The following is a 60,948-nucleotide window of genomic DNA, read 5'->3' as shown; positions in this document are numbered from 1 at the left end:
GCAATATGACCTGTATTTATTTCTATAATAACTTACACAATGTCAAGGAAGACGTATTATTGGATATAATTGAATAAAACAAACTAATATATTTGTATGATTGTAACGACGGTCTCTGCAGAGTTTCTTTTGTGTTGTCTTCAGTGCCGCTCTGCTCTAACGGCTGCTGGTTTTTAGAGCTCATCGGCGAGTCGTGTGAGATCTAAACCTACAGCGTCATGACTAGAAAATGTTCCAGGTGAGCCTGAACGGCCCTCAAAGGAAGCTTCATACAGAAAAAGTTTTAAGGCTTTTTCTTGAATAGGATTACCACGGAAAGCAAACAACACAGCAACTCAAAAATCAAACCACAAAACTGCATTACAACTGCTGTAATCTGATTACATTTTCCAACATCCCCAACTTGTTAACCTTGAGAATAAACACAGTCAGCAGGTAAACAACCAATCCGATCTGAGTTATCTGCTTCCGTCTGAATTAAACGGCGATCTTCGCCGGCTGCGTGGGTTTGATGCAGTCCCCCGGCGACCACCGGCGTAATGCGCGACTCGACACTGGCTGCTAGCTGTTAATAGTTAGCTTCTATGGTAATTAAATTGGCGGGCGGCCAGACGGGGAGCGACAGTGGGTCGTAAATTAGGGGATGGACGAGGAGGGAGAGCAGAGTGGCGTGACGAGACGGGTACGTGGCGGAGGACGGAGGGAAGCTTTACCGCAGAGGCCCTTGAGGAAATACAGCGATACACACCTCTGTATGTCTGCTGAGTTGGCTCCACGCAGCGCCGTCGACATTGCATCTGTGCATACGTTTAAGTGAAATCTGATCAGATTAACGGCACACAGGTGGTTGGATGGAGGCAAGAAAACATGGCATCAGACTGACGATGGATATGAGCCAGATGGCTTGATGCTGAAAAGCCCCGGAACAAGACTCTGGTGGCGGCAGAGTCTCGGGGAGGCCATGGAGTTCTTTAAGTTATAAAAGAAAAGAGGAGGAGAGGGGATTCTGGGACATGAGGGTATGGGAGGTGAAGCAGGAGGAGGGAAAAGCCATCAGACATCGAAACAAGGTGGAGAGAGGTCCACCACCAGAACAAACTGAAAACCAAACACGAGATTTAATCCAAAAAATAAGTTTTATAAGCAAATAACAAATAACTAATTTTAATTAGGTCTCTTTTTTCAACATCATCAGCTTTCAAATAATTTGGGACAACTCTGAGTGTTTGAGGAGTCTATTTGCTATAAAATTGGTAAAATGTGTTGTTATTTAGTTATTTGGACTCCAGTTTTATGTCTAGTGATTCTGTTTTCAGTTTTTCAACAGTGGCAGGCATGTTTTGGCCCCTGGACTGTTTTACTAAGATACCTCGTTGTTCAGATGTGATCTGAACGCTGAAACTGTGATGTTTCTACTTTAGTCTGAAGGAACGAGGAACAAAAGCCAAACAAACAAAAGTACTGACACCAACTTTTCAGCTTTATTCACAAAAGATGTAATGCCAAATTTAAATGAGAAAAAATATGCTTCTCTGAAATTTCTAGTGTTTTGGTGACATTATAAACTGAAAGAAGTTGCATGAGGTGGAGATTTTTTTTTTGGCGCTCTTCATGCTGTTATGCAAAAGAAATAAGCAGAGTTTTTTTTTTTCCTTATCAATCTTCCAGGAACATTTTTGATGATCTCGTTCCAAAAAGTTTTGCTGTCATCGTCTTCAGCAGAAACTTTCAAATAAATAATTTCAATCAATATTTCATTATACGGCACCTTTCAGAAAACGTTTGCACATCGCTTTATTTACATTTCGCACAATGTCCCAACGTCTCCAGGAGGGGGGTTGTTGATGCATTCTGAATCTCTTCTGAAGTGTAAACACAGCAGTGAAAAAAGGTTGAGTTTGTACTTTGTGTCCCTACAGAATGACTCATGAAGCAGAATTAAAGAACTCTGCCGCACTGTAAGCTTTTTACGGGCAGAGTCACACTGCTTCCCCCTCACCGACATGCACAGTCGCCCCCCCCTTTCTCCCCCCGCCCTCCTGGAGGTAATTGGAGCAGACAGCAGTTGGCCTCACAGGCCTGACTGACAGACAACAACAGTCCAAAGTGACCAAACCACAACTCTGACCGGGCACCGAGGAGTCCCAGTGAGCCGCAGAAGAAAGAGATTTTCTTTTTTTCTTTTTTAAAAAGTGTGGGGAAAAAACCCTGCTGAGGATCTTGTTTTGAGGCGGAGCAGAGGGGAAAGGTTCAGGAGAGGTCGTCATGAAAAGCCTGGATCTCTTCCTGGTGGCGTGTTGCTTATGGAGCCTGGGGTCGCTGGGAGGTAAGACACAAGCTGGCATGTGTCACACTAGAGTAGTGTGTGTGGAGCGCCAACAAATGTCACTTGTTTGGTCACCTGTTTCAGTCATTACAGGTTCTCTTTGAGTGGAAAATAAGTATAGTTTCATGAAAGATAATTTGATTATATCCACGTAACTGTAATCAGACAGTTCTGGTTATTATTCTCATCTTATAGCATGAAGACCATAGGGTTGAATGCAGGTCAGGTTTGCACGTCTACCCTGTGCGTGCATGTTTTTGTTGCCTCCTCTCTTGGTTTGTGGGTGTGAACAATAACAAAGAACAGCACCCACTAGTGGCCCACTATGAAAACTACTTTGTTCTCAGCATTTTCCCCATTTCCATGTAAATGGACGTTGTTTTCAAACCTCAGCCATGTAAATGAACCTGAGGACAACACTCGTCAACAGATGTTTTCACTGGACTCCTGGTGGCCTACAAGTTACAGTTCAGATACAACAGATCTTATAAAGCTGTGCTTAATGTCATTAAAGTGTTTAGAGACACAGTAACTGTGGTTAAAGCTAACAGTCATCTTTGTGGCACAACTACAGCAATTTATCACTGTTTCCACCAATTCCAACTATTTTCATGTTTTCATAATGAACACAGTGAAACTTCAGGATTAATTTCATAAAACTAACCCATTACTGGCGGATTAATACTAAATCAGCAGCGTTAGAGCCACAGTTTGCTCTTTACTCATCTGAACTGGGAAAGCGAGATAAAAAAAAAATGGTAAATTCTAGCCTTCAGCCACTGCCTCCCGCCCCATCCCTCGCCCATCAGCGGCCATGTTTCCCCACGCCTGGCTAATGGGGGTGCCTTGCTGGGTGATCGCCGTCATTTATTCCTGTCAGGTCAGATCCTGCTGGGGCCACAGCGATGCCAAACGTGATGAATGCTGCGTCACCACAGCCGCTGATTATAAATGCCTCTAACCTTCCAGCACCGGGGAGAAAACGCTCGGGAGGGGAGAAGCACAGTTACCTTTCAGAATGCAGAGGCATGAAAAAGTATTTGCATTTAATATTTCCAACTTGACACGCCTGTGTGGGGAAGTGTCTGTCGCTGTGACTGGATAATGCCACCAGGCTACAGCTGTTTGAGAACTGGATTAATAACGCAAAGTAAATAGGAAATAACATATTTAAGAAATAGTAACTTCCCTGGATCAGCTGTTATTTCAATCTGATTGCACACTGATGCCTTTTTTTGGGATCATTTTCCACCACATTTCCTCTGAAAACCACACAGTGAAAAAATGGAATCTCTACATGTGACGCTAACAAACCAATGTATGAGCTAAAAAACAGAAACTGGCTTTGCAAAGGTAACATAAGGATGATAGTTCCTGCAGCAAAATGATGAACAAAATCAAAAATATGTCAATAAACCTGCCAATTTAAAGTTTGGGGTTTAAAAACAGAAAATGAAGTCGAGGATGACGAGCGACCCTAACCCTGTTGTTTGAATCATTGAATAGGATCTTCTAGAATGTCAGTATCTCAGTAATTACCGCCATTTAGAGTAAAATAAAGATCTGAAGTCAAATGGCATCAATAACTAAGAGCAAGATTGATAGTTTTACAAAGTGTTGGTCTAGTTTGGTCTTTCACTTTTCTCCTGTAAACAAGTTGCTGAACTTTCCCGTCTTTTCCCTTCCCAACACTCATCTGAGCTGAAGGTTTCCCCGTTACGTTGCCTCTGGGCGCTTCAGTCACTGCGAACAGGTGGCGAGGCAGGGAGGGGAAACGTCCATCTTGCCAGCCACCTTCGGAGCTGCATTTTTCATCCAGAATGTTTTCTGAGTTTTCTGCAGCTCTAATCACTCTCAAATGGCCTCCAGTTACTTTGGTAAATTAGCTTCCTTGTACATGAGTAAAGAGAGTTCTGGATCAGTGTAAAGGGCGCTGTCTCCTACGTCTCATATCCACAAATACAGAAAAAGTACGTGAAAAATGAACCAAATAAGAAAACTGAATAATAATAAATCAGCACAGAACAGTTAGAACTGTACGCAGCGAGTGTGAAGTTACTGCAGGACAGAATTCCCTTTATTAAGTCTCTCCCGTGTCACTCAGGCGCTGCAGACGTGGAGCAGGATCTGTGGAAGAACATCTTCACCAACTATGACATGAAGGTCCGGCCGGCGAAAGTCCCGACGGAACGGGTGGTGGTCCGCGTCGGGATGATCCTCTCCTCCTTCGTTGGACTGGTGAGGCGGATATGGAGCAGCTCCTGCACGCTGTGTCCACAGCCAACACACACCGAGAGAAACACTTAAACAAACACATATTCAAGGTGGCCGCAAACAACTCCTTTTCTAGTTTTTTTTCTTTCTTTCTTTTTTTAAATCCGACCGAGAAGCCGCTCCGCTTCTAAAATGTAAATCCCAAGCTAAACTTTCACATTCAGGGCTGTGTGAAGATATCTGGGTACCATCTGGGTTCAAATTCAGAACCAGATGGCGCAAAGGAGCACTACTGAAGTGGAATACTGTATTTTTATTCATCCATGCTGGGAAGCGGTGTTATCCCAGCATGCACCGACCGGCCTGTGACTGCATGAAATGATAAGGACCGAGTGCGCATGAACACTCACACACCCGGTCACTTTATTTGTTCTTTATCCTCACACTGCTCACACACACCCCTCACACACACTCAAGGTCAGTCTCACTCTGGAGGGGCAGTCACACGGGACCCCTTAAGTTCTGTACCGGAACGATCTTGAAAAGTGACCCGCTTGGACTCTGGGCTCTCCTCAGAACTAGTCAGTTGGGTAATCAGGGAGTTATTATCAACATCAGCCCCGAGGGACGCCCTAAGGTGAACCGCAGGATGTATAAGTGAGCAATAGGTCTGTGGTCAAGTCAGAGTTTGGTGCTTTCATTAGAGAGAGCGAACTCGCAGCCCCCTCCCTCTGGTCGGGTCCCAGCTGTCTCCCTGACATTCCTCCTGCAGTTTTAAATAGCAGGACCGGCTTATCGAAGCTCAGTCTTCCCGCTTCCTGTTATGTGTTTCTGGTCAGACTTCCACAATACAGTACGTCCACTTGCATGGATGTGAGAATCACAACAACAAATTACACAAAAGTAGCTGAATACTAAGAGTACTGCTCTCTACATATCCTTGTGTTAAGGAAAAAATTAATAAATAATATGGTTAAACCGATTAAAACTTTGTTCAAATAGATAAATAGATGAAATCATCATTGAATTGGACTGAAACTTTCCAAACAGCCCCCAGGTTTTTGATTTGATTGCGAGAGACAAACAATCTGTTAGTTTCTGGCTTCATGCTTGAAAGTAAAGTGTTGAATGAAGATTCAGCTCTTTTCCTGCCACCACAACACATCTCAAACATGCCACATTGTTCACAGTCTTCTGACGATCCCAAAGAAATCTGAATTTCAAACTGAAGAATTTTCCCCTCTTTTGTCTTTTGGTTTCTTCAGAACATGAAAAATGAAGAAATGAGCACGATCGTCATGATGAATCTGGTAAGTCTGTTTGTGAGTTGCCTCCGCTTCCCACGCAGTGAGCGATGTGATTGTATTATTTTCCGCGTCCCGTGTGTGACACGTTCTCGCTGTTTCCCGCCGTTATGAGCGACTTCACCAGTGGCAATGAGTTGATGATCATTCACCCATTTTAGTGCCGACACACACCGGGCACAAACGACCAAAAGGAACAGTTGGAGTAGCAGTAATTTGAGGTAAAATGAAAAAAATATGTAAATAGTGTTTTGCTCTGTGAAGACAGGTGGGCCCATTCCAGAGCAATCCAATTACAAGCTTGGAAAAATGACAAATAAACAGATGAAATGACAAACTGGTTGTATTTGTGAACGCTCAGTATCAACCATCTGTCATCTTCCTTTTCTCCTGCTTGCCGACGGCCTTTGGTGCGTTGTGGGGTAATAATCGTCACGTGCTCACACACAAAGCCTCGTCTTGAACGTTTTCACACAGGAATGGACGGATTACCGCCTGACGTGGAATCCGAAGGAATACGACGGGATCGAGGTCCTGCGCGTTCCCTCGTCGAAGGTCTGGCTTCCTGACATTGTCCTCATCAATAAGTAAGCTGAAACTCTCCTTGAGTGTTTAGCTGTGTTTGAAGCAGAGCTTTTCATAGGGTGGTCGGGCGGTTGATCGCCCACCGGGTAGCAGGAAATTTGTCCGAATTAGTTAGTGTTTTCTGGATGTTGGGGGTACTTTTACTTCTTTGTGGAACATAGCATAACATTGTAGCTGCAACCCAAACGCAACCAAAGCACTTTTACCATCCACAACTGAAAAGAAAAGAAAAAAAACAATGCTTCAGAAGGTTAGAACAGGCCTGACTTCACTTGTTAAAACCAGCATGTTCGACGTTCCCAGATAATAGGGGTGTGTTTATCTTTTCAATGTGTATGATGTTATTTCATGTCCAATGAATACTTTTTTTGTGGAAATTGTCAAACAATGCAATATTAGACGATAGATCAACAGATGAGGAGCTGGAATTACTTCACCTAATTAGCCATGGGTGAGGATCCGTGCTAATGGACTAGCTGTGCGCATCGCTGCTCTGCTCATTACGCCGGCAGATCATGTGGTGCAGTTTCACCAGAAAAAAAAAAAAAGCAAAGAAAAGCAGAAACATGCTGGCGAAACACCGAGTACTTCCATTGTCGTGCTTTCAGAACTATGTACCACAGTGTAACGCTGAAGGATTTAGACACTGAGAGTGAGTGCAGTCTCCGTTCACACACACACATGCACACGAACATCAACACCACTGTAAATACCCCCACTGCTCCATTCATCAACACTTTATAGGCAATTAAGCAGCATGGCTCCCTAATAACCGAGCTCATGGCAGTGCACAGCTACTTCAGCTCGCGAGGCTTTCATTTGGAACTGCACACACTCACACACACACACAAATAAGCACACCTACACAAATACAAACACTCACATACTTCTCGGCGTCTGTATGATCAATGCTGGTAATTTCCACCGCAGCAGCAGCAGCACCTTCACAGGGACAGGGTTTTAGGAGACAAGCGTCTCCCCGTTTATATTAACGCAGACATAAAAGTCCGAAGAATGCACACAGACAGAGGGCTCAATCTGTGTCTAATTGGCTCAATGTCTTTGCTGTGCATTGTGTTATGAGCTTAAGCACCCAAACAGCTTTGTGTACATCCGACATTAGCCCTGCACTTAGCGGCACTCGGTGAAATGTGTGGAGTACCTCCTTCCATCTATGCCAATTAAAATGTTTTAATGTGGAGTCGTGCATAATGGGACTGCAGCCAGACGCTGACATATTCCATGGGAGAGGCAGAGTAGCTTCAGTTATTGCTAATATTTTTGAGCATATTTTTACATAAATTGTGACGGACTGTGGTAAATAGAGAGACAGAAAGGCAGCATGGGAAGAAATGAGACAACAAAACACAAAGGCTGCAGGTGAGGTTTATATTTTGGATGCTGCTGTTGAAAGTTGATTGATTTTATTACCTCAGTGTGCAGCATAAGGAGCGAATACTGCTGCTATCTGTAAATATGGATCTGGTGTCCGGTCTCCCTGCAAGCGCATCTCCCAATTTTACAAATATTGCAGATGGTGCTTCACAAGCTCTCAAACTTTCTGCACAGGATTATTTGCAACGTCGTCCATCTCCAACAATAAAACTGCTTCTCACTTATATTCTCCTAAATGGAGGAGAAGCACTTTTATCCGTATGCTTCTCTATTTTGTGCAGAAAGTATTTTTTGCGTGTGTGTATTTGTTTGAAATGTTCAGATCAAAAAAAAGATTTTTTTTTTTTGCCTAATTTGGTAGAAAACTTGTGAATAATTTTAATCCCTATCTCTATTTGCAGTAATGACGGAGTGTTCGATGTGGCGCTGTGCGTCCACGTCCAGGTTTACAGTAACGGCAGGGTGACCTGGACCCCCCCTGCTCTCTACTGCAGCTCCTGTGGAGTCAAGGTTACAAGAACCACAAACTCCATTCTTCTGCTGTCTGACATCCCGTCTTTCTCTTGAGCTTGATCCTCCCCTCCGTCTCTCCGTCCAGGTGACATATTTCCCATTCGACTGGCAGAACTGCACGATGCAGTTCCGATCCTACACCTACGACTCCACAGAGATCGACCTGCAGTACGCTCTGGACTCAAAGGGGAAAGAGATCCGGGAGGTCCAGCTCGACGACTCTTACAGCGGTGAGCCGACGGGTCGTGACGCAGCTTTTGGTTTCATTTTCTGACTGAATTCACACCTGAGCGCGTGATTTGTGACCGTGTCTCCAGAGGGCGGCGAGTGGCACATCACGCACAAGCCGAGCAGGAAGAACATGAATGACGATCTGTACGAGGACATGACCTTCTACCTGATCATCGAGAGGAAGCCTCTTTACTACGTCCTCAACATCATCCTCCCCTGCATCCTCATCACCATCATCGCCATCTTCAACTTCTACCTGCCTCCTGACGCAGGTACACGACTTGCAAAACATGACATTTAAATCGTTTTATGAGCTAACGGATGCTGGAATGTGTGTTCCTTCCCCCTTGGCAGTTCATCCATACGGTCCCCACACTGATGTAGAGCTGGTTTAGATTAAGCCGCCACGCCATTGATTTCCCACACCCTCAATGCCACTTTCTTAATTGTGCTTGTGCGGTCTCTTCACATCCAGCAATCACACATTTGTCCAATTACCACAGAATTCAATTTGAGATTAGATGGCGGTTTCCTGGAGAAGAGCTGAATCAATAACCTCAAAGATGAAAATGTTACTTGATGCTGTAACTCTACTCCGCTGAATTACATTTGCATTCTCTCATAAATTGAGGAAATGTGAATGGAATAAATACCTGCTTTTCCTGAGTTATTAATGTCCAGTGTTTTTTTTTTTTTCCTCTGGGCCAGGTGAGAAGATGGGTCTGTCCATCAACGTGCTGCTCACCCTCACTGTCTTCCTGCTCCTGCTGGCCAACAAAATCCCGGAGACGTCGCTCGGCGTCCCGATCATCGTCAATTACATCATGTTCACCATGATCCTGGTCACGTTCTCCGTCATCCTCAGCGTGGTCGTCCTCAACCTGCACCACCGCTCCCCCAACACCCACCAGATGCCGGTGTGGGTCCGCAAGGTGATCATTAGGCCAGCCAGTGACTCATGCCGCCGCCGCCGTCGCTGAACGGTCTCAAGAAAGCTTCATTTCTGTGCTCAGGCGCTTCGGCGGAGCCCCAGCCGCTCAATCACAGGAATAAAAGGCACGGCCGTATCTGTAATATCTCAGCCTTCATTTTCTCGGCGGCCTGTATCAGGAAAAGGCAGGGAGAGTGATGCCATTAAAGCTGCCTGCGTGTCCTCAGAAGACCTTTCGGGACATTGGGCGCCGCTTCTACAAATGAAGCAGACACAGAGAGACCTTCAAAATGTGCATTTCGTCTGCACAGATAAAGATTCAAGCCGGGATTTGCACGTTCGGGGTGTGTCGGGGGGGCAGTTGTTGCAGACAAATTAAGGGCAAGGCAAACAAAAAGGCAATCAAGCTGTAAATTAGGCAGAGAAAAATGTACTTGAGCATAATTTTAATTGATTCTGAGCACAGCGTTTGTTTTGGGAGACAAGCGGTCCTTCTCTGCATGATGAAGTAAACTGCGGCCTTGAAGCATTTCATTAATGCAATGTTAATTTTTGTGATCAATCGGTAGTGAAGGCGGCAGCAGTTCGGGTTGAGGCGGACCACTGAATTAAGCCGACACAGTCTTGGAGATCCTAATCGCCCTGTTATACTATTAACCTCCATCAGTGGCTGTTGCCCTCGCCGTACATTATGTGGAGCTAATTACAGGCGCGAGCGTACTTCTTTTCCCCGATACTGTCACCATTTCAGGGCGACTTTCAAATCAGAATCGCTCATATTGATCGGAGGTGATTTGCAGGCTTTAATGGAAGCGAGCTGCTTGGTGCTGGATTAATGGGAGGAAGGTAGAAATGCGGGCTCTGCTCCTCTTCAATCTGACTCCTGCGAAATACTGGAGAAGAATTAATTGAGGAAATAGTAATGGAAGTTAGACATCCAAAATGAACAAATAATGACAATTAAAACTGTTAAAACTCCAAGGATCCCTGCATTTTAACATAAACGAAACATTTTACCAATGTGTGTGGAGATTGCCGAGAATGTTTCCTGCGAGGAAAATCGGAAGGATCTTCCAGTATAACAGAAACTCAAGAGTAACAAGAACAGATAGTGCAAAGTTCAGATCAAAGCCAAGAGATGGGGGATTTGCAGTAGTGGAGATGCTGATATTTCTAAAGGTTTTGATGCATCAGGAGGCTTTCAACAGCTGAGCAATCGAAAATAATCAGCAGGGGATTAAAAAGACGAGCTTCAGCATTGATGTACATTTATGTGTCTATTTTTGGCTTCACGTCAGTTCCCTGTCATTCTGCAGATTGCTTAGTTTTCTTTGTCAGAAAAACCCAAATTTCCACCAGCAGTGACCCTATACCCTGCTTTTGTTGCCGTGCAAGGAAATCTTCATCATTACCCAACATTTTATCCAGAAGGGGGCAGAAGACGCTGTCTACTAGTTATTAGATGTTGCAGACAAAGTCACATAAAGACACATTAGCATTTTCTGAACTGGGGCTCCACGACCTGAATTTACTGTTCACTTGCAGTCATCATGTGTTTCTTGCCTGTGGCCTTTTATTGACATTCAGCTGCCGATACAGGCCAGTCCGGTGATCTACGATAGCAGAGCACATCGAGGAAGAAATTAAATAGTCATTTACAGCATTCAAGATATTGATCAAGATGAACTTTTGAACCATTGATTTTGATGTTCCATCATTGAGTTGTTTGATATTTTGAAAGGCAGCTCCATTATCAGATAATCCAACACTCGAGAGGTTTGCGGTACAACGCTGTTCTTTCACTGAAACGCTCAAATGTTTCCACCACAGCAATGCGTTTAGCTCAAGGACACCTTCAGGATAGACTTTGAGGGATTGGAACTCATTACCCGGTTGGTTCCTCCACCCAAATCACTCAGCAGCAACTGTTCTCAAAGGTTATCTCACTGCTAAATTCAACATTTGGACTCATTTCTCAGCCTTAATAGGTAAATACAGACTGAGTACATTCCTGCTGTCTCATAAATCATGAAACAGGAAACCAAATAAATAGCTTTTTAATACCTGGGAAGACAATTTATGCACAAAGTCTGGTGGAAGGCAGTGAGCTATCGACAGTAAACAGTGTTAATTAACCCTTTGTCTTCTGATGTGGCTTGTGTGCAGTGGAATACACATCAGAGGGGTACTGCGCATGCATGAATGGAAAAAGCGAAACTTTTCTTCGTTATCTGTCTTGTTTATTCAGATCTTCATCCACATGCTGCCTCCTTATCTCGGCATGACGCGGCCAAAGGTGGAGACGCCCCTCTCCCTGGAGACTCTGCCCCGGCGGGAGAAAAAGATGGTGGCCATCAGCAAAGTAGCCGATGAATATTTTATACGCAAACCTGACTCTTCCGTCTTGTTCCCGAAACCCAACAGGTGAGGAAAGGCCGCCGTCGACGCACTCTGTAAAATCTGCAGGCTCCCCATGTGCTCGCCCGTGATACTTGACGGAACAGAAAACACAGAAATAAAGTGAAAAGCTCCCTTGGTCCGATGAGCAAACAGCAAATCCTTCAAATCAAAATGTGAGCTTTATCTTGCAAGAGGGAATACAGTCAGAGATCCCTGACAAAATGGAGTATATTTATTCCATCTATATCAGCTATTCATCATAAACCAGTGAAACATTCACTCCGAGAGCCGAAATCTGACGGATTAGCTTTAACATGCGAAACAAACGTAGTTGCGTTAAGATGGGCCATCGTCCGTAAGAGCCATTCAGACTTCAGAATTGCAGACACGTCTAAGTGAGGTCCAGATTGATGATTTTCATCAAAAGTTTTCCAGAGCGCTGCCCGTGAAGCGGTTGAGTAAGGAGCTGGACGGGCGCCAGCGTTGTCCGGCGCACAAATTGGCGACAAACTGTTCCATCGGTCGACCCCCTTCGTCTCCGGCCTCCGCACACAGAAAAAAAAAAAAAAAAACGCACGACCTTGCCCAGGTAGTTAGTTAGCGCGGAGAGCCGCGTGTCTTGGCAGTCGGATGCGTGACATCCTTTAACCGGCCCGCCTTCCCGCTGCTCTATTAATACGCCCCCAAAATCTTCCTCGCCGTGCGCGGCTGTCCCCCTCCCCTCCCTCCCTGCAACTCCTGTGAGAAATGAAATCTGTCTGGAGGGAAAGAATCGTTGCTAAAATAATAATGACCGGCGCAAATCGAGTCTGACACGCCGGAGCGAGACGCCGCGCGTCCAGGTGAAGGGATGGCTGATGGGAGGAGGAGGAGGAGTAGGTGGGGGGGGGAGGGTTAAAGCAATATGATGAGACAGCATTATCCCTCCTGAGGCCACACACATACACCCGCACACGCCTCCTTAATTGGGTTTAGTGCATGTCTTGGCACCAGACGCAGCCAGTTTTAGTTGAATTAGTCTCCTGAATAGTCATTTACTTCTCGCTGATGAATTGCTGCTTTGAGCCATAAAGAGCGAGGAAGGGGGTTAGGAGGCCCGAGTGTCTCTCTCTCTCTCCACCTCTCTCTGGAAACCTGCTCGGGCTTCACCTCCCGGAGGTCACAGCCTCTTCACCTGCCACACATGCAGGCGCAGCGGCGACCGCAGCGCTGCATTGTAAACTCCCCAAAATCATGCACGGAATACCAAGCAGCTACCTGCTCTGGCCCGGCCTGCCAGGTTCCGCTCAGCGCCCGGACAGAAACCAGGTGCTACACTGCCCTCTGCTGATGAAGCCGCTCGGTCTGCAGCGCATGGCTTGTGTGTGTGTGCGTGTGCATGTGTGTGTTATAAGAGAAGGTGTTTAATATTTGAGGTGTTTCATAAGAACAGCAGCTGCTCTGCAGAGAGGGAAATGTTAATTTACCAGAATATAGTGTTTGTTTGGACTAGGTCAACAAAAAAAAACCTGAAGGAGACACAGTTTGGTGGAAAAGTTAAAGAAGCCTGATACTTTTAATCTTAAAATAATAAGAGCGCCCAGGTGGTGTGGAGGTACGACTCAGGCCTGGCTAGATTGAGTCTGGGCTCGAGAGCTTTGTGTGTAGTTTGACGTTAGTTTTCTGCTTCGAATTCAGTTTCCTGCCTCTTTTTTTTTTTTTTTTTTTTTTTTTTAAACATAAGACAGTTGCAGACCCTCAGCTTCATACCGACAGGCCATTCGGAGGCAGTTATTAGCCTCAAAGTCATAGTTTTTGGACTGTGGGAGGAAGTCAGAGTGTTTTACCAACTCACTGCAGAATGAATGCGGCGCCTGACTCAGAAAATCCCAATTATGGCATTCAGTTAGGAAAATAAACAGCAGTGTAACACCAGTGTGCAGTGTGTGGACCGGGGCCCAATTAGACTGCATCCATGGACAGGAGACACAAAACGCCTCCAGATTTAACCTCAGAGGTTCTGAAGAGAAACGTTTCACTATCTCGTTTGTTTTGTGTACAATGCGTGTTTCTGCATCTCCTTGTGATTTTCTTTTTGAGTTCATCTCACACGTTTCTGTTGTTTTGAGTCTTGAATGGCTCTTTTGTGTTGCTGTATGATTTTCTGGCTTCTTGAGTCTCTTTGCTGGTCATTTTTTTTACCACTTTATACTTGTTTTATAAGCATTTGTGTTTGTTTTGGTGAATTCATGTATTTCTTTTGTGTCTCATATGTTGTTGTTTTTTTGTAACTATATGCGTTTGTCTTGGATTTCTTTGTAGATGCTTTTTTTTTTTTGTCATTGCTTTACATCCGAGTGATTTTAGGTGAGCGTTTTTGTGGTTTGGTCTTTTTTATGTTTTTTATGTTTTGTCTCTCTGTAACTGTCCTGTGTATGATTCAGTTTGTTCCATGTATTATGTTTCCTTTCTTTTGTGATGATGATTGATGCCCTTTAATTCATAATAATGTCTAAAGGGATTGTTTTCTCTCACTTGCTCATTGCCAGACTCTTTAAGGTCGCTCTGGATTACTTTGGGGATAATTTGACCCTTTCGGTCCATAAACATGCGCCCAGATCCCCTCTTTAGTAATCCTTCGAAGCAGAATCACCTTTAATTTAAGAGCGCGCACTATTCCTCCAATAAGCATTCTAGATGTGGCGTCCTGCAGAGAGAATCATGATGCATCACTGCTTAATTTTCCAGGAGCATTAAAGCTCTGGGCATGTCTCTACAGGAAGCAGCCAACGGTAATCCGTAAGTCATTGCTGAAGGACACGGTGCAGAGCTCGGAGCAGAAAAGATGAGCGAAAAGCTTCAAGGTCACACAAACAGTTCTGAGTTACAGCGATGCCGCATAACTTTGTGAAGAAAATAAGAAGCCGTCCATGCTTGCAGAGATTAAGAGTGGGATTCGCGAGCAGTCGGTCGGCGGTGTGAAGGTAACCGCACGGCTTTTTCCGAGCGTCCCCCCGCCGGCAGCTTCTTGCACCCGGCTGCAGCTGACCGGCGGTAGCTGAGGGCAACAAGTAAACACGACGCACGCACAGACAGACAGAGACACATAGCATTTCTCAGTTGGTGCAGAGCAGAGGGCATGCCGCGCTCGCTGAGGGCCGCTGGGAGCTTCAGTGACCTTCTGTCGATTCTGTTTGACCGACAGAAGAGCAACGAGCAGATCGCTCATGATTCATGTTCACGTGTAGGTTGGATCTTATTTTTGAAAAATGCTGCCCTGTCACGCAGGCTGAGCAGTGTGCATGATGTGCGTCCGATAGGTTCCAGCCGGAGGGCATGTGCACAGACCTCAGGAAGTTCATCGACGGCCCCAGTACCTACCTCGCGCTGCCCGACGAGCTCAAGTCGGCCATCGACGCCATCACATACATCGCCGAGGCCCTGCAGGCTGAGAAGGACTACGAAGCCGTAAGTTTTGCTCTTTATTTGAGTTCCCTTCGTAAGGTGTGATATTTCGTCTCTCCTCTCTGACTGTTTTCTGTCCTCATCCGTTCCCCAGCTCAAAGAGGACTGGCAGTTTGTGGCCATGGTGGTGGACCGCATGTTCCTCTGGATCTTCGTCATCTTCACCACTGTGGGCACGCTGGCCATCTTCGCGGACGCCAGTTTCAACCTCACGCCCACCGATCCCTTCCCCTTGAAATGAAGAGCAGGACACTTTGCTTTGTCATTCACCGATGGGGAGAGTGAAAACCTTGTTCTGTGTGTGCACGGACGAGGATGGCCAGGCAGCGTGCCACACTGCAAAAGCTCAGTTTCTACTCAGAATTAAGGAAGCAAGTCTCTGAGTTTTTGTGACACATTGCAGGTTCTGCAGCCACGTTACCTTGATAACACCAGTCCTGTCAGTGAACATCAATTTGGAAAGTTTGTTAGGTAAAACGATGGTAAATATATATGTTTGTATATGAGTAATGATCTAGCTGCCAATTTAATGAACTTTTTTGCATGAATACATACTAGAATACAAACCATTGGTATGTTTTTTTTGAACATATAGGCTTCATTAAGAGTCTCGCTCTAAAGTGTGGATCCAACTCTGGATATTCATATGTGGTGCGAACACATAAACGCCGAGACAAACCAGATGCTATAACGAGCCTGCTGTATGCCTTTCATTTCAGTGTGTCAGAATGTGCCGCAGTGTGGCACATGCTTCCTGGATATTTCTGCTGCCACAGTCATCCTCCCCTGTATTTTAGGCACCGGCGGGTTTCCATGGAGGCTATTCTTGTGTGCAGAGCCGCACGCCGCCTTGGTTCACCAGCTGCACCAACAGCCCGTGGAATTCCACCTGGAAAGGAGGCGCTCACTTTCTCACACACACTTGCCCTTTGTGTTCGCCCCGAATAACACGGGCTCACGCCCAGCGTTTTAATGCTGTGCTTTCTTTTTTGTTTTTTGTCTTTTAAATAAAGATCTGAAGGGGGGACGCTGTCAAAGGCTCCATCTGTTGTCAGAATGCCGTCGTGAGAGCCGCGGCCCTCGCTCCCATCACCGGCCCGCCGCGTTAATAATAACCCACGCGCTGGCGCTGGTCACCGGACGCTGCTCGCATGGGCTTCCCTGACATTTCTACGTGTAAATACGCTCATGCATACATGCACCAGGAGCTCCGTTAGCTGACGGATATGACGGCTAAAAGTCTGCGGTCATTCCCAGCAGCCCGTTGCAGAGACCGTGCTGACGGTCTGTCAGTATCACGGACTTCTGCGCTGCACGACTGCCACACACGGGGTCGGATTACAGAACAGCAGATCCCAGATGATATTATTTGTGGGGGGGCTCTCCATATCCTCAACCTCACTACTGGTATGATCCAGGACGATACATATACAGTGTATGTTTATTACAGCACTCTTTTAAAAAAGAAAAGGTCAAAATCTCAATTTTGATTACTGCATTGAAATTCAAAAAAAAAAACCTAAAATGAACAAAATGGTTGATATTCATCCATTAATCTGTCCGTCCATGTGTCCAATCGTTCATTCGTCCATCTATACATCAACACTTCATCCATCCATCAGTTATGTCCATCAGCTACACTCGCATCCATCTGCATCCATTCATCCATCACATCTGTCCGTCGCTGAACTCATTCATCTTTCCATCTTTGAAGTTTAGGTGAAAGAAGGTAATCCAGAGATGCAGAGGTGTCTTTCACACCTCTAACTTTTTTTTTGCAATTGAAAATCTTGATTTCTCAAACAAAAAACTGCATCTGAGTTCTCTCTGTTTTCGTTTATTAGTGTTCTAATTAGATTCGTAGACACACATTTGTGCATTGCAGGAGCCATTGTCTACGTCGTCACACTTCGCTGTTGAAGCACAAAAAAAAATTGATTGATCATTTTCTTTGTTTCCATCTGTGTGATTCAGAGACACTGAGGTGAGAATCCTCTCATTGATCAGTTTCTCTTCAGTCACTCCATCAAGAGAAAATCTTCTCAATGGTTAATTGAACATTCACAGCTGGTTTTAGAGCTTACTCCATGTTGGATGGGACTCATTACCGTTTCAGCTCAGCAGACACCTTAACCAGGCATGAAACTGCAGTACAGCTCCAAACACAGCCCGAGGTGTTGCTCTGAATTCAAGCATGTAGGAGACATGATTTCGTTCACGACGTACTCGTGCTTTCATACCTGGAAACTACCTGAAAGACCAGCATGTGGGAGAGAGGAGAAAAACAGAGCGATGGAGGCAGAGCGGGCTCGTTCTTATCTCGCGTAACAGATGAAGGAAACTTCCTGACCCTTGAAATGTAGACATCAACTTCATAAGAGGCAACATGAGGGATTCAAGACGCCGCACAGTCCGAAGTTCACTCCGAGACCTTCACTTCATCGATCATTACGCTCGCAGTCTTCACGTCTCAGATCTCCCCACCGCATTTCTATGGCAACAGCATCCATCTCCATTTCTACGCTTTTCTTCAACATCTTTTCTTGCCTCCAGCTCACCTCAAACCCGGCGTCAGGAGGGCCGGAAAGCTCTTTCTCTGATGAAATCCTCCGAGGCCTCTCCATCACCACTGACACCGCTGCACTGCTCCTGCCAAGCGGTTTGGTAATTTTACACTTCATCTTGCAGGTTTTCATTCCACGCCTCTTGTTTAAATTCTGCCACTTACTTTAGCTTTAAAGGCTCGGCGACACATAAAGTCGCATTACGCCAGTCTCGCCACGGTGACTTATATCTTTCCTGCCCTAACTGCTTTCCAAATAATTGCCTTGCCTTTCTTTTTTATTTCACTCACCATTAGCTCTCTGATCTCCCAAAAGCAATGTCCGCATAGCATCCCATCCCTAAATATGGCTGAAAGCTGTATGTAATCTTTGCATTTTTAGAAAAAAAATATTCAATAGCAGTGAAATGAGCAGTTTAATAAGCGGTGTTCAGCACATTCAGTTCAGTTTTTTTTACGTGAGGCCCATGCTCATTGTAAACACCATCATTTTATCCTTCACGAATACAGAATATCAGACATGAGCTGCAGATCCTGCAGAATCCTGTGAGGACTTTATGGTTATTGTGCAAGTGGAAATGCTTGAAAAGATTTGCGGTGTTTATCAATGTGTCTGTTTTGAGGAACTTTCAAAAAACGGTTTTGCAGCATTTTTTTTTTTTTTGAATAAAAGAATTTCTGTGTTGATTTGACTTTGCGAAAATTGGGATTAATTTTCTGTAACCTGACATTTTTGGTAACACCTTCCACCACCTCCATCCAAATTCAGAGCATCACACTTTTTTTTGCTCAGCACTGTATCCAATCACTCCGAGGTAAATATAAGCAAACACTGAACAATAGATTCCAGTAAATTGTTTTTCATGCAACACTCATTGGATCATCTCATTTACTTTGTTATTCACCTGCAAAATGCATTCAAACTAAAAGTACCTTCTGCTTTTGCAAGTATTCACAGGACCTTCATAATTCAGCTCCTATGTCTTATTGAATGATTTTGCCTCATCAAAATTGTTTTGCACTCAATTTTACAGCTCGTAAGTAATTCTGCTGGAAGATTTCAAACCAAATATGTTGTCATCAGCATATTTCATCTGGCCTGAAAGAATTGCTGTTGAAATTGTTTGATTATCCAGCATTTCTATGCGCCTTAAAGGTGCTGTAGGCAGGATTTTGCTAGTCAATGCTAATTTTTCTGTGTTTTCTTTGGATTAAATGTTAGAGTATCCATTGATAATCCTTTAGGAGTGTAGCATAATTGCACTACCGCGAGGGCGCAGCATTTCCATCTGTCTCTGTTCTGAGCTGAAAAGGAATCTCAACAGCTCCAGGTATCTTTGACCAATCAGAAGAGCCCTGAGGCTCTAACCGTGATTGGTCGAGGGGCGTTCGTCACACATTCTTGTGGGAGGGGCTTAACTTGCGTAAGGGCGTGATGTCAGAGAAAACAGGACAGGATTGGCTGTGCTGGCTTTCAAATCGACATCTTAGATGTGTCAAATCGCCATCTTGCTTAGGTAACCCTAAGCAAGATGGCGGAGATGCGGAATCCTGCCTACAGCACCTTTAAAGCTCTTGACATTGTAATCATGGCATTTAAATTAACTTGCCTTAAAGCTGTTTAGTTTAGTTTATTCATTTATTTGATCAGGGACAATGCACAGTAAAACATCAATCCACAAAAGGAAAATATGCATGTGCCAGGTTATAGCAAAAATGCTAATTTCCACCTGTAGTCCCTGGACAGGTTGATGTCAATAAAATACAAACTATTAAAATTTACACAGGTCAACAGATCAACAATCAATCATTTAAAAAAAAAAACAATTTCACTTATCCACGATGGTCACAGTCAAGTGCCTCAGTCATTCAGTGTGTACAAGTCTGCTGAGACAATAACCATGTTCTAGTAAGACGTCTAAACAAGCTACAGTCTGTACACGCCATGATCTCGCTGGGGAGAGTGTTCCAAAGGCTCAACGCTTTGTAAGAAAACGACTGCTGACCAAAAGTAGTTCTGCACCTTGGAATGATGCACTCTCCTCTGACTGTTGACCGTGTGGACCCAGAGATTTTTTTTTTCTGCACTCAAGGTAATAAACTTTCTCAGTGGGCGAGCAGTCAAGTTATGAATTATTTAAATAATGATGAAATTTGGTTAAATTTGATCAGATTGTCAAAGCTAAGAAAAAAATGTCTTTATTAAGAATGTTACAGTGATGGTATAGGCTGGGCTTTTTATCATGAATTTTTAGAGCCCTTTTGCACAATGATTCTAGTGGTTTCAGTGATGTTTTGCAAGCTTGAGAGCAGCCGGACATGCAATATAAAAGATGTGGGAGATAGGTGTACGAGGCCTCTGTTGTCAAGGAGTTTCTAATATGTTTGTAGTTCATTAGATTAAATTTCAGTTTATTTCCAGGTTTTTTTTAAATATGAGTTTTAAAACTGAGGTTTGAATCAATTGTTAGACCTAAGTAGTTTTTTTTATCTACATTTTTTATATTTTGTCCATTTACTTTGATTTCGCAATTTTTTAATAGTTTTCTTTTATTCGAAAAAAAAACATTGAAACTGTTTTATCTAGATTTAGAGTGAGGTGGGACATCTCTAGCCATGTTACTACTTTTTGCATCTCTTTGCTTAGTTTTACTGTGCTTCAGTTCTGTTAGTTAATCATTTTTCCCAGTTTAGTTTGTGGAATTTAAAGAGAAAGTTACAGATTGAGTTGTTGTCCCTCCACAGCACAAGGCTGCTGCTGGAATCAGTGCTTTGTGCTCTGGGCATCAAAAGTTTCCTATCTTCATATCAGCAGCAGAAATATTAGAGTTATTTGTTTATTTTATTTTATTTCTGTTTCTGAGTTAATGGGGGCAGGGTGGGTGCATTAATTGCTCACCAGTCTCTTAATGGGTTACTGGTTTCCGATATAATGCGGCCAGTCTGGTACGCATGGTATGAAAAAGTGGAAACAGTTCTGCGTCTGGCCTAGCCACACCTGCTCGAATCACCCGAGATGCATTTTAATGCCAGGCGGAGACGGGACCAGAGACAAAGATTGATAAATTAAGCATGATCTGGAAGTCCACTGAATATATTTCAGCTGCAAATCCAAGATTCACCTACAGCTGGAGACAAGTTATTTTCATACACTGATGAACTGTGTGTCAGGAATTTGAATCAACTCAACTGAAACTGATATGTGAAATTCTTATGTAATCAGATCATTTGATGTTCAATTTTAAAAGTAATTCAAACCTTATCTTGCAGAGTTGAGTGTCTGAGGGCTTAAAATGAGATTTGATTTAACTTGTAAACAAGAATACGGGCAGGGATCCCTGACAGGAAGAAGGCCTTCTGAGAAACAGTCAACTTTATGCTCAACCGGCCCACTTGTACTCCACCCCCAAAAATATCTCCATTGTCATAACCCCATAGTGCATTGCCATTCCTTTCACTCCACCCCCCCCCCCCCCCTTCACTTCCTCTTCCTCCCACCCGCCCTGCCCACAGCGTTAACCTCACATTGGTGAGCACCAACAGGTGCCTGCCCCGCAGGCTTCCCAGTACAAACACATTCCGCCCTCTCGTCACTCCCAGCACGCGCACCCAATCAGGCCGTGGTTTCACCCATGGAGCCACGGCCACAAAGGGTGGACGGGGCAGGAGGGGGACAGTTTGTGCCGCACCAGGTGCCAAGTAGCTCCAGCCCAGCTGGAGGTGTAACGTCTGCTGGCCTGCGCCAGAGGAGGGAGGACCAGCCCGATCTTCAGGAGACGCCCGCTCATCTGGGTCCCAGGTGAAAGCTTCTGGACTGGAGGAGCCGCTGACTGGCGAGGGGGGACTGTAAGAAGATGTCATGCCGGCTATGAGCAAGCAAACGAAGATGACTCTAAACTTCTACATGAGGATTTACTGGGTTCTTTTCAGTGTCTGCTGCCTTTGCTCTGCCGTCACAGGTAAGAACATTGCTAGGAATACCGATGGGATGTCTTCTCCCGACTTAGATGAGCTTATGATTTACGTTGATGATATTTTTACGTCTGGAGCAGATCGTTTAGATGTTTGGACTGTTTGTGAGGTGATGACCGAACCTAGACTCCTGCAGAATCTCTTTGGTACGCCTTTATATGCGAGATATTCATGGGATCTGTACCAGAACCAAGGTCGCAAATGTAAAGTTACTGCTGCCTTTTCTAATTATGTGCAGAAATAAATGTTGAATAAAAAATTTGAACTGATAGAGTCATACCAGAAGAAGACTTTTATCTAAAAGGTTTAACTATAAGGGCCGGCACGCTCAAGAGATCAACGATAACTGCATCCAAACGGCAGGTTATATATGTGATCTGGCTTCCTTAAGAAGATTTATTCATTTAAAAGCTGTAAACCTTTATCTAATGTTTTTACAGCTTTCGGTATTGACTGAAATTTGGCTGATTTAATGGAAATTCAAGTTCATCAATCCACCTATTTCAGCTAATAATGAAACCATCTTTCTGTTCATGAGATCATTGTTCTTAAAGATGCTTCTCCAACAACCTCACACAGCCGGGTAGTGGAGGATTTTTTAACTGGACAAGAAGCAGAATGAGAGTAGAAGAAAAAACAACAACAGGCAAACATAAACATGTTACTGGAAATATCTTTGAGGTTTGACCCTGAATCTGAATGAAGTCTGTTGCCGTGGCCTCGTTGGACCAGCAGTGCTGCCATTCCTCCATAACGCTCCCCGTTCCAGAAATCAAGGCGTTTTTTTGAGTGAGCGGGACGGCTGCACTGGAATCAGATAACACACAAGTATCTCCCATTAAACTGTCACTTACTTTAAATTGCTATTGATTCCATTTCCTCCCCGCTCCTCCATTTCTTTATTTATTTATTGGGCGAAGGGACTGGTGAGAGTTAAAAATCATAATTGCAATCGATCGGCAACGACTACTCCTTATCTGGGCTGGACTGCAGGGCTTTGACTTTGATCCTCTTGACCCCACAAAGGGAGCAGGAAGTTCCCACACGGGCCTTGATTTGTGTTTACTCTGTTTTTATGTTCGTCGAATGTTCGTGAGGTTTTTTTTTTTTTCCTTGACAAGAATAGACTTCTCATTATATGTTCTGGGAAAAATAATGAACCATATTAACACATGATTGTTCGTTAATCAGGATCTATTTTTGCCCCCGATGAAGCTGGCATCCCAGAAATCTCTTTGATCCCATTCCCTTGTTGCGTATCAATTACATTCGCTCAGTCACCTTTCGCTCAGTCATCGTAGCGCGCGGCGGCTACCTCCACGCGCCCCGCCCGTCCTTCTCGGCCCGTCCCACGTGTTATTTTAGCGTTAGGGACTCTCATTCGTTTTCATCACAGACTCTCCCAGTTTAATCCTGCAGCTTCCCTCTTTTTCCTCGAGAGAATTAACGAACTCCCATTCGTGCTGCCGAGTGATCAGGCGCACCGGCTCACCAAGACGTGACGGTTTCTTCCCCTCATGTGTGACAAATGGCTGAAGAGTATGAATCACACAACACAACAGGAGTCCGCCCCGAGCACAGAAGAGATGGTATTTTTAGCGTAGGTCATCCCGGTATGAGCCGAACGGCAAACTGACTCACCGATTCTCACACCACAAACACGCTGAAGCCACAGGTCCACATGGAACTACTCTTTTACGTCTCCTTTTATGGCTGTGGTTTTTTCAATGCATCCTTTTAAAAGAGGTAAATAATAATTGCTATGAAGACTGATGGGGCTATAAACTCCCTTCTGGTACATATATCTGCCATTATACTGAATTATTTTAATTTCTGGGGATGTAAAAATATACGGTAGCTCTTCATTATCAACGGTTCAAAGTGAAAGCTGTGGTAATTCTATAAATACTTCCCAGAACCACCACACCTGTAACAATTCTGCACCTACATTATAAATATATCATTTATTTTTAATCTGATTTTTCAACTTGACAGTGTTTACTTGCAAACCTTTAAAACAAATAATGGCGACCTTAGCACTAAAGAAGTTGTTTTCTGGCTTTATCAATTTCTTTATGCTTCAAAATGTCTTGTTTATTGTTCTCTCTTTTTTGTGAGACTTCAGTCGCATTTTTACTCAAAATGTTGCTTTTGTTCACAGTCTGACGTTTTTTTAAAGGATTTCTCCTCCTTCGAGTGGTTTGGACATAAACTGTTGGTCTGTGTGGCTGTAATTGTTTTATCTTTTGTTCATAAAGCATCTTGTCGTGGCGTTTTGTCTCTTGGTGGAAGGTTTTTGTGTCTCCTTGTGTGAACGTTCATTCTGCTCATTAGTCTCTTGTTCAGCAGTTTGGGTTGAATTTCACTGGTGATTTTGTGTCACTTTCAGTTGGTTTCGAGTCCCTTCGTGCTTCGTGGCAGCTATTTAATTTAAATGTCACTTTTACTCTGTCGAGAAAATACTTTTTTTTAATTGTCATTTTGTGTCACATTTGGATTGTCTGTCACTTTTTTAATCATTTCCTTCTTTATATCCTTCATTCAGCTTTTTTTTTGTGTGTGTTACCATTTCGTGCTTATTTTTAATTGTTTTATTCCCCTCGTTTTCATCCAGAAGCCTCAGAAACTGAACGTAGGCTTCACAACAAGATCTTTCAGGGCTACAACCTGAAAGTTCGGCCGGCCCGCTCCTGGGAGGAGAAGGTGATGGTGCGGGTGGGAATGACTCTCTCTCAGCTTGTCAGCCTGGTAAATACACACACACTCATACATGCAAAACATGGAACGACGCAGCACGCTGGGGAAATGTGTTCCCGTTGCTAAATACACCCTCAGAAGCATCCTTCACCGTTCCATACAGGCACAATCAGCTATGAAAGAAACTCGAAATTCTAAACAAATTGTGGAGCCACTAAAGCATGTCCCTCCATCTCTCTCTCTCTCTCTCTCTTTCTCCATCCTGCCACAGAACGAGAAGAACGGCGAGATGACGACCAACGTGTTCATGAATCTGGTACGAACCTGAAAACATTCATCTTCATCTGCGGGCCTCGCTCCGGCTCCTCTCGCCGGCTCTGCCTTCAAATGGACTTGTCACTTTCTATAAATGAAAATTATTTCTCGCTTCATCTGGAGCGTCTCCCCTCGTCCTCTCGCTCCTCGCTGATTAGAATTCAGGACGGTGGGACTGTTTGTGTGTGTGTGTGTGTGTGTGTGTGTGTGTGTGTGTGCATCAGTGGGATTTAAAAGACTTGTCAAAGGAGGCAGAAACAAGCGCGGGAACGACAGCGACATCCCCCCTCCTCCGTTTCATCTGCCGCTCACGTCCCTGCTCCTCCGTCCCTCGCAGGCCTGGACGGACTACCGGCTGACGTGGAACCCCGCCGAGTACGACAACATCGACGTTTTGAGGATCCCCTCCAGCAAGGTGTGGCGTCCCGACATCTACCTCATAAACAAGTGAGTGTTTCGTCGAATTTAAAGGCTGTGAGACGACTGCGTTTGGGCTGATGCTTTGGAAGTTTCAGTCTCTATCAACACTGTAACGTGAATAAAGTGAGTCTCAGATTGCGGTTTTCTTCTCCACAGTAACGACGGCCAGTTCGACGTGGCTCTCTACGTCAACGTCTTGGTCTTCAGCGATGGGACGGTCAACTGGCTCCCTCCAGCCATCTACCGCAGCAGCTGCTCTATTGAGGTACGGCCTACAAGCTGTTTAGATGTCCTTTTGGGTTTACTTTTAATGTGCATTGTAATTATTTTACTCCCGTCTAATGATTCAGGTGGCCTATTTCCCGTTTGACTGGCAAAACTGCAGCATGGTTTTCCGTTCGTACACCTACGATGCCTCCGAAGTCGACCTGCAGTACTATCTGGACGACAACGGCCAAGAGATCCGTGAGATTGTGATAGATGAGAATGCCTTCACTGGTTAGTGTCTGAAGTGAACTTTTTTTTTAATAGCCTGCAGTCAGTCCCACTGTAGTCAAAATAACATGAATGGTCAAATTAAAATTAAGTTTAATATCTAAAACTGCTCAATATGATAATATTTCAGAAGTTCAGAAAAGAATGCGTTTATATTTTATCAACGGAACATTAACTACAGTTTTGAAAAACACAGTGAACTAATGAAGCTGTGTTACTTTTATTTTGGAGGTTAAATGTGTGTTACTTCAATCAAGTTTATTTGTAGGACAGTTTGTTAAAGCAGTGTTTTTGGTCCTGAAGGTTGCAGACATCTGCAGTGTTTTCTTGATTTTATTAAGGTGCATTTAATGAGAAACATCCAGAGTAGAAATGATGTTTAGTTTGGTTTTTCATCTGAGTTTCCTGAAGATCTGCAGCATCGGGCAACAGTAGGATTTTTAGTTGGGCCCAAAATTAAGGGCGCATCCACGTGTTCACTTGCACAGCAATCGTTCACTCACCCACAGAATGAATCAAGTCAAGCAATTGATTAGTTTCTTGTATATTTTCTTCACTTAAGAGCCGATGGGTGAGATACAGTCCTGACTATATCAGGTTGTTTAACTGAAAGGGTTGACAGGATGCAAAACACAATTCCTTTGTAACAAATGAAGATATTGTTATTCTCATTCACACGAGTAAATACGCAATCGTCAACCTAAATACACCTAAACTGCATCATCCTCTTGAGGCAGCCCACTTCTTAATATAACAAAAGAGTGTGTGTGTGCGCGTGTGTGTGTGTGTGTGTGTGTGTGTGTGTGTGTGTGTGTGTGTGTGTGTGTGTGTGTGTGTGTGTGTGTGTGTGTGTGTGTGTGTGAGACTCAACAGAATGAAAACAAACCTCTCGGTGTCACAACTCATTTTTCCTTCCCTCCACAGAGAACGGCGAATGGGCCATCTGCCACAAACCCACCAGGAAGAACGTGAAGGAGGACCTGTACGAGGACATCACTTTCTACCTCATCATCGAGAGGAAGCCCCTCTTCTACGTGATCAACATCATCGTGCCCTGCGTCCTCACCAGCGTCCTGGCCATATTCGTCTTCTACCTGCCTCCCGGAGCAGGTCGGCGCGTTTGACAAGTCTTGTCGTGACGCTTCCACCAGCAAAAGCGAGAAGGAAAGCGTCGTCTGGTTTCACGGCCTCAAGCATGTGTCTGATGAAATCCCCCTCACATGTCCCGGCAGCCTTCAGAGTATCAATAAATATTGATGTTCAGTGTATTGGAAGCAAGTGACCATGGGAAGGGAGGCAGTTTGTCAGCCGTCGGCCTTGTGCGGTCACTCCTCAGACAGATGTTTCACTGACATTGCAGAAAAGTCTAAATTCAGTGGAAACGGAATGGGATTGATGGCGGTGATTTATTGGGAGCAGGAACGTTCTTAACAACGCCGGTGAAACATTTATAAAGTTAATGCGCACGTCTCGAAGTTCAGCCTTGTCAGCGCGACAAAACAAAGCCGACAGAGTGATATTCTCCACCTCGCCGCTGTAATTGATCCTCTTAAACGGCCCATCTGTGCGCAGGGGAGAAGATGACGCTCTCCATCTCCGTCCTCATCGCTCTGACCGTCTTCATGCTGCTGCTGGCCGACAAGGTCCCCGAGACGTCGCTCGGCATCCCCATGATCGTCAACTACGTCATGTTCACCATGATCCTGGTCACCTTCTCCGTCATCCTGAGCGTCGTCGTCCTCAACCTGCACCACCGAACGCCCAGCACGCACATCATGCCCACCTGGGTCCGAAAGGTACCCAGCATCCGTCTGATACACGTCCCCAGTGAAAATCGCTGCAATCTCATAATAACGCTGCAAGATATCAGTTAAACATGCAGTATGTGATCATGTTGTCAAGTATTTTGGTCTCAGTGATTTAATTAGTGTTGATGTTGCCATTTTTATGTTTAAGAATGAACAGCAGTGCTCTTATTTCTCCAAGTGCAGCCAAATCGCGTTTCTCGTTTACGTTTTGGTTTTCAGCCTTTCCCAGTTTGTGGACTTTTTTTTTTTTTTTTTTTTTTTGCTTGATTTCCTGTACTTTCTTGGTTTCTGACTCCTGACCTGCAGCCACCAGATTCAGTGTAATGTTGAAAGATTAAAGTGATTATTCCCAGTTTGAAAAGATTGTATTTATAATCTGATTTAAAGCAAAACTTCAAATTTACAAAATTTTGAATACTTACACGATTCAAGCTGCATTTTGAATTCTCTAGACACCTTTCCACAAGGAGCAAAAACTACTGGGATTCTGTTTCATTTCTTGTATAACTTAATTTACTTGGAAAACATAAAATATACTTTAAAAAAGAAGCTTTTTTGGCTTATTTCACTCCCACATAACACCAAAAGAAAATGCCTCATTTACAACTTTACTCACGTTTGTTATTTTCAACCAAATGTAAGGTTTTAATGAATTGCATGTGATTCAGTTGTACGTTACTTGCATTGTACTGAAAATTATAATGGTAGAGGAGTCGGTTTGCCTCTCAGTTTGTGCAGGACGATCTGATTCAGCAAAACAGACGACAGTCATGAGGAATTGGTGAAAACAGCTGCATGTGATTTGCTGAAAAATGTTACCTGGATGCTTTTTGTTGAGAATTCTCTTTTGTTATTCTAGTACAAACAGGTTCTGTAGCTTGAGAGTAATATTAAAGTTTCTGGAGTATCTTACAAGTTACTGTCAGGAGAACATGTCAGTTGTTTCTCCAGTAAAACACAGTTCAGTTGAATAGAAGCAGAGCTGCCCCTCACTGAGGAAAACAGCTTCAGATATTGTCAATATTAAACAATACCATATCGTTTTACTCATACATACATTTAGTCATGCTTCAATTCTTCGGTGATGCTCACTTTCGCTCTGTTTCTCAGGTCTTCATTCACATTCTGCCCAGATACATCGGCATGATGAGGCCGAACCCAGAGGAGCCCATGCTGGAGGACGAGTCGTCTGACGACGCCCCGACTCGAGGCTTCAATGGGCGACAGCCTGGAGGGGAGTACTTCTTTCGCAAGATCAACCCTGATCTGGTCATACCCTGGAGAGGCAGGTAGGACCAGCACTTCTCACATATTGATTAAAGTTTGAGTAAAGGATGACGAATAAAAATACATAAATAGCCTCAAAGTTATCGTCCTTATCTACTTACCTGTCAACGCTGCTGAAAGCCGTCCAGCTGAGTTACCGATCAGGAGGCTCGTTCATCCTGTTTCAGCTGAGATATGCTGATCCTGATGTAACACCTGGGAAAAGCTATTTCTATTAATGTTAATAAAAGCCGGTGCGGAAATGAATCTCCTTTGTGGAGCCTGCCAAGGTGTGAATGTGGCCTCCGATGCCAGATTAGCTATTATCCTAAAGTACACGGCGTGCCGGAGCTGGCAGAATTACAGCCGTCATCACGGCGGCTGAGAGAATCTGTCAAAACTCAGAGAGTAGGTGCTCTCCCTGCAGCCCTCCACGTTTAATACCACGCTGAACGGAGCCACATAAAGGAGCTCTGCAATGAACTGAAGCGATAAGGAGGAGAGATTTAGATCCAGCTGAAGCGTCAGTCAGGATGGCTCTTGTTCTGAATGAGTTAAATGCCAGGTTTTATGTTTTCCTCAGTCTAGGTACCTTTAGGAACTACATGAATGAAGCGACATAGAATAGAGAGATTTGTCACAATTATGGATAAGGAAAAATGTTGGAAATAAAGTATGTGGACATGGAACAGCGTTTTACTTGTTTAAAACTGTGCAAACTGTTGCATTTGTTCATTTTATGCTTCATTTCTTTTGCTTATTAGATATTTCACAGTATGTCTGATGAGTAGCACAGGTGAGGTAAACAGAAACAACACCAATCATGTCGGTCATTTTTATGAAGGAAAAAAAGACTTAATTAAAACTCCTGTCACAAGCGACAGTGTCTCCTGTGCTTTACACCCGGCCCCGGCATCATAAACAGCTCTGCCGTCCCCCCCCTGCTCCCCCCCTCCCTGCAGCAGGCCTGGTGCTGGGCATCTCTCATCCCGTTCCAGAGGCATCAGATTCAGCCCCGGCTAAGCCGCACGCCCCCCGTCCGCAGTCGCCAGCCTCTAAGCCTCTGTTTAGGTTGGGCATTAGGAGGTAATCCCACTCAAAGGAGGGAGGGAGGGCGAGGAATAGACGAGTCCGAGGGAAGGCCGCCGCTGACTGATCGGCCCACGGGAGGATTCTGCCGTTTCAGATGTGGGGGAGACGCGGCCCCGCCGTCTCCCCCACATCTAAAACGGCAAAAATCCAAAAACAGCAATCTGAGGCGGACTGAAATACGCCGGCATTTCTCCACGACTGTCTTCTCAACGCCTTCCGTCCACTCACTGTATGTGTGCCATGGCGAGAAAGGCTCCGTGTATCTGCGGTAATGAACACAAGCCGTGGAATGTAACCGGCACGCAGCGCGCAGAGGAGCGCATAGCTTAGCACTGAGCTGTGGGCACGCGCACCTGCGCACACACACACACATTGCAACAGTTTTTTTTTTTTTTTCATTGTCCATGTGTTGTCGCGCCGCCTTCCTGTAACTTCCTTCTCCGACACCTTCCCGTTACTTGTCCCCGACTTGCTGCACGTTCTCGACACGGACTAATCCCACAGGAAGCAGGAGAAGAGCGGTGAAGGCGGCAGATGTGCTCTGCACCTCTTCATAGATCCATTCCTGATCTACATCTACAAAAGTCTTCAAGGCCTAGTAATCACATTGTAAAGAAAGTATGCGCAATGGCTTGGTGCGTTTCAGAGGTGGTTACCTTCACACTTCTCAAATAGCGTGCCGGCACAGACACGGCGGCGTGAGGAGGATCAAACCCTTCATTAAACTGTTTCATATTCGGCCATGTGACATTTAGCTCAAGGGTGCGCTGCTGGCATGCACACACATGCCAAGAGGGGCTATATGCATCGCCTGTGCCTGTAGCGATGCGATGGATTAATCAAGTTGTCGCGTTAAACATGACCTGTATTCACGTGTAAAACTGATAACAACAGAGCTCTGTTGCTTTTCCACATTCATGGGTTTTCATCAAGTTTTTTCTTCCTTTTTTTCACCCAATGATTGATATAATAATGCTTTAATATAAATGTTTAAGCACAATGTTCTGTGGGCTTTCAAGATTTTTTTTAAAACAGCTGATAAATTCAGAATAACTGACTGAAGTGCACACCGACTTGGAGTCCTTCTGAAAAGTAGGAATGATATTTTGCATGCTTGACACTGGTGTTTTATTCAACATATATAGGCTGCAGTTATTTATAGTTGATTTCATGACTGTAGTTTGACAGAAGTTGCTCTGAAAGAGGATCAAATTTGTTTCAGTGTCATATTTGTAGCCGAAGCTGCAGGGTTTCCAGGAAAACTCCTCATTACTGTTCAGTCAGCTGTGGATCAGAGTCAAAACCTGTTCTCTCGTCTCACGATCAATGCTTCGACGGCCATCTCCACCTACTGAACCTCAGCTTGCTCCCGGTGGCTCGACGAGTTGCTTTGAATTTCTTGCTATTGGTTTGTGAGTGTGTGTGTTTCGGAATAGGCTGTAAAACAAGCTGAAATGATCGATAACTACATAGCTGATTGATTTTAAACCATCTTTTGACAAAAATGTCTTACTTTGAGAATGAATTAGATACAGAATTCAGTCAATAATTTCTACATTAGAAAGAGAGACCGTTCATGGAGTAGATTGCCACTTTCAGCAGGTGACAGCAGCAATTAAAGTGAATATGAAGGCCAAATGGAGGATATATCCATCCCTCACTTGCACATGTTTGAGTGATGTTTTCAACCTTCAAACAAAAACAAAACGAGATGATTCGTCTCAAGTCCATGAATAAACATCTGCATTTATACTCTTGCCAAGAATCTGGATCTCAAGTTGGCGGCAGGTGAAAGGTGAATGGGGTGCTGGGAAGCAAAGCGCCGCAGGAGGTCGAGGAACCTCCGACAAGTAGTAAACACCCTGCGAGTGTTTACATGAGCGTCTGAGACGCAGAAATCCCGTCTGGAAGCTGATGGTGCTCAATACCAGACTGCATGTGTTTGCACTCTGAGACAAAAATGTGTGCAAACTGATCCAATAATGAAAGTTTAGGTTAAAAACGATGGAGCAGGTTGATCAGAGAGGTGAGCTTCTCAGCTCCCTCCCTGCGCTCGCTGTGTGGAACAGCTGTGTGCGCGCAGGAATGGCGCGGGCCAGGGGTCAGGGCGTGGCGTCAGCGTTGACCCAGTGTCAATGTCACCCTGTGTGAGGAGCGTGCGCCTGTCACTCAGTGCGAAGCCGCAGGGGGGGGGGGGGGGGGGGGGGGGGGGTTTATCGTGGCCTAGAGGGCAGGCAAGGACACATTCTGCGCGTTATGACATCTGCGTCTGTCCCGCGCGTCCTCTGCCCGGCAGATAATGTCAGCGGAGGAGGTGAACAATGCTGCGCCGGTGACTCATGACATACGCAGCATAAATCTCGGCTCATTGGAGCCGCGGAGTGGGTCCCCGGATTAGACCGGCTCGTCTTTGGGAACAGCGCTCTCCTCTGTCAGCGCGCTCGCTGTTTTGGAGTTGTTTGGTTGTTTGCTGTAATACTGTGGGAAGACTGGATTCAGCCGGTATCTGTTGCATTAAACATATTAACTCTATGATAGTGTGGTCAGAGATTTATAAGCCACATGTGCTGCATTGTCAATCCATCACAGAGAGATGAATATTCTAATGCTGTTTGCTCATATTGAGTGTAAATGTGTGTCATTTTGCGACATCTCGAACACTTTAATTTAAATGTGTTTCATTAACAATAATAAAAACTAAGAAAAAGTCCCCAGTCAAGCATAAAACTTGAAAAATAGTTGAAAAATGTGGATCAAACTTGGTGTGTTTCAGGTGTGAGAGCCCAGTGCAGATCCAGCAGCTCCCCGACTCCGACCGCTTCTGCCTGATCCTCCCTCCCAACCTGAAGTCCGCCATCGCCGCGGTGACATACATGGCCGAGCAGCTGAAGAAGCAGGACACGGACGACGCGGTGAGCGGAATTTGTTCTGTCTGCTCCTCCCCGGGCGGGCACGGCGTGTTCCGAACATGCCCCGGCCACGTCCGTGTGTCGGTGCGTTCATGCGGCACAGTGCTGAGTCAGAGCGCTGCCCTGAGTGCTTTGTGTGCTCCCCGCAGATGACGGGAGACTGGCAGTTCATCGCCCTGGTGGTGGACCGCCTCTTCCTCTGGCTGTTTGTCATCATCACCACCCTGGGAACCCTCGCCATGTTCCTGGACGCCACTTTTAATTACACACCCGACAACCCCTTCCCGTAGAGGACCTCGCAGGCGGCCGGGGGGTTTCACGCACCGTTGTCCTCGTCACTCCGTCGTCGTCCTCCTCCTTGGTGCTTTCTAAGATCGCCGGATCTGACTTTCCATAAACAAATATTCCAAAGTGCATGTGGTCAGCGCCTGACATGTGTTGTAAGGTCGCCTCTGCATCCAGAGCTGAAGCACGTCTGCTCCTCTGACACACAGCAGGCATCGTGACAGACGCCTTGCATGTAGATTCGAGGAGCTCGGAATAACTTAGCATTATTTCCATTTGAGTAATGTATCTAACACGTTGTGATTTTCTTTGTTTGAGGCTGAAATTTTGAAATACATGTTTCTCAAAAACGACTTTGTTTTTTCTATACAGTGTTGGACGCAAAGGGAACTTTGAATCTGCCCTGTGGTTCAGACCTGTGGTCCCTCTCAGTGCCTGCAGTGCCGAATTCTGTCCAGGAGGGGGCAGTCACATGTTGCTAGGCATAAAGAGGAACTCACTGCAGGCATTGTTTTCCTTTATCAGTATCCCATGCAATGAAGATATAACCTTCATGTGCTTTTAAACAGTCTTCAAACATGATTAACACGCTTACACCTCTGGAATCTTACAGATAATTTCTGTAAAACACAGTTATGGTTCACAGTTTTAACATCCAGAATATAATTTGTTCTCATCAAAAATGTACAATGTAGAGCAATGAAATCCCCCCCCCCCCCACCCCCCAAAAAAAAAACTGAATCAAAGAAGAGTGTTTTTCTTTTAATCTGTTCTTTCCCGTCCAGAGTCACACTGCAGGGACTTTCACGCTCACTGATGTCGAACATGGCGCCACAGAGCTCGACACTGTGTCTATTGTGGTCGGACTGTCGGAACACGTTCAGGCCCTGCATGTGGCACCTGCCAGCCTCTCAAGAGGAACCTCTCTATCATCGCCGCAGAGGGAGCGCCAGAAGAATGAGCCCACAGGTCCAAGAATGCAATCTATTGGTCCACGTCCCGCCGCCGCACAAAGCCGAGTCTGCTTGTGTGAGAACGCCGAAGGTGGAGAGGACAAGCGGACGCGGGGAGACGGGCGCCATCCCCCTCATTTGCGCGCCCGGAGCCTTTCAGGGGAAAAAGTGTGTTTTATTGCTAATGCCTCAGTGACTTCCAAGGGGCACTTAAAGGACTCCAATCACTGGATTTGCTCACTTCAGAGCCAGAGGAGGCCCCGCTAACAGGAGGGAGAGCCCCCCCCAGAGAATGTTGTTAGAGCCTTTCTTTGGCTGATTTAGCTGTTTTCTTCTTCACCTCCTATTGAGCCGTGAGCAACGGCTAAACCAGCGAGACAAATGTATGTTTACGCTTTTTTTTTTTTTTAAATAGAAGTGTAAGAGAGGAAAAAAAAAGAGGAGCCAGAGCAGAGGGTGGATGGGGGGGTGAGCAATGTTCCTTTTTGTGTTCTTTGCAACCCCGGGCCGAAAGCAGCCGAGAGGACATCATATAAATCAGGTTACCGGTAGCAACAGCACCGGTAGCCCAGAGACTGACCCTCATCTCTCTGCTCATCCTCTATTCCAGCACTTTGTTTTCACCTTTACCGCCTTCCTTCATTCGTCCCTACCCACCTTGATCCCGACACTGTTTGACCTCTAAACACCGTTCCTCCCCGCTCCCCTCCCCTCCATCATCATCATCCTCCTCAGCTTCTATATTAAACAGAGGCAGATTCTTGAGGCTCGGGGGTCGCTCCTCCCCAGCAACAATGGGGTATTTGTTGGCTTCGGCAGCAATGACTTGAGGCCGGTCCTGAAAGCCTGGATACAGTAAGAGAGAAGAGTTATAGTGAGAAGAAGAGAGGTTCCTGGAAGTGGGAGGAAAGGGTGAGAACGTGAGAGAATGAAAGGCGAGAGGAGGCGTGGAGAGGAGGGGCGGCGGAGCCGAGAGAGCAATCCGGCGCGATCACATCTTAAATAGGTAATCCAGCCAGTAACTTCCTCCCGGCTTATGGCTTATTACTGCCCCCCTCGGCTGTGGGGCTATTGTTTAGCAGCAGTGTGAAGTCAGACGCACTGCGGGATCAAGCCGATCCCTGACAGGGACAATGACTGTTTTGTCTCAGTTTTTGCTGCCCGGTCATTGAAGGAAGAAACTGCAACTGTTTTTTAATAAAGTGGTACAGGAAATCTTTGAATGTAATAATCTTGCACAAGAATTATGACTGGAACTTCAACTTTTCCCAGAATGTAGCTGCATTATGTTCTCTGAAGGTGATCCATTAATTTCCTGTCGTGGTCTGGGGCAGTGTGGCTGCCTGTGGAGCACAAAAAAAAAAAAAAAAAAAAAAAAAAAAAAAACGAAAGCATGAGGTATTTTCAATGGAATGATGTTTCCATTATCTCTCACATGTTTTCATTATTTCCATTTTATGGAGAAATTTAGTAACTTTTGGGAATTTTTTTCCGCAATCAGTGAAAATTAACTATTTCAAAAATGGAGAAATTGTTATTTGTGCTGTGGGTTGGTAGTTTTTATGGTTTCACTCGTGGCCTAAAACAAAGCACTTCCCTATTAACTTTCTTGCTTCCTGTGCCTTACCATCACAACTTAAAGGTATAATGGACAATGTGTTAGCCAATGAATGGCGTGATGCGAGTCTCAACTATTGGTCCTCCGACATGTCAATCACGCTGAAGAAATCGTTGAAGCGCTTGTAGGAACAGCAGAGCAGGTAGGATGGTCTGGCGCATGCGCGTTTTTCAAGAAGCGAGTAACAGACGTTTGGCTTCGACTTTTTCGAGAAAATCATCCATTATACCTTTAATGGCTAACTCAACTTTAACTGGATTCTTATCAGCCAGAAACTGGTCAAAATCTGCCTGGTCAAAACTCTTATCTTTACTAAAACTTTATCAATAGTGTTCAACCCCATAAAGAGACTAATCCCAGACAACACACACGCACTGAGAAACACTTGTTTTTACACCTTGTAGTGACATTACATTGACATTACATTGACTCAAAAATCAGACATTATTTGAACTTACTCTTCTGTCCTGACCTTATTCATCCTCAGCATGACCTCCGTCCAGCCATAAAAGATGACTTCATTTATTGTTTTAAAGATTTCACTCAAGCATGACGAGCCTCCATAATGCCAGAGTGCTGACAGATTTAACATCTTAACGGAGGAGTGTCAAACATATGGCCTGAGGTGAAAACCCAGCCAGCCACAGGATCTGCAGGATGATCTGGGAAAGTATAGAAATTACAAGAACAATATAAACTCCAACTCTTAAGAATATATATACAAAAAGTACCATTTTGAATTTCTCACCAGGGGGTCAGAGTGTTTTTGATCCAATACTGATAAAAAGTAGATAGATGAAGTACATGGCAAGTGGAATCAGCAGGAAAATCATTTTCTTTCCCCCTTGAACAAACAAACATATTATCCTGCATCCAAAAAAAGCAAATTAGTCCAGAATTCAAAATTGCAGTGGCCGAACATATCAGCACACTTTAGAAAAAGTTAATGCGTCGTTGGCTTGCTTCCTGCTGTGAGTAAAAACACCGTCCAGCAGGCATGATTCAGAGATGTCCTCCAGGCTTTCACACTGCACTGCTGGAATTTTTTTTTTAACCACTCCGTCATGCAAAATTCCTCCATTTGCAAGATATGCCTGTTTCACATTTCACTTTATCAAGAAAAAGAACACCCAGGGAAGCAGACCTACGCAGTCCACCCTATCGCCTGAGGGAACGAGCAAAAACAACACAACATAAGATACACTCAGATCAAGTGCAACAAATGTGCACAAGTCAGTTTCTGAAATCAAAATAACTTGTAATTATTTTTACAGGCCCCTAAACACATCCAAAAAATGACACAATGTGTTTCATCAATACTTTTTCTATAAACCCAACAGAGGAAGTATATATTATAACCCTATACACTACACCACACTGACAGGCTCTTCTGTTGTGTTAACTGTTGCTTGTTTGAGTGACTCAATACACCACCTTGTGGTATAATCTTGTACTGCAACACCAAATATTGCAAATCATGGTATTTACACCAGTAACATTTCACAAAAATGTCTTTGAAATGACATTGTGACTGCTGTTTGAACTATTTGATTTATTGTTTAAGGTTAAATGGATTTACAACAAACTAAAATATTACATTCCTTTAAATGTTTGAACTTTTTTAGACTTTTCCTAAAAAGTTTGAACAGTTTTCACTGAGTTTAAGCTGGGAGGAGGATTAGGACTGGAGTGGAAACGACCTGCTGCTCTGCTGGAGGCAGGGGGAACATTTCAGAGCGCATGAGAACTGTGTGTCCATGAATCAGCAGGCAGATTAATGTCACACCCCCTTAACACCATCACCCACATCTTGGACGCCCATCCCCGCCTGCAGACCCCCGGTACACAACTCTGAGGCGACACGGACACAACTCCTGGCTTTCTCTATGATTTAGTGGCGAACCCAGACATATCAGAGAAGGAGATATCTACACAGGGTCTGTTTAGACATTTATTCACAGAAAAGAGGGGAATTTATTTTTTTAATATTATTATTTTTTTTAATTATTTGAAAATAAATAAGGATGGCCAACTCCGGTATCCAGCTGCTGGGGTTTTTCCTCTCTCTGATTGGCATTGTGGGACTGATCATCGGGACTATCCTGCCTCAGTGGAAGATGTCAGCGTACATCGGAGACAACATTATCACAGCGGTGGCCATGTACCAGGGACTGTGGATGTCATGCGCGTTCCAGAGCACCGGACAGCTCCAGTGTAAAATCTACGACTCCATCCTGCAGCTCGACAGTAAGTGGCACGTTTCCAAAAAAATCTAACTGTTTGGCACCTGGGACACACGCCCGTATCTCAACGGAGCGCACTGTTACCTCTGCGCGCGCAATTACGCACAGTCGGTATACGGAGACGTTGTGAAAGGGAATGATAACCAGAGATGTTTCCAGGCTAAAACGCGCGCGCGCACGCACACACACACACACACACGCGCGCAGTCTTGTATTTCTATCCTTGTGGGGACCGTCCATTGACTCCCATTCATGTCTAGCCCCTAACCCTGACCCTTACCCTAACCCTAACCCACACCACAACAAAGACTAACCGTAAAGAAATGTTTTTGCACTTTTACTTTTTTCAGTAACAACAACATGGTCAAGAAAACACTGTTTCTCCTACTTAGGACCGGAAAAAGGTCCCCACAAGGCACGTCGTTCCACGTTTTGCTATCCTTGTGGGGACATTTGGCCCCGACAAGGATAGAAATACAAGAACGCACACACACACACACACACACACAGATAGTGAAATACCATCTCTCCCTTCAGCCACCTGTTGTTCAGCAGTAAAGAACTGGATAATGAGCCAGAGGTCTTCAGACTCACAGAAATTCTTCAGGAACATATTTTCTTAGTAGAATTGTGACCTCAAATTACAGCTTCCTCCAAATTAATGGTTCATATAATCATTCAGTGCATTGGTTTGTTACAGTGTGTTAGCTTGATGTTGAGCTGGATCAAATTCCAGGAGACATTAGAATGTTTTGTAAGATAAAAGTTGAAAGATTTCAGGAATTTCATGGATTTGACATCATCTGACTTTAAATGTCCTCAAAATCTGTCTGGGATTAATCAAAAGTCAACCTGAATGTGTGGTAAATCACTCAAAACGCTGGGTATGTTTTGGAAATCTGCTTCAAGTTCCATTGAAATTAACTATTCAAGGAAAAGAAGAGATTTATGGTTTCCATTTGGACAACACACCGGTCTAGTGAGCTCTCACTGCGGAGTTTGCATTTTGAACCTGCCCTCAGTTGTGTTTTATTTGGGTAAGGTTACTTTCTTCCACAACGTAAATCTCAGATGCGAGATGAGAGTGTGTGTATGAGTGTGTATGTGTGAGCCATGTGGTGGACAGGAGACCTATCCGGCGTGCGTAATGCCTCTCACCTGAGTCAGGAGCCAAGTGATGAACTACAGCAGCTGAATCATGTGCTTTGGTTTTGACAGTTTCACCCAGCGGTTTGACTCTTTCTGTCCAGTGCTTCACAGAGCAGAGCCACACTGAAGAGAGATCAGTGTGATGTGTCTCCAGACCAGGATATTGTGCTTCCTGCTCTGGATTTACTGCATAATCCGCCCCATTGTCTCCCGTTTCTCGCTGCTTTCTGTTCCGTTTCATATCCTCTGAAGCCTCGGTCTCCCTCCACCCATCCCTCCATCCTTCCCTGTAGGGGTTTTGTTTGTTTGGGCAGGGCAGGGATGGCCTAGACTGGCACAGACTGGTTCTAGGTGGACAGTGGGGGTAGAGAGAGGAGGGAGGGGGGAGAAAGAGGGGGCTCCCTCCCTGATAGGTTTACAGGGCGAGCAGGAGCGGGTGGGAGTTCTGACAAATAGGACAGTGGCGTCCTATTTGTCCACAAACCGGGGGGGACCCAGCGAAAGTGAAAGGCCGTGAGATGCTTCTCCTCTCTGTTTGTGTGTGTCTCCCATGGTTTCTCTTCCAGGAAAAGCTCACATTAAAGTGTCCTGACAGGCTAATGTGAATGTAATTCACAACCAGCGGACACACACACAAAGCCTCTCTGATAGTCGGCGGACTGTTTATTAGTGTTTGTGTATCATTTCCTGCATTGTCCCTGCAGATTCACCTCTTTCTCAAAGGGATTATGTGACTTTGCAAGTGTCTACGCAGATTATTTTTTCTGAAATCCTGCAATATAAGGCTGTTGTTTCACCGTCTCCCAGAAAAAGAAACAAACACATTCTTCCCCTCCAATCAATCGCTTTTCCGCTTTTCCTCCTCGTCTCCCTCTGCTCCCAGGTTCGCTCCAGGCCACTCGCGCCCTCATGATAGTTGGCATCATCGTGTCCATCGCGGGCCTGGGCGTGGCCTGCATGGGGATGAAGTGCACCACCTGCGGAGGCACCGACAAACTGCGCAAGTCCCGCGTCGCCATGACGGGAGGCATCATCCTGCTGGTGGGAGGTGAGGAAACCGGAGCTGATGGCGTTCATGCGGTTTCTGAGGGGGAAATGTCCGTCTTAATATTAAGATAGAAACTGGACTTTTTCTGCCGTTAGTGCAAAAACTAGAAAGTGAAGCCATTTCCAGGGAGACAGAACCCACAGTGTAGGACTGGACCGAGCATCTGACGGACTGGTCCACTCTTATTATGTAATTTTATAAAAAAAAAAAAAAACAGGTTTGCTTCGATCTCCCACACAGCGTACAATAAGTAGGAGGCGGTTTGATCCCCAGTCCAGAAAGCTTCCCTCCCACACTCTGTCCTGCAGAGGTCATTAGACTGAATGAGTCCTGGCCCTTGCTTCTAACACGAGAGGTCTGAGAGGATCTAAAGAGCGGAGAAACACTAAAAGCTAATTGTGCCGGAGTCAAGAGGTAGAGCCGCCCGGCGACTGTGAAGGGGATGAAAGCATGTCTGCTCCCTCTCGGGTTCTCGTGGTGTGCTGATGGACTGATTGATCTTTCAGGGCTCTGTGCCATCGTGGCCTGCTCCTGGTTCGCTCACAACGTCATCCGGGCTTTCTACAACCCCTACACTCCCGTCAACACCAAGTAAGTGTCTCAGAGAAACATGTCTTACTGGTTTCATGGCATTTGCACTATTCCAAGTTCTTGCAAAATGGTCTAAAACTAACGAAATCCAAAATTATTTCTCCAGCTATGGTTGAAGACTGATCGAAGAACCATTAAATTTGGCTGTACGTTATTGAGTGCTACTCTCTAATGTGCTAAAAATGTGCACAGATATAGCAAACAATAGAATTTGAATGGATCCTGTCTCCTGCAGAAGTTCTCTGTGTAAAATATTTCAGCACCATTTTCAGGTTTGTTTAAGATAAATGCATGACTCGGGTGTACCAACAGACGAGGCTTCGATCAAGCAAAATAGTCAAAACATAAGAAACAGTAAAATAAATTGCACAACTCCTGAAATTCTACTGTTTTGTTCAAAATCCCATTGTTAGTTTAGAATAAAACAAGCTGAGATGTACAAGTGGCCTGATAAAGGTTTGATCTTTACTTATTGTTTTGAAACATTTCACACTGTCTGTCTATGGTGGGTAATCAAATGAAACAGACCTACAATTCATATTAAGGTATTTCTATTATACAAATAGAAGCGGAGTAACTCCTCCTATACAATGTGAAATACATCCAATAACTTGTTTATGAACGTTCCTCTGTGATGGAAAACAACCACATTGCTAAATTGACTGAATAGTGTGTCAATATTGATCTTTTAATATGAGAATCAATACTAAAACGTTTGCTACTGGAAGAATCAATGTCTGCTCATCCCTCACTGTTAGATCTTGTTGGGGTGCAAATCATAGCGTCCTGAGCTGATTTAAGTTTTATAAATACTAAGCTGTGCAGAGTCGTGGTCGTAACATTCGCCATCACGCGACGCCACAAACTATTCACCTCAGCATGAGTTCACTTTGTGTCATTTCTGACCAGATTCGAGTTCGGCGCCGCCATCTTCATCGCCTGGGGCGGCTCCCTCCTCGACGTCCTGGGCGGGTCCATGCTGGCCGCCTCCTGCCCGAGAAAAAAGCAGGTGTCCAAGTACCCGTCCATGGGCAGCTCCCGCTCCGGCCCCCCCAGCAGCGCCAAGGAGTACGTCTGAGCGCCACTCCGGCAGGGAGGAGACCAGCAACAACAACGATGTCACAGACAGAGAGGAAGAAGTACTGAGATGGGACGTTTTTTTGGTTCAGGCTTTGATGCCCCCCCCCCCCCCTGATTATCACGCAGCACTCTCCATTGTCTCATGAAGGATGTCTCTCACCCCGTCCACACATTCCACGGTTGTTTACAAGTGGTCCTCGCAAATACATTATAATTGGATCCCCTGACCTGACAGACGAGCCCTCTGGGCGTGACCTCTTGAATCGTAGCCTAAATGGTGGATTACTTCCAACACTTGCACCCGCCTGTCACAGCCAGCATTTATTAGCGTTTGCCGACGATACAGCGTTTTATATTAACTCTTGGTACTAAAATAGATGTTGCGACGAGCAGGGCGCGACTTCACACGCAGGACCGAGTGTGTCGGGCGACCTTGCAACACGGGGCTTTCACTACAACGCTCACTACAGGCGCTGCAGCTCTTCGTACCAGTCCGCTACAAACCCTGCTCCGATATGAAATATTTCATGACACAGTCACCCTGTCATTATCGCCCTGTTTGTTTCTGGATCCGCCTCTTCGCCATATTCAACTGTCTCTATTTATTTTTGTCAAGCGTAGAGTGTCGCTCCTGTTTAGATGCACCTGTTTGGTAGTATGTACACTGTGGCCTTTTGTAGCTTCCAGAGATGAAGGACTCATGTTTTTTTATCAAGATGTATAATGCTCTGAACAATGTCTCATGTTTTGGGTTTTTTTTTTTTTTTTTAATATAATAGTTTTATATACTTGGCTTTTCTAGCAGATCATGTTACAAATGGACAATGTTTGTCGTGCTGCACATAAATAATAAAGATTCTGCAAAATTGTTCACATTGGATTGTTGAACTGCGGCTTTTCCGCTTGTTTCCGTTCATGTCTTCAAGTAATTGTGAAAAGAGAAAAAGTGTAATCTTCACTTGAAGGTCCATCCAGCCATCCACAAGTGGAATCATAACTCCGGTAAGTAATCGAAGATAAGATCCCTGAGAAAACTCAGGCGCACGCGAGGAAAACATGCAAACCACACAGCAACAGCACAGATTCAACACAAACAAACAAACATATGTAATAAAGTGAATTTTACCTCCAAAGAAAGACTTTTGACCCCTTATTTGATCTCTGGTCACCCAAAACATTAAAGTCCAAATCTGTTGGACATGTTCACTCTCATCAGTAAAATTCAACAATGGTTCCCAAACATCACCGACTGGGACTGACCTTTTAGAAAGACCAACGTTTTGATGCTTGGGTGCGTGTCGTACTCCTGCAGTGAGTCCCTGAGAACTGAGCTGAAGGCAGTCTGAAGTCCACAAAGTTTCAGCTTTTCAGGATCAGTTACAAGGTGAGATTTATCGAGGGGCAATAAATATGACAAATTAATGTGAGCGTTGACGTGTCGATCACGTGAATCGGCCATTCAGCTGAGCCTCGCTCGCATTTCCAACAATAGGTGCGTGAACACTTCATGAAAATCTAACCAAAAAACACACATTTGTGAGAGTGACGTCAGACAAATGCCGACCTAGAATAACAAAATGTTATTCGGAGAAAACTACAGATAATTAGAAAGGAAAACAAACAAAAATGTAATTAGATGGCAGACAATGCAAGAACACAAAACAAATATATAAACGATATTAGTATGGATCAAATCTTATTTAAATTCATCTTAAATTTGGAAACTTAATTTTGTATTTCAGCTGTTTAGTTGTGTGCAACAGGTAAAAGTAGTTAATATTGCTGCTTCCCTCATTTACACTGCTCTCTAAACAATGTGTCTTTCTTTCAAAGATATCAGGTTTTATGACACTAGAATCTTTCCTGACCCACTGAATCGATGGAGGCGAGCGAACAAAACAGAGCATGAAACGGCGTGCACAAAGATTCAGAGTTTATTTCCCGAGATGCATCATGAAAACTCCACCATTTCCATGCAGCAGAAGTGAGTCACAACCTGAACATTGATCTCTTGAGACAGAGAAACAGCTGTGAAACGCAGCGTCTCCGTGACGTGGAGAGAAAGAATCCAAGATAACTACCAACAACTGTTTTTTACAGCCAGCGACGTAACGTAACATCAGCATGAATGTCTCGACAAAAAGGCTTTTTTTTTTCCTCAATAAAATAAACTTCAGAAAACCAGCGATTGTCTGAGCAGTGATCGCTAATCTGCTTGTTTCTGTGAAACTCTGACTCCTCCTTCAATTAGCCCGACCTCAAACACACCATCTCGTGTGGGCGCAGCTCAGAAAGCAGACCGAAAAATAAATAGTTTTTGTTCGTAATTACAGCTCAGCATGCCGGTGAGAATTACAACGCAGTGTCGTTTGGCATTTCACTACATCATTGAAACTGTACACAGTTTTCCCGGCGGCTGGGTGAAGCCAGCAGGGAGACCCGGCCTGTGAAAACACACAAAAGCCCCATAATTCATTCAGTAGTTGTCCAGTAGGTTTTTTTTTTTTTTTTTTTTTTTTTTTTTTATTGTTTTTGTTTTTTTTCTTCTTTAGTGCTGAGTCTGCAGCTCAAAGCCAACAAAGAGCTCAGGGAAACGGTGACGCAGCACAATCTAGAAGAGAAAAGAAGACAAAAAACAACAGTGGTAGTGGAAATACTAGCCCTTAATTAGCAGGATCACCAGTTACGTGTTTTTTTTTTTGATGCTCGGACAAACTTCATGCATAGAATTCTGCAACATGTCACTGCACATAACAGGCATTCCCACAAAGTGCACCATTTGGAGAAAAAAAAGAAAAGAAAAAAAAAAACGTGAGAAATTCTCAGTAATAAGAGGACCGAAGCGATATCCACTCAAACGAGTAAAAAACACGTAGAAGCCATAACAACACGAGTGTCTCATTTTCCTTTCAAACAATAAATAAATAGCAGTTAGTTTGTGTGTTTGCTTTTCTTGTCCTGTAACTAGCTAGCTTTCCATCTGCTGGATTAATAGTACACCACACACACACACACACACACACATCGGTGTGTGAGCACAGAATGATCGTCATTGCACATCCAAAGCTCGACACTTCACCTGTCTGATACACATTAACAGGCTCATAACGCCGCCGACCTTCCAACCCCTCCGCTCAGTGCAACTTTTAAGACATGTTAGCCCTTGTTTAAGAAGCTTCGAAGAAAATGCAGACACTCCTCAAAATCCTGATAGCCTACTACGTCCGAGGTATAGAGAGCGATGCAGCGCGATCCGTCCGCAGTCCGACCGAAGGTCGGGTTAAATGAAACACTATGTACAGTCAGGGCGTCGCTCGGCGCCGAACGGGCGCCGCTCGGGAGCCGAAGAACGAGCCGCCAGAAGAAGAAGAAGAAGAAGCTTCAGTAGGACACTTGACAGGAACCAAGGCCAAGATCACTGACAGGGGTGGGCTCGGCGTCCCGGAGAAAAGGGGGATCCGGTAGAATTCTTGTTTTTCTTTTATGGCACTTCCCGGTGGAGTTTAGGAGATGGGCGACAAGGAGACGGGGCACTGGCCGTTGTTGTTCATGATGTCGTCCAGGTCTTCATCCTCCAGGTCCACTGAGGAGGAAGAGGAAGAGGGACACTTACAACAACTGTCTCCACAGATGTACACCTTCACAAGACTGTGGCATGCTGTCGATGTCACTGTTCTCTGATGGGTTTTCAAATTTGATCCTTTCATTCAAACATATTAAATCAAAATTATCCACATTTAGTCATTTTGTCTTTCGAATACCAGAAAATAGTGACAACTGTGAACTATTGCTTCAAAATAACCAAAAACAATCCGTAACATTCAGCAGCTGTCCCATTTTCTAGACCAATGATCAAAAAAGAAAACTTTTTAATCTTATTTGACTTGTCTGTAGGCTCTCATGAAGACAGCAGTCTGTTAAAAGTTGCCGTTTCTGGTCAAAAAAAAAAAAAAAAAACTGTACAACCACTTTATCTGATGTTTCATTTTGGACTTAAGGCCTCACAGATGATAGAAAGTGTTAATGCGTGAGTGAGTTTCTGTGGTGCTTTTATGCAGATTCTGATGCTTTTGGACTGAGCTAAGCAGACAGACTCACCACGTCGTCGGTTTTAATGCTAAGCTAAGCAAACTGGCAGGAACAATATGAGAGGGGTGCTTTGGTTTTGCTTTGTTTTTTTTTTTTGGTTTTTTTTTTCTTCATCTGGGCAATAAAGCAGAAGTGGATATTTTTGGAAATATCATTCCAGTTAAGTCTGCCTCGGACGCAAAGCTCAGATTTAAAATTCATCAAAACTATTAAGAACATCCTCCTGTAACTTTCTAAGTTGAGATGAAGAGATTTCTTTGTTTTGTTTCTTTTATTTGAAAAAAATAAAACGTAAGGCAGAGTGTAGCATCTGTAAACAGCACATCATGCACTCCATTTGACGTGATGCGAGTTAACCACTAACTACGGCTTCCAGAATGGGAACACCGCGTCAAAAAGTGCTGATTATTGTCTGATGAAGGTGGCGTGTGACATTTCATCACATGAACACAGTGTAGGCGGCTGCATTTCCATTGCATAAGTGCTAATTTGGTGAAACTGATATCATCTGTTTTTTGTTTTTTTTGCTGTCACTGTAATTTGACGTTGAGCCCCAAAAACTAAAAAAGAAACAACACACGAGTCCAGCAGAAAACATCTGTTTTTAGCAGTTCCATTGGTGTTCATCGATATTTGAATTGTGAAGAAAAAAATGGAAGTGAACCACTGATTAATCTGCTGACAAAACTTTCCTTTACACCATCAAGTTTCCCTCCTTTGAAGACAAAACTGGTCTGGAATCCCAGGACAAGGAGCCTCTAACCAGTCATGAAGACCGGGGGCTGTGGCCTTGTTTGAATCGCCCGTGACTCATTTCATTGATCGTCGATATTCACAGAAACTCAGCAGCATTAAAAAAAAAAAAAAAAAAACCCAACTCTGTGAAATCTGCTCTTTAATTAACTGGAATTGACCAAGAAAGTTGTCTCATGTTGGGATTTAATATTGGATCATTTAAGAAATGTTCTGTAACTCTGGGAAGTTTTTGTGTGTCTCAACAAAATGGAAGTGAAAATAAAACTAAGATCTTTCAAAATACTTTTGATTTAAACTTCCTTGATATGAGTCAACACATTATATAACTCATATGTTTCTTCATACTTAACTAAGAAAATGCAGCAATATGGGAGAAAAGGTGGTATTAATTGAGACATGAGTTCTTTTGAAGCATTTCTTATGATACTATAAACACCATAGTGTTTGGCACTTTTACAAAAGTCTCTGCTTTTTGCAGTTTGATGATGCAGTTATCTTAAAAATAGAAATAAAATTGTGCTTGATCATCAGCACGAAACTACTTCAAGTGTCAGCATCTTTTACTAAAGACACCTTATCCAGTAAGTCATGTTTAGTGGACTTTTTTATTAAAACACTGGGCACTATTTCTTAATAATAATACTACTTAATGAGGACTAAAGCTCATTTAGAGACCTTTTTAACAAGTAATTTTGAATATTTGAGTTTTTGGACAGTTTTGCACCACTTGGAATAGATTTGATTGTATGATTAATTCGTCATTTTGAATTCAAACCTTACAAAGTAAGGAATTTTCCTTTAACATCAATTTCTATTTAAATGTTTCAATATGCACAGATTTTGGTGGATGATCTACAAATATATGAAGCTTTGGCACTACTGCATAGAATTTTAATTTAATAGCAAAACTTTTTGGACAACAATTCAAAATACCCCACTTTAAAGCTTCCCCAAAGTTGGGATGTAACATGATATTGAATATTGTCAGTTATTAAGTGACTCATATTAAAGTTAGATATACAGTAGAAACCAAACTGAAGTTGGATCTCAGTCTTTGAATTTGTGATTTTTAAGTTTTTCAAAGTGAGAACAAACATCCTAGAGTTCAAATTCTTGAGACACACGTTTTTCTGCTTGTATTCAAAACAATACCATCTTAAAAGTGACTTTTCTTCATTTGAAGCTACAGTAACTGCTGGATGTGTGGCTGATCTGAAGCTGCCCCCACCCCCCCGGTCTCTCACCTTTCTTGGACCTGCCGATCTGGCCCAGCTTGGGGGCCCTCTGGCCCAGCCTCTGCGGGTTGGGCCCTGCGCCGTGGCCGTTGACCTGGGGGTGTCCCGGGTTGAACTGGCCGGCCGGGCCGGGCTGCCGGGGCGGCCCGCTGGGCGGGATGAGCTCGGGGATACCTGAAGCTCCGTACATCGCTGCGCTCCGCTCCTCTCTGAACCCGATCGGCCGCTAGATGTCCGCACAGCCCCGGCTCGGTGTGTCGCGTCGAGGAAGCCGCTCACTTCCGCAATGGCATTCAACAATGAGTGTACAGGCGGCGAAATGTGTTGTGGGGGGGGGGGAAAAAGACGCACGCGAGCGTCCTCGATGCCTGTCAATGAAAGCAAACACGTGCGTCAAAAATAGCTCTGGCGCGTCGGGGAGCGCGCGGCTTCTGGAAAGTGCGCACCGACACTTCTCCGCAGTTTCTTTCCCTCTGAAATAAACCCATCTGCTGTCATCGCTCTCACTACTAACAGGTGTAGCAGACGCCGACACAACAGCGCAGGCATTACAGGAGCGTGACCACGGCGTGCCGCTCCAAACCGCTCCGAACGCGGCTTTATTCTCTACGATCGCTCAAATGTTCTGCCTCATATCATAAAAAAAAAATCAACCTCACCTTATTTCTTCGAGGCCGCAGTAATGAGCTGAATCCAGTAAAAGCTCCTTCTGAGAACCGTGTTGTTGTTTATCAGAGCTCTCTCTCTCTCTCTCTCTCTCTCTCCCTCTCTCTCTCTCTCTCTCTCTCTCTCTCTTGGCTCAGCACCGAGGAAGCGTCGATTTAAAGGGGCCTCTCGTCGCTCTCTCGGCCTCGGGGATTTCCTCGTCTTGCGTCTTGCCTCATAGCGGCACGAGGACGTCACTGTGCGGTTGATATAAGCGACACCGCCGCTGCTGACACCTCGGATTACACCGTGGAGGTGTGCCAAAGTTTCGAGGGCGCACTGCGTAATTACGCACCTCGCGTAACGAGAGAGAGTGACTCACGCGCCAGCCAATGGCAACGCGCCGCTCGATAATCCCACATACATAACAGGAGTAGCGCTTCATGTCTGAGCTGGCTCACGCTTGTTTGTTCTCTTTGCAGTTGAGCCGAGGCCCTTCTGGGAAATTATACTCCAGTACAAAAGAAAGAAACTACGAGAGCTTAAACCGGTCACTCCCTCTCTCTTTTCACTTTCTCTCCACCCTGTTATTTCTTCTTTCTTCCCTTTATTTTATCCATTCCATTGACTCACTTTCCTTCTTTTCCCGGGCTCCCTTTTATCTTTCCCACAATCCTTCATTCTCCCTCATTTCTGAACCACTTCCTGTGTCTCTAATGTCTAATCTCCTTCATCTTAACTCGTTTGGAAGTTTACCCTTTCATGCTTTTCTTGCATCCTGCACTGAAGAATGTTTATTGGAGTGAGTAAATAACAGAAAATAGACCAGTCTGGAACAGAAAGGCTTTCTTAATCCCAGGAGTGTGACAGTGCTGCACCACACACAGTCATTTACAGTAAATACAGCGATGGCTTGACAGTAAACAAATACTCTATATTTATACACAGAGAAAGACTTGACACTAAAAATAAGAGTTTAATGGATCTGTAGTGTATTTTTGTGGTGTGTTTTCACCTCATCTCCACACTCCTGACTTTACTCAGTAATCTCTGTAGTTTATTTATTACATTATTCCAGTCCAGGAGGGAAAATTCTCACCTGTTCAACAGCAATAGCTCGACAGTCCGTTACTGATTAGAATCTTACGCCGGCAGCCTCCATAGCCTTCAGAGATTCAGCAGCGTGGGAAAGATCCTCCAGATATCACACATTTTAGAACAGAATAGGTATTTGCTATCATCAGTTTCATGCTGTGCAGCGTGAGATGTTGTCGTTTAGGGATAGAATCCTTTTTTCTCCCCCCCAGAAGACAACAGGAGAACAGGTCATTTTCAGGTTGAGATTATTTAAGATACAACTGACCTCCTTTTGTATGCTGTCAGTGGAAATATTTCTCAGAGGAGGGAGGGGTCTGAAGGTCCTAATCGCTAAATCTCTGCTGATGGGTGATATTTCAAGCACAGAGGAGGTCAACTGGGATGTAAACACCTCATAAATTTAACAATTGTAGTATTATTGTGCAGCTTATCAGAACATCTTCCTTTCTGGAGGCCGTGTTCTTGTTGTTTACCGTGTGTTCTGTCCTGTTGGTGTCATCAGCTAATGTGAATGGTGTGTAGATCAGTTCAATCAGTCCACATTAAAAAAAAAACACCTTTTATACAGTAAAATGAAGCCCATCGTGTTTTACCTAAAAACATTTTTCTAGTCTTTAAAAACACTAATTTAAAAGAAAGAAGGGAATAAAACAGTATTGCATTGTCCTGTCTTTTAAAGACGGTTCTGAGGGACAGTCCGTCTGTCCATGTTTAATCATAAATGAAACATCGTTGTTTCCCCGTTCTAAAGTCATCCTGCCTGTTTTCGACGCCACTGGAGCGGATCTGCTGGGCCGAATGGTTCACTCATTGACACGGTTCTGGTAATAATCTGTGCGAAATGACTGGAACTGAGGTGACCGTCCATCCGCGGCTTCGCACTACACTGCGCCTCCATGCATGTTTGTGTTGCTGAATGTTATCTCCATGTTGATCACATTTTGGGGATGAATCCGTGCATGCCTGAGAGAATCTTCATCACCACCCTCCTTCAGTATAAGAAAAAAAAAAAAATCCCCTTTTAAAGAAGCCAAGACTGATGCACAAATCAAAGCCTGCAGATCCACATGAACGATCAGCTGATATATAAGAGTCAAAGTTTCTCTTTTCTTGTATTTCAGCGCTGAGCTTTCGGAGAAGACATCATGAGCACGTCCAGAATCGGAGGCGCGACTCTTCTGCTCATCATCCTGGTCGACAGCTTCAGCACGAGTACGAGTTGTCTTGAAGTCGTTCTGCACTGATTTGCTGTTCTAATCTTCTTAATTACCAAAGTGATGGAGGACAATGGGTGTTTAATGCCGTCCACTTTAACGACATGTTTGTTTTTCAGCTCTTTCTGCTGGATTTGAAGTGACTGGAAAGGAAGTCCGACGATGCAGATGCTCATGTAGGTTCCTCTGTTGCGGAGCTGCTGTCTCTCTCAGCTTTTCTCTCAATGCTTTCTTTAAGAATAGAATGGAATTTTACAATCCCGGATGGGGATGATTCTGTCAAATGTGTCTCCGTCTTTTAAATCTCTTTTCTTCTCACCTGCAGGGCAGAGGTCACAGTTGGAAGCATCGGACTCTAACAGACTGATGACCGACCCCAACAGACCAAGATCACGTATGTGTGCCGCCGTTTGATTTCAAACTGACAGATTTAACCTCAGTCGAACTTCATGAAGTTACATGTAACTTAAAAGTAAGTAATAACTTAAACAACAGTGCCAATTAGTGACCAAAGGTTGTTTTTTTTTTAAAGGACTTGTATGTATTTGGTCTTTCTATTTCAAACAAATGTGCATGAAAAGTTTTCCACGCTGCAGTTTTATAGTGATTTTCTGTTGTCATTGCAGATCATTCTCATGGGAGAAAAATGATGAAATGTCCCTTCCCACTTGTGCCCACAAACAATAAGGAGAGAAAGAGCCTGATCAATTGCATCTGCAGCAATCTGAGGCGGCGCGGTGAGTGAGATGTAATAAGGTGTGGGTGTGATCTGGAGAGAGCTTCTGTTCTGCGCACGGCTTCTTTATTTTTGTGTTTTGTTTTGTTTTTTTCTTATACCTCGCAGACCTTCCACGGTTTCATGCACTCTGCCAAGCCACAGCGATGCATGGTTTCTATCCGGTCACCCTGATGTGAACCGGCGGGACCACCGAGAGCGAGGAAGACCTCACATCACCGACTGACATGACTGCAGTTATCATAGTTCTGCAGAGAATTAAACTAACCTCAGCTATCAATCGTGTCCCAAAATGCGAATTCTCTTTGAGATTCAAGGGTTTTATTTCTTTTACAGGTCAGAGTTACTGAGAGTGTTGGAATCAATAGACGAGATGATTCAAAAACAAGATGAAATCGAAATAACGGGCAAGAATCTACAAACTTACTTTTTTCTTGTTTACTTGATATAAACAGATTAAACCATAAAGTATAGCATAACTGATGCTGAATATGTAGCGTATTTTTGTTATAAAAGCAAGAAGTGATGTTATTTAGCTCAAGTCTGTAGATCATTTCAGTTTCTTTCCTATGTTGGTAATCAAGTGGTGTAATATTTTACAACTTTGTGGACTTTGCGAGTCGGTTCTGTGGACACTGTGACATGTTCATGCTATTAAAATGTGATCACTGTGACACATGAGTTAACGTCAGTCTGCGTGAAGCGAGTGGAAAGTGGAAAATGACAATAAAACTGAACTTTGAGGACATTCTCAAGGCTAATCCACTGAACTGCAACATATTAACTTGTAAAGTTTGATAAACTTCAATGTGTGTTTCTGTGTTGAGGTTTAAGGTTTGAAACTGTAATTGATTTCACACTACTACTCTTTGTCTTATTGTTTGGAAGGTATAAAAAATAAACATGCGCTTGGATACTAAGAAGTGTGGACTGTTTTTATGGGCAGTGTTGGTACATGTGATGAACTATACAATAACCATGAAAGCTTAACTTGGTTTAAGGCGGTACCAGATGGAATATCAAAAAGAAAGAGTAAACTTTCTTTCACAGGTAAACAACGCTGGTTCAGCCTGTTGTCGCCGGATGAATCTCTCAACGTGTCGGGTTTCTTTGATGAACGCCAACTTGAACAAACTGCAAGATCAGAGCCAGCGAACTTCCTGCTCCATCAGATCCTCAATCGAATCAAGAAAACCAGTTCAATCAGGTTCTAAGGCTTCCCAAATGCCATCAGATTTGATTCTGATTGAGAACTAAGTTATGTGCAGTTGTTTTGCTGCACAAAAAAAATAAAAAATAAAAAAGCAGGAAAGTGGGTCCTGCTAATCTCCAGTGCCAGTGATAGTTCCAGCAGTCGCCCTCATGGAAGATGAGAAAGGGATTGTTTGATACGGGAGGAATTCACTTGACTGCTCTGTTTTTATCACTTTGTTTTTTACTATGCACCGCTCAAGAAACCCCGAAAATCTAAAGTCAGGAAAGGTCAAAAGGAAAACAATCTTCTAGATACTATAGTTTGTCTTGTGCGAAATTCCCACAAGGTTTCCTCGCCGACTTTTACACTGGAAAACCTGATGTTGAAAACTCTTGAGAACAATTCTTGGTTAATATCTGAGAGGGATTCAAACCGTATCTTTCCATTTCTTTCTTGATGGACTCAGGTATTCTCTACATGAATGAATAAAGAGAAGATAGATAAACAGCGACCTGCAGGTCAGAGCCGTCATGGGAGCAGAGCCTCCTGTTTATAGTCTTGAGTTTCTTATTTATACCAAAAACACTGCAGTTTCACAAACAGCTCCCACATACTGGTGCAGGGAAAAGACGGAAGATGAACAGAGCGGGAAGAGTTGGCCACCGGCGGCTGGAGAGCTAAACTTTAACAGGTAAGTCTTGTGTTTCACCGGTTAAACTTCCAGAGCAGCGAGGTGAATCATTCCTCTGCAGCGAGAGAGAAGCGTTCTGCTCGAAGAGGACGGAGCTAAAGAATAACTCGAGACAGCGGTGTTTAATCCTCTGTGAGGGAGGGGCATGGAAATGTGTCCTCGGCTCCTTCACTAGACCTTCTCTCTTATCTTTTTCACCGTCTTCCTGGAATCATGGTGTAAAGTTTGCCGTTTGGTGACCTCGGTTCTTTCTCACTGGTGCGGGGATTTACGTGCAGTTCAGGTACAAACGGCTCACAGAGTGAATTTAAAAGCGGTTAACTCCCACTGGTCCTGAAACAAGGGTCAGATGAGTTTCAGGTTAAACATTTATGAAGTCCATTTCCTGTGTTTTGCATCATTCCTGATGGTTTATGAGTAAACTATTTTTCTAATTTCCTGCAGGCACTTTGAGTTCCTTAAACACTGGATGGACTATGTTGCAAATGCAAAAGAAACAAGAAATCCGTTCCTCATTGAGCCTCTTTGTGAATTTAGACACAATGTTAATTATGTTTAATCGGGTGGATTATTTCAACTTCCACCGATCAGAGCAAATGAGAACATTTTGTTTTAGACTTAAAACACTTTAATCGCTGAATTGTTTCTGTTCTCATGTGTATGGGAAGACAGGCGAGTCTGAACTCCTTTGCTTCTCTTGACCCCCTTGTCTAGGTTCACAGGCAATACAAAGAGAAGAGAGAGTGGAAAACAAAGCAAAATCCAATATATTCATTAGAATTCACCTATTCAACCACACAAGAGAAGTGTGATTTGAGGAAACTTTGTATCATTGGCAGATGATTATTGCTATAGACTGTTAAACACAAAAAAGGGTAGGTTATGATTATAACCGTCTAAAAATAATGCTGTTGATCCATCATGCAACGCCATCAAGAAAACATCTGACTGTTTCAGATTTGATCTTTAATCCAGTACAATAACCCCAATCACATAGTGAAGTCTATATGTGATAATAGAAGAAATGATACGGCCTCTACAGAGCCCTGATCTGATCATCATGGAGTCTGTAATACTGTGACACTGTTTGTTCACAGTGACAGTGATCGGTGGTCGTTTAAATGCTCTTGGAGAAAAAAGCTTCTTTTCACTTTCTGTGATAATGGTTGTTATATCAGTCTTTTTTATTTATACCTACGGTAATCTATTGTCACATACAGATAACCATGTCCCGCCGGCCGATCCAGACTCAGCCGCAGAGCCGGGGTCACGAGGGGGGGCAGTGGAGCACCGGCCTGTGTGAGTGCTACAAAGACCTCGGAGACTGTGAGTGTGTGACTGAGGAATCAACATCTGATCCGCTACCTGACTGTCAAAGTTAGGAGTCTGACCAGCTGTGGTGTGTGTGTCTGCAGGCTGCTTCGCTCTGTGCTGCCTCCCTGTGTTTACCTGCAAGGTGACCAGCGCCGTGGGGGCCTGTCCCTGCCTGCCTCTGCTGGACTGCATCGGCTGCGTGCCGCCGGCCTCCCTGGCCATGAGGGCCTCGGTCAGGGAGCGATATGGCATCAAGGTACAGCATCGGATCCAAGCAGCTGTTTAGTTGTGTGTCTCACTGTGTTTGCGATGGACTGTGAATTCACCCGACGTCAGCTGGAATACACTCCGCCCCCTCTTCAAGACTAAGTTGGATAAAGCAGGTGTAGCAGACGGATGGCAGGAACTGCCTGAGTAACTTAGGAAACCTAACAAGGCATTTCAGTCGAATTAAAACAAATCACAGAGCGACAGTGCTTGCAGAGCTTCAGTCAAACTCTCCCATTCAGCAGTGCCGAGATGTGAACGGGAACTCTTTCATTTGGTCTTATTTCCTCCGTTATGTAAATTGTAATCTGATTTTGACCATCGTCTGAGCAGGCGAGGACTTGTTATTTCTGTCATTTCCCACTGAGCGTCCTTCACCCCGGGTTGGAAACGCCTGCACAAGATTTTCATGCAGTTTCATAATGTTGTTGGCCGTTGCTTGATTGAAATGATAGGCCCGTTTATTTCCAAATACAACCCTGTTTTTTTTACAGTTCAATCACGCATCTGATTTAGGCCTCTCCATACATTTATACAGGTTTTCTTTTTTCGTCTGTGATGAATGATTTGACAGCTGCGAAAGCAGGAGAACTTAAGAAGCTCCTTTAACCTGAGGTGTTCCTGTCATTAAGCCAAGTAAAAGGCCCTGCTGTAGTCGACGTCTCATGATAATCAACTGATTCCTCGTAATTGGGTCACATTCTGCCTCCAGCTAAATTAAACAGAGTCATTATAATCACCGCTGAGGAGATGGAGACGTCCCCGTGATGCAACACGGTGAAAGTCCACATGGGAAATAGCTGCGGCATTCATAATAAACCCTAATGATACAGATTATTGCTTTATTGCAAACTTCGTGACTCTCAGATCAGCCGTATAATTACGACCACCCGCTTTGCCCAACAGATCAGGTGGTCCTAATGTTATGGCTGATCTGTGCACACTGAGGCGAAATCAAGTCAATAATTAAAACTGTGCGAGAGCCGTGAACGAGCTGATGCCGCTCTGCCTTCCTGCTGTGCCGTCCGTCCACACGCTCACCCACGTGCGTGACTGCACACACCAGCGCCGTGTCGCCCATCGCTGCTCCCATTAGCGCCGAGCAGATGTTTCACACGCAAACCCCACATGCCAGAACGAGAGGTGTGAGGTCCGATGGACTGGATAAGCCCTGCCAGTCTGAGAGTGAAGCGCAGATACGGGACGGAGGTGGAGGGAGTGGTTGGAAGGCCAGGCAGGCAGGCAGGCAGGCAGGCAGAGGCTGGAGCGCTGCCATCGGAGAGGAGGCGGCTGGTAATGTTGTCCTCTCCGGAGGCGGAGTGGGCCGTGGATCGCTGTCAATATTGCAGAGCATGAGCTCGGAGGATGCCAGAAGATTCTTATGAAAACAAGTCACAGCATGTAGGCTGCTGTGGAAGGAGCCGTGAGAATAAAGCTGCGCATTCAGGTCGATTAGATAAAACTTTTGCATCTCTCTGTTGTTTTGCTTTACTTGTCATCAAATCTCAGAGGTCACTCAGAGTGTTGGTGGAGCTTTTTCCATCTTGTGTTGTGTTTTCAGTCACCTTTTACTCCCTTAGTGCCATACTGTAATAGATTTGCATCTTTTTTACATCAACATTGTATTGCAACAGTTTGGGCCTCTTATTGTCAGTTTGGTTTTTCGGAGCTTCACTTAATTTCATTGTCTTTTCTTTTTCACAAGGTGATTTTTTCAGTAAAAAAAAAAAAAAATCTCCCTTCTGAAGTTTCATAGCAACACAGTGAAAAAGGATTTTTCCCAACTGATATATTCAATGAAATTTAAAGTTCATCCAAGTTAAAATCTGAGCTGATCACAGCTGAGAGGCTGAGCTTTGAGGAAAAATATCACATTGATTAAAGAAAAGATACAGAACCAGAACCAGGTGAAGATCGAGCCAGCAGGCTGTATGCACACAGATTTAGATACAGACCTGTTCTCAGGCACACACTCATCATTTTAGTCATTTGTTTCACCCTCCTACACTGAATCCGCGGGGATAGAGGATATCTGAGAGAACACATGGCATGCTAAAGATCCCAGGTCTCTACGCCAGGGGTGGCCAATTAGTTCTAGTTTAGGGGAAAAACAAAGGACAGAGCAACGTGCTCTCGAAAAGTCCATTCAGCGTGAATTTATCTTTCAATACAAAGCAGTGCGCTCAAAGTTGTGACCAAGTTTTTGTATTTTGCTGTGTGTTTTGTCTGATCATGGTGATTCACATTGTAATCTTTCAAAAGATGGGCAAAGACATGGCAATAGCCACTAGTTAAAAGCAAATTAGCTGTTTTTTTGCACGCATCGAGGACGCTTCAGGAAATGTCCAGGTCCACTCGAAACAATGCGGTGGAGATTTTGGATGCTTCTGCACTCATGAAGTCACGCTTAGCCCATAACTGTATGAGATCCATAAAGTCTTGTAGGTGGAGAGATGGAGCCGGTTGTTGATGATCACCTCCCACATTGAATTCACAGCGTGGCTGAATGGCTCTGCCGAATGCTAAAGCTTACGATTACAATAGAGAATAAATCATGCTAAAAGTTGATCAGACAAACAGAATGTGAGCCGACGCCGCCTCATGAAGGAGAAGTCACATGCTGGAGCCGCATGCCGCGTCTCTCAGACTGTATTGATTTATCAGATCTCGCCCACCACCGTTTTCCAGCCCAACATTTACTGGCAAACCCTTCCCTTCATATTGCTGTGAGCAAAGACTTGGCTGCTGGAGACTGGCTGTGTTCGGAGGGCGGATCCTCACCAAAAACACAACACCGGCTTTTCACGCCAACTTTCTAGAAGATGTATGCTTTGTGTGTTTTACACTTATGGATTAGTGGTGGCTTAAAGGTTAAGGAAACCAGATTGTTGCTGGAAGTTTCTCTAGAGAGAATCAGTGCAGCAGTAATTTTATTATTGGTTGCCACACATGTCAGTAAACACATCTCCTTTGCACTTAAATGCAAATTTCTTTGTTTCAACCCGTCTGTGCAGGGCAGCGTGTGGAGCGACTGCCTGTACGGATGCTGCTGCTACCCGCTATCCTGGCTCCAGATCTCAAGGGAGCTGAAGAGAAGAGCAGCAGCAGCAGCTCAGGCCTCCTCCTCCTCCTCCTCCTCCTCCTCCTCAGTCAGATACAGCGCTCTGACCTCCCTGCAGGGGGCGCACTTGGTCTAAACACCAGCAGACCAGGTCCTCCAGAGTACAGGAGTGGGATTTAATCACACTTCCTCCAGTCTGCAGCCACTCCCTGTTACCTCAGAGGATTGAGCAGACACAATGAGTCCTGCAGAGAGGCGGAAACTTCACTTTGTTCCAAGATGAAGTGAATGAACTGTGATAAAACTCATTCCTGAGTTCGTCTTTGATGGGGTCTTTTCCATCTCAGTGCCATTGGTTCATTCAGCATTGAAAAGTAACACAGATGCACAAAGGATTTCTAATTAATTATTGTTTCCAATGATAAAAAAAAGTCCACTATCTTGAAATCTTTGAAAAGCAAAGATTGTTAGTGTTGTCGTGTTTCCAACAGTTTTTCTAATATATTTGGGAGTTTTAGTGTGTTTCCCTGCATGATTTGAATACTATTTTACATTTCTCTCATGTAAATTTTGTGTGAAAGATGTGGAACCTCCATGTCGCCACTGCCCCGTCTGCACTGCTGTTATTTTTGGTTAAAGGGGAACAACTGTGAAATGCTCTCATGTATATTTTTTGTGAAGAGAGTAATAAGTGCTTTAATGAAAAATTACAATGTCTGCATGCACAGGCAGAGGGTTAAAGGGTTATAACTCCTTCTCAAAAGTGAAGGTAAAAATTCCCTCAAATACAAGGTCCATGTCCTGGAATTTGCAATGTTGCACAAGCAGGTCTCTTTATTGTCTCTTCCATCTGATAGCAAGATCTGCTGCTCATATAGCCAACACCAATAGTTTGTACAAAAGTTTGTTATGATGCTAAGCTCATTACTATGTGATTGAATTGAAGTGTAGTAGAAGAAGAATTCCATATGGGCAAAAAACGACAAGAGGCAGGAGATCTTTTAGCTCAGCCGGTTTCATTCTTCAATATTCTCAGATGTCAAAGTTGGACTTCTACACTAAATGATTTCCAGGACTTTTATGTTCTAGATTGTGTGATTTTTTTTTATTATTATTTCATTGCTATAAATAATACTATAAACATGCATTGTAGCTGAATTTCTTTCATTCATCTGCCCACCTGTGGAAGTTAAAGGTGCAGTATGTGAAATTCATGTAACGCCACTTTTATCCATTGGGTGGCAGTAATTGGTCAATTTAGTATCCAGGTTGAATTCACTGAGCTTCTGTTCTGTTTACTATTCAATCTGCCATTTTTCTCGGCACACTGAAGGAAGACTAAATACTAGATTAAATGTGGCTGTTTAGTTTTAGCACCTTCAGCACTTGCTGAATGGATTCTCTAAAAAAAAACATTCAATATTGTGACGGAGATGTGAAAACACCACGCTGATGAGAATTGAAGGAAACGTCTGAATCAACAATATCTCTGGTATCGTGTTGAAAAAAGTTTGTTTGGCCGACACAAAGAGAAACAAACCTCATCACTGATTATATCACAGTCAATCAAATCGCTGGCATAACTCGAACGTGGCTTCATTTCAGCCTGCGGTGATGTCTGAGATTTTAGAAATGATGAGTGACGGGCAGATAGTCCGATGTCTGACGGCTGACGTTATTTGGTCCGGAGTCAGACTGGAAAGACCAGTCGGTGACATGGACCTACATTGTCCTGCTGTTCAGCAGCTGCACAAGATGTTACAGAACCCTGCAGACCGTCACTCATCTTCCAGGTGTAGAACACACTCTGCTCCTCACCCTCAGGAACACTAAGGTAAGACAATCAGCACTGATCCATGAATCACAGACAGGTTCATTGGGGCTACACTGTTTTAGAGCTACGATTCAGATATTATCAAATCTCTTTTTTGTTTAGATTTCAAATATTTCATTATGTAGAGGCAGTTTACTCCTGTTGCAGAACTATTTAGTCTTGCAAATAGCAAATGTTTGCAAGTGCAAAGTGTATTGTAAAATGATCGACTTTCTGATCTGTTCTCCTCATTTTAAAGGCTGACACATCTAACTCAATGAGTGGAAATGAGAAACAAACAGCAAAATATACCAAGAACCAATAGATGCATAAGATTGTGCAGGCCTGCAGCAGACAGCTCACAGACACAGTAAATGATGCATCCAGTGAGAAAACAGAAGCTTAAATGAAAAGATTTAATCGTGTAACGCTCAGCAGGTCAGAACTGGGTAACTACTTAAAAAGTAATGACAAGTATGGAACAATTTCAGAATAATCCTACGGATTAAAAGCCTCTCTTGAAACACTGGAATGTATGTTTACAGAAAATAAAGAAAATGGAGTCAGAAGTCCTCAGATGATCTAAATGCTGCTGGATGGAATCTGGAATTTGAGGCATCCACTAAATAATAGCTATCACCTTATTTATCTATTTATTGCTGTAGCCATGTCGGATAGCACAGATAAGACGACCGTGATCCAACCCCGGCCGTTCATCCTGTCCTCCACGTCCAACGAGTGGTCCACCGGCGTCCTCGACTGCTTCCAGGACCTCCCCCATTGTGAGTGCCTTGCTTTGTTTTCCACGCAGAAAGACCAGGTCCCAGATCATCAGAAGCCATGCGGAGGAAAGTCTTGGTCCACTTTATGTGGTTAAAACGTACACTCTCGTGCACGTGAACCCTGAAGCCGAGAACGCTCTTATCACTTTGTGGATTTTTAACGTGCTGTTAAATGGCAGAAAGCTGATAAGTGGGTGTATCCTTG

The 60,948-nt window shown here is 44.2% G+C and overlaps 4 protein-coding genes across 7 annotated transcripts in view; all 4 read left to right on the top strand.

The window, feature by feature from the left end:
* The first annotated feature begins 2,200 nt into the window (after positions 1 to 2,200).
* Positions 2,201 to 16,290, top strand: chrnb1 (cholinergic receptor, nicotinic, beta 1 (muscle)). Its single transcript, XM_030086966.1, has 11 exons — positions 2,201 to 2,326; positions 4,431 to 4,564; positions 5,806 to 5,850; positions 6,322 to 6,431; positions 8,226 to 8,334; positions 8,423 to 8,567; positions 8,655 to 8,840; positions 9,277 to 9,500; positions 11,748 to 11,923; positions 15,199 to 15,346; positions 15,438 to 16,290. Exons 1-11 carry the CDS (start codon positions 2,266 to 2,268, stop codon positions 15,582 to 15,584), a joined length of 1,485 nt encoding a protein of 494 aa, XP_029942826.1. The 5' UTR covers positions 2,201 to 2,265; the 3' UTR covers positions 15,585 to 16,290.
* Positions 16,291 to 21,766: 5,476 nt separating this feature from the next.
* Positions 21,767 to 33,170, top strand: chrnb1l (cholinergic receptor, nicotinic, beta 1 (muscle) like). The gene is made up of 11 exons (XM_030086236.1): positions 21,767 to 21,865; positions 24,493 to 24,626; positions 24,847 to 24,891; positions 25,228 to 25,337; positions 25,467 to 25,575; positions 25,661 to 25,808; positions 26,730 to 26,915; positions 27,378 to 27,601; positions 28,724 to 28,902; positions 32,745 to 32,883; positions 33,030 to 33,170. Exons 1-11 carry the CDS (start codon positions 21,775 to 21,777, stop codon positions 33,168 to 33,170), a joined length of 1,506 nt encoding a protein of 501 aa, XP_029942096.1. The 5' UTR covers positions 21,767 to 21,774.
* Positions 33,171 to 37,486: 4,316 nt separating this feature from the next.
* cldn7a (claudin 7a) lies at positions 37,487 to 41,899 on the top strand. The gene is made up of 4 exons (XM_030086249.1): positions 37,487 to 37,983; positions 40,012 to 40,176; positions 40,683 to 40,767; positions 41,677 to 41,899. The coding sequence occupies exons 1-4, from the start codon at positions 37,761 to 37,763 to the stop codon at positions 41,843 to 41,845; spliced, it is 642 nt and encodes a 213-aa protein (XP_029942109.1). The 5' UTR covers positions 37,487 to 37,760; the 3' UTR covers positions 41,846 to 41,899.
* An 11,493-nt stretch (positions 41,900 to 53,392) lies between these two features.
* Positions 53,393 to 60,948, top strand: part of LOC115386073 (cornifelin homolog A-like) — an 8,677-nt gene continuing 1,121 nt past the window's right edge. Inside the window, exons 1-5 of one of the 4 annotated variants that reach the window (XM_030088265.1) lie at positions 53,401 to 53,506; positions 54,727 to 54,832; positions 54,922 to 55,076; positions 58,102 to 59,982; positions 60,627 to 60,743. In XM_030088265.1, coding sequence (XP_029944125.1) covers positions 60,629 to 60,743 — 115 coding nt within the window. In that variant the 5' untranslated portion in view covers positions 53,401 to 53,506; positions 54,727 to 54,832; positions 54,922 to 55,076; positions 58,102 to 59,982; positions 60,627 to 60,628. Of the gene's footprint in view, positions 53,507 to 53,662; positions 53,790 to 54,726; positions 54,833 to 54,921; positions 55,077 to 58,101; positions 59,983 to 60,626; positions 60,744 to 60,948 lie in introns of those variants that run through there. The other 3 variants (XM_030088263.1, XM_030088261.1, XM_030088262.1) reach the window with 3 other exon arrangements.

This window comes from Salarias fasciatus, chromosome 3 (assembly GCF_902148845.1).
Source record: "Salarias fasciatus chromosome 3, fSalaFa1.1, whole genome shotgun sequence".
Taxonomy (NCBI): domain Eukaryota; kingdom Metazoa; phylum Chordata; class Actinopteri; order Blenniiformes; family Blenniidae; genus Salarias; species Salarias fasciatus.
Note: the sequence above shows the minus strand (reverse complement) of the source record. Positions and strands in the feature narration are given on the sequence as shown.

What these genes read in the sequence shown, in the direction of transcription:
- chrnb1 (XM_030086966.1), top strand. Translation starts at nt 2,266, where the DNA reads ATGAAAAGCCTGGATCTCTTCCTGGTGGCGTGTTGCTTATGGAGCCTG. An exon ending in GAGCCTGGGGTCGCTGGGAG is followed by an intron (nt 2,327 to 4,430) that starts GTAAGACACAAG and finishes CGTGTCACTCAG; the next exon opens with GCGCTGCAGACGTGGAGCAG. An exon ending in TGCCGGTGTGGGTCCGCAAG is followed by an intron (nt 9,501 to 11,747) that starts GTGATCATTAGG and finishes TTGTTTATTCAG; the next exon opens with ATCTTCATCCACATGCTGCC.
- chrnb1l (XM_030086236.1), top strand. Translation starts at nt 21,775, where the DNA reads ATGAGCAAGCAAACGAAGATGACTCTAAACTTCTACATGAGGATTTAC. An exon ending in AGATGAGAATGCCTTCACTG is followed by an intron (nt 25,809 to 26,729) that starts GTTAGTGTCTGA and finishes TTCCCTCCACAG; the next exon opens with AGAACGGCGAATGGGCCATC. An exon ending in GTCATACCCTGGAGAGGCAG is followed by an intron (nt 28,903 to 32,744) that starts GTAGGACCAGCA and finishes GGTGTGTTTCAG; the next exon opens with GTGTGAGAGCCCAGTGCAGA.
- cldn7a (XM_030086249.1), top strand. Translation starts at nt 37,761, where the DNA reads ATGGCCAACTCCGGTATCCAGCTGCTGGGGTTTTTCCTCTCTCTGATT. An exon ending in CTCCATCCTGCAGCTCGACA is followed by an intron (nt 37,984 to 40,011) that starts GTAAGTGGCACG and finishes CTCTGCTCCCAG; the next exon opens with GTTCGCTCCAGGCCACTCGC. An exon ending in CATCATCCTGCTGGTGGGAG is followed by an intron (nt 40,177 to 40,682) that starts GTGAGGAAACCG and finishes TTGATCTTTCAG; the next exon opens with GGCTCTGTGCCATCGTGGCC.